This window comes from Pollicipes pollicipes, unplaced genomic scaffold (assembly GCF_011947565.3).
Source record: "Pollicipes pollicipes isolate AB1234 unplaced genomic scaffold, Ppol_2.1 Scaffold_5724;HRSCAF=6776_pilon_pilon_pilon, whole genome shotgun sequence".
In the NCBI taxonomy this organism is placed as follows: Eukaryota; Metazoa; Arthropoda; class Thecostraca; order Pollicipedomorpha; family Pollicipedidae; genus Pollicipes; species Pollicipes pollicipes.
The window spans coordinates 6,207,177-6,276,087 of NW_023596746.1; the positions used below are offsets into that span (position 1 = coordinate 6,207,177).

At 48.9% G+C, this 68,911-nt stretch overlaps 1 protein-coding gene and 1 non-coding gene across 4 annotated transcripts; one reads left to right on the forward strand and one right to left on the reverse strand.

The window, feature by feature from the left end:
• Window positions 1-2,308: 2,308 nt before the first annotated feature.
• On the forward strand, window positions 2,309-60,716 carry LOC119102626 (ras-related protein Rab-32). Of its 3 annotated transcripts, XM_037226075.1 has the most exons (6): window positions 2,309-2,433; window positions 10,827-11,038; window positions 55,475-55,673; window positions 58,307-58,488; window positions 59,071-59,214; window positions 59,952-60,716. In XM_037226075.1, the coding sequence occupies exons 2-6, from the start codon at window positions 10,958-10,960 to the stop codon at window positions 60,054-60,056; spliced, it is 711 nt and encodes a 236-aa protein (XP_037081970.1). In that variant the 5' UTR covers window positions 2,309-2,433; window positions 10,827-10,957; the 3' UTR covers window positions 60,057-60,716. The 3 variants fall into 3 exon arrangements, with proteins under 3 accessions (XP_037081970.1, XP_037081969.1, XP_037081971.1); XM_037226074.1 differs by lacking the exons at window positions 2,309-2,433; window positions 10,827-11,038 and adding an exon at window positions 22,691-22,795; XM_037226076.1 differs by lacking the exons at window positions 2,309-2,433; window positions 10,827-11,038 and adding an exon at window positions 43,000-43,166.
• Window positions 28,238-28,309, reverse strand: TRNAE-UUC (transfer RNA glutamic acid (anticodon UUC)). Its single transcript has one exon. It is a non-coding gene; the product is annotated as a tRNA-Glu (tRNA).
• Window positions 60,717-68,911: the final 8,195 nt, after the last annotated feature.

A 68,911-nucleotide genomic window follows, 5' to 3' on the forward strand; every position in this document is an offset into this window, starting at 1 on the left:
ACTAAGAGGTGCCGGTGACTGTGTCATGCGCGGCAAGCCAGGTAGGACTTTTAAAGCTTTTGTCCGCCTTCTCGCCGGTGGTGCATTTACGAAAACTGTCACGCAGCGCAAATCGACATGCCATGTCCACACACAGCTATCTTAACAGCTTTCGCACATGGCACGGCGAAAACTTTTATTAAATTTCGAGCGTTTCGCACCCAATCTCTCGTGTCCCTACACTCCTTGACACTAATCCTCACTTCTATAGATACCTGATTTCCTGTGAGAAGAAAAGGAAAGAACAGAATGACCCAAGCTGCAGTTTCTTTCATTCGTGCTCGAAATGCCGAAAGCTGGTACAGCGCGTTCTACAAAGCAAAGTGATACTCAAAATGATGTTTGGCTTAATTGCGTTAAGAACCACGCATTTAGAGCCAGATCCACACAGGCAATAGCGTTTGGTAATCGCAATTTCTTCACGATATCTGCGTAAGCCTCCGATGCTTTCGTTTCCGGCTACAGTGATCCAGACCTGTCGAAGTCAGCTAAAATCGCTGACACAGTATAACATGGCATGTGAAATAATTAGCCCAGCCATGCGTTGCGCTGGACAGCGCGTGCCTGGCCATATGCCATTATGGATAAGTGTGTAAATACATTTAACACGCGCCTGGGTGGCCGGCTGGACACTCTTCGCTCGGGTGGAGGGTCAGTTTGACCCCCCCCCTCGAGATCTCGGGAACTAAGAGAGCTAAAAACACTGAATTCGTAGGGTGTGTTGACCTGTACTTGAACTCACTTAGGTCAGAGTTTGAGGTTCCTAGGTTATGGCCTCCTGATCAAATAAGGTAAAACAGGATCAACTTCCAGGCTGGTCTCCAAAGTGCCCCCGCAACCTAGATAGCTGTTTCCATTTGAGTAAGCGACAAAGATTACGCTATGCAGTATGTTTCTAAAAACAACATGTTGACCCGGGTCGTTTCAGGTCAATGACCTATTCTGACCTCTAAGAAGTCCATGATTAATATATAATGTGGTTCCTGCTATCAAGAAATTCGAAATGAGCATCTAAAACTATTCCATACTGCAAGCCCTTGAGTAAAAAACAGATGCGTTTTTACCTTGGTCTGACCTTTGTACCTGACCTTAGGTCAACGTAACTTGCTCATTTAATATTGGTGTTGCCTAAGAAAGCATCTCAGAGATGCATGGCTTCGTCCAACACTCCGTTGTTGCATCAGATTGAATGATTCCCTAGAAATTGACTCCGCTGAAAGCAAACGATCCGCTATTCAGTTGTCTACAGCCATGCAAAATTTGGCGCGGCCGTGCCGCGCCGTTCGGAAACCATTCTGGAAAAAATCTTTGGGGGGTCAATTCGACCCCTCACCCGAGGGCGTATTAAACATTGGTCTCTCGATCTGATTGTTTTGCTCTAGAAATGCTATGGCAATTTTATTATTATGACCAGGCTGCTGAATGCCCCTCAGCCGTCTCAACATCCGCTGGACGGATATGATTTGCACGATACGTGAGCGAGCTGACCACTTCCACGATTGCACTCGATGGTGTGTGGGCAGCTGCACACAGAAACGGATATGAGCCCCAGTGCGGTTGATGCTATTGTCTCAGCGGAATCGCTTTTTGTCCTGTTTAGCCTAACCCGTCGTTTTGCTGAACACATATGCATATGCTACATAAATTACACGTCATATATGTATATATATATGCATATATATATATATATATATATATATACATATATATATATATGTATATGTATACACATATACACAATTTGGGACACCTACCTGCGTTACTTCACCATTGGAGAAGTGGTGGTTCACAGAATTCCCTTGGCATAAGAGTCTACACCTTTATGTATTTTGAACGCTCCTTGATGATCTTTTCTGTTGTTTTTGGCTCCATACTGAATGCAAACCGATACAAATTTGGGGGCAAGACGTTCTTGAACAGGTGATGGAAGAGGCAGGTCAGGCACTCAGAGCACTCAGGTCAGGCAGGTCAGGCACTCAGAGCACTCAGGTCAGGCAGGTCAGGCACTCAGAGCTCCCCTGACGGCCCACTGTCCGACGACCAATCAGAAGTCGGACCTGCCAGGGCCTGGTGACTCGGTGACTCGGTGACTCGGTGACTCGCGCAGGAGCTGGATCTGTCCGGCGCGTGCCGGCCAGCCGCGGCGTCACAGCCGGCCGGCTCTGTTTACACTGGCCAGCCTGACCGCGTGCGACAGCGCCGCTGCCCTCGGAGACACCACCCGCCCTCCAGCGCTCGCCTCGCCAGCGTCCCCGAGCCTCGAGCAGCCAGTGTGACACAGTGGTGCTCGGCGACGTCGCTCGGACTCGGTCCTCCCAGCAGCCCGTCGGAGGAGCTGAAGCGCCGCTCGCGCTCGCTGGGCGTGACAGCTGCCTGCCGGCGAAGAGCCAGCAGGTTTGTGAAGTGCTGCGGTCGAGGTGTTTCAACGAGCTGTGTTTTTTCGTTTGCAGTGTGCGACGATGCAGCATAGCTTCCCGCAAGGCTTTCTGAAGAAATCTAACTTTTTTACGAATGATGTAATGACATCTCAACCCTCAACCGCCTTATCGTTTGCACCACAGGGGCGTAACTAAGGTAGGCGGGGGCAGCTAATTGGGCCATGCTCCTCTTGATGGTGGCAGGGTCACCTTGAGGCTAAGGGCCCCGTGACTTCTTCGCAATTTCAATCGCTCGTAGATCTTCTAAAACATAACACGACGAATCTCTCTGGGTTGAAAGGTCATGTGACCCGATTCGGCCCCGTCTTGGACCAAACCCTGGCTACACCATTGATGTACCAGCCTGAGCCAGCCTGAGCCTGAAATTATCAGGAGACAGCGCAAGATAAAGCTTAAGTGCAAAAAACAACACACGAGATTGTTAGAAAAAATTAGAGTTAAATTCTTAAGAGGATAATTGATTAACACGTGGCAGGGTGGGGCCAATTTGACCCGGGTAGGTTTTTACAAAATAATTTGCGAACAGTGCGGTGTAGCCGCCCCAAACTTTGCATAGCTGTAGGGAACTGAATAGCAATTTTTTGAGTAACGTTTTATGTGCCTTGTAATGTACCTGATCTATGACAGGTCAAAGTCAGGCCGTGGTTGTCAACAAAGACAATTTCTAGGGAATCGTTCAATCTTGTGCGACGGTGTTAGATGTTATGCCATATGTTACCATGATGTTGTAGTCATACATACATACATCTCTAAAGCCATACACCTCTAAGATCGTTTCTTAGGCAATACAACTATAGAGTTCATGACTATAACAAATTCCCTTGACTTAGGGTCAGGCGTGAAGGTCATACCGAAGCCAAGACCACCTGCTTTTTGTGGAGAGCTGGGTTTAAGTGGTATTTTCTGATGCATGTTTCGAATTTCTTTGTGACGGGGACCGCAACAGACACCTTCCGTGGACTTCTTAAAGGTTGGAGTAGGTCACTGGCCTTAAATGAGCAATACTGACCCTTTTTAGCAGCATAGCGCCTAGCGTAATATTTACCGCTTATTCAAAACAAAACAAAAATCAAAACGATCCAGCAGGTTTTTGATTGTCATGACCTTAACAAACAGGATCACTGAACGTCACTGAAAACCAATGCTCTTTAGCTTAGACTAAGTGTTTATGTTCACCGTGGTTACATGAGGAGGTCTGGGACACTGGACATTAATTTAGGGCGTGACCTTGCCTGACCTTATTTAACCCAAAGTCTATAGCATAGGGACCTCAAATTTTATGACATGCAAGTCCACATGAAGATAAACCAATTCTGTTATTTGACGCCTCCAGCTGTCTTACTTTTTGCGATCTCGGAAGTTAAATTGACTTACTCAGACGAAGGGCACTCAACCGGCCATCCGGGCGCGTGCTAACAGATGCAAAGGTGACAGTTGTCCCTTTTTCCGCCAAACGCGGAAATAATGGCATTACCATCACAGCACCGGAAAGAAAGAAACGATTTAGAAGCCGGCTTTGCCACTCCCAAACGCTAGCAAGATTTTTCGCCGGTTGTTAGCGGCTCGCATAATTGTGTGACCTCTATGACCCCAGACATACAACGTGTCACGTCAACAGAGCTTTATGCGATTTGGCAGTATCAATCCATCCTCTTTTTGTTCGCAGTGCCACGCTGAGCCCGTTAGGGAGCAGGAAGAAGCTCTGCTGCGCTTAAACCTGATCATCTGGTTCAACCGATTCGTGACGTTTCTTCCAGTTTGTTGTCGGGCGTTTTAGTAATGCTGGTATGATAGGCGAGTTACTGGTGCTGCTTAGATGTGATAAATACAACGGTTTGATTCTGACCTCGAAATGACGAAAACACCCTTTTTCAGACATACTGGCGACCACAATGAAAACACTCTGCCAAACGTGGACTTAGGCATCCGTAACACAAATCACAAACTGCTTATTAAAACGTTGGTTACTGTGTGACAAGGTCCATCTCTTATCTATAACATTATGTTATTCCCTGTCACGGCAAGAATAGATCAATGGATGCCTATGCATACATGGTTTATTTAGATACTTCCCATCTACGTTCGGGTACATCGTCTGACTCTTCACGAGAGACGCGCGAACGATTGGCTGACACCATGCCTGTGACGCCCAGCAGGTGGCTGGCACAAGCGGAGCCAAGGGCGATGGCGTGCGACCGGCTCACGTCCCCTAGACATTTGTTTTCCCCATAGATGGCTCCCGACGGAACGCAAGAATCATTGTGATACGCTCCCATTGAGTTTCCCTCCCCCCACCCCACCAGATAATCCTGACTGCGCCCCCTGTGACCGGTGCTCCCCCCCCCCCCCCCCCCCCCCCCCGAACGGAACGTACTCCACGCAGCGCCCGGCCTGTCACAAAACGGGAGAAAAACACATCTACCAGGACCAAACGGTCTAAATTCTTGTTCGCCGCCTTGCGATAGTCTGTTGTGTAGCGTGGCCGAGGATTTCAGACACGGCCAAACAGGGCGCGAATCATAAACCACCAGTCCTGACCTCAACATGGATCACGAGTCCAGATCTGGCACGGACCACAAGTCCAGACCCTGGCGTGGACCACAAGTCCAGACCCTGGCGTGGACCACAAGTCCAGAGCCTGGCAAAGATTACGAGTCCGGATCGTAGCGTGGACCGCGAATCCAGACCGGGCATGCCACTGTCGCAGCGGGGCTACCTCGGCGTCAGGAGAGCGAGCGGCCGCACCAGTATACGTCCGCGACGGCATCGATGATCGATGGGCTCGGGCGCCATGGCGTTGATGCCTGTCGGCAGCAATGGTTGCCTCCGACAGGGCGTCCACCGGCCATACTCACTGAGTCCTCAGCCACGCCGCCAAGAGGCGCCATATCGCAAGCACTCGGCACGGGAACTGATGATCCGCCGGAACACGCAGTCACTCCCGAGGCGCTGCGGCTCCGAAGGTCGCGAGATGAAGCCGAAGTCAGGCATTTGAAGCTGAAGTCAAATCCCGACATCTCCGCTGCAGAGACATCATGGCCGATACAGTGACAAAACTTGGCCACAAATTCTGTGGATGCGCCCGTGTCACCAAAAGTCAGTTTTCTCAACTGCGAAAGTTGATGCTTCTTAGCGCTTGCTTCCCGGACGCGAGAGCACGCTCAGACGTTCGGTGCCAGTTGCAAGGCCGAATGTGACCTAGAAAACTCAGGGTACAGGAATCCCTTGAGGACATCACTATCTTTTCGGGCGTTTTGCGTTATCAGTGACGTCATCGGTAAGGCACGAGGTAACACGTGACAGACGCCTCGTCGAGATTGGCCAAAGCATCGATAACCCTTCGAACTTGTTATCTGAGGATTGTAGCCTGAGAAACAAGGAGGCACTGTTAACGCGAAGGCGGTTTCGTCAAGTGAAATGTCCCAGGCTGTGGTCGCTTTAACCTTTGCTGTGTATTGCGATACCGCCACCACCTATCTCTACATAAATAATATAATTAGGCCTGCCGTTCTTTGCACCGTGCCATCTTTAGATCACGGTTCTTCCCATGCATACTTTTTTGACGATCCTTGCGACGCGATCTTTACCCTTGACAATCTTCCTTCCAACGATATTCATCGCTACGATCTTCTGCGAATAACCTGGTGCGCGATCTTCAGCTACACAGTATTCAAAGGTCACGAACTTTTTATGAAAACCGTTATCCCATACTTTTTTTGTTTTCAATGTTTTTCACATCAACTGTTTGGGTTTATCTAGACAGGCGTCATGTTCAGCACGACGCCTGTCTAGCTGTCATGCCCCGGTCTATCTTTGGCTTGGATCACGGCGCTGCATTTGAGACTGATCCCAATCGATTGCTAACGCACCTGCGGGTCAGGAAATGTTGATAACGCCCGAAGATCTATAGACGGCACACTGGCCAACATTGTGAGTTTCACGGCCTGACGTGCTCTGTTTGCCGAGACCCGACATCGTTCCTCAAAGGCGTCCAAAAACGGTCGGATCGGGGCTCACGCTATAAGTAGACCTGTTGCACATATAGGTCCGCACTTTTGCGAAAAAGCGCTATCTTCTACTCAGACGAACTCGTCCCGTCCTGTTAGATGTCCGGGCACTGGGTCCCGATTCTTGAGCCCGATTTCGGCCGGTGTTGTATAGCTTTTCCTCATGAAGCAAATGCTACGCTTCTCACATGATCCAACGGGTATGGTTATATTTTCCACAAATTGCAACGAAGCGGGTAAATCAGGCCACTTTGGACCAGTCATGCGTTTCCAACGATGAATGCCCGGCACAACTCTAAAGTAATTGCATGTGTTGTCCCTGAAAGCTGCGCGAAACCGTGACCTGCCATAGCAGAAATATTAGCGTTTGAATTGCTGGAAATGTCACGAAGCTGTTAGCTGTGACTGCGCTGTGGCCTGAGGACGGTCCAGGGCTTTCATAAAGGCCGCAGCTTGGAAGAAGCTGGACGGCTGATCCGAGCAGCGTCGGTCCATTCAAGTTGAAAACTGGGCTACTGTTCTAGCAATCTGTGATGGGAAAATTAAACTATAAATCATGCAAACGGGACAGACAGCTGATCGGAGCCTGACCTATGCCGCGGTTTATGAAACCAGTCCCGATTGCAGCCTAGCCAAACACTTTCGTGCTCAACAGCGCGCCAGGCCGCTGACTCATGCAGATTTCATCATGATGTGTCAAGTACGGAGACAATGAAGACTTAGAATCGGCAGTTTGGCTTGATGCCCATGGGGGGCGCACACATCACTGGACATTGAACCTATCTTAGGACATATCAAAAGGCAGATTACTGCTTTGCGACGCCTTGCATCTCAAACGGTGGCAATACCAGGGATGGTCCAATACACCACTCGAATGAAAACAACCACGTCAACGCATCATCGTTAGTGAAGTGGCGACTTGGCCTCTGGCAAACGCGTCACATCCATGCGCGGACCGACGACGTCGTCCACCATGATCCCGCCACTGGCGACGGGCGTCTGCATCCTCTCTTCGCCCTGTGCGACATGTGTCACAAGACCCGGTAAACAGTGGGCGCCGCCGGTGGGTGACCCTCTTTTTATCGGGAAGCGGCTCCCGAAATAGCTACTCCGCAGGATTCGGACCGTGCCGCGTGGTTGTAACTGTCTGCGCTCGACGCTTTTGTACGCGGACCAGCGCTAAATGGCTACTCCGCAGGATTCGGGCAGTGCCGCGTGGTTGTAACTGTCTGCGCTCGGCGCTTTTGTACGCGGAACAGCGCTAAATGGCTACTCCGCAGGATTCGGGCAGTGCCGCGTGGTTGTAACTGTCGGCGCTCGGCGCTTTTGTACGCGGACCAGCGCTATCAACGCATGCGCCCGCCAGACTACGCCGGAAAGAGAGGCTGCGCAGAAGGGCACAAGACGGAAAGAGAGGCTGCGCAGAGGGGCACAAGATGGCGCATTGAAGGCTGTCGACGACGGCTAGCGAACGAAGATGGGCCCGCCGCAGCGGGCAGCGTTCGCAGAACATAACGCCTCCATCGTTTTCTATAAGGAATCACCATGCCAACCCTGACCGCACCGCGGAGACGCGCCGTGTCGGTCAGTCACTGCTGTGGCGAGACCAGCGCTTCCACCATCACCACCGAGATGGGGCATGCTGCGTCTTATTGGCATCTCAGCATTGCTCAACGTCCTGCATGATGTACTCGGTGCTGCACGACCTCCAATGAAGTGCATCAGGAATGTTACGCCCGGCTGTTGAGGGACACTGGCCCGCAATATGCTGGTATACACCGGCATGTAATATGGTGTACACTGGCCCGCGGTAGGCTGGTATAAACCAGCACAGGCTGGACACTGGCCCGCGATAGCGACCCAAATGGAGACGGGCCGTCCAGAAGACAACCACAGGCCGGTGGCCATACATATATATATATATATATATATATATATATATATATATATATATATTATATATATATATATATATATATATTATATATATATATATACATGCCTATAAAACAGAACAAATTTTATGGCAAGAAAGCAGTCGCTATCATTTATGTAATTGTCAACATTTCGATACGTTGTGTACCTTCAGCAGGACTACGGTACGAATGCACAATGCGATATAAAATTTGTTAACCAACGTGGGTAGACGATTAGACGCGACCTCTCCGCGTGGAAACAGGACAGCTTGCAAAATAAAAAAATCAAGCGACAAAATATTTTTTGGATTTCGTATGAAAAGTCTCTCATATATTGTGCAAAGGATTTGCAAACCCCGTGATATTCAATGGGAGTTTTTGTGATCAGTATGAGGTTATTCTAGAATCCTACGATCGTTAGACTTTCTGCAATCCCCTAGTATGAAAAAGTTGTCAATGTTAAAGAGAGTGTCAAAAAACAAATGAATGCTCGCGGAAGGGTCAAGGATCTGCGTGGGACAGAATGCTACCTGCACGGTCAGACCTTCGTAAATGTTGCTGCATGCTGCAGTGAAGGCTGCGAAGGTTTGAACCCATCACACGAAGTACAACATTACTTTTACAAATGACTGCAGAGTCAGAAAATTTGGAAATTGTGTCCCTTAACTTAAACAGAGATTCAACAGTAAACAGATTTACTTGCGCGCTTTCTGGAGACGGAGAAAGGTAACACGTTGTAGTATGTTTGCAAGCTTCTTTTTCTCTTGTATCGACCGATTTCCGAGATAGATCAACACCAAATACCTATTTAGTATTAAGGCTTCATGAGCATCGGGCATTTTTACATATTCTGCATCTGAGAAGGTCCTTATGAAACTCTTAATGACTGAAGTGAGAGGCCATTTGCCATTGAAAATAAAGAACGAGTTGATAGCAGAGAGTTCTAGGAAAGAGCAGAAACAAATCGCAACAAAGCCAACAAACGTAAAACAAGACCAATAAACTGTTCACGCAATTGTCCATTATTTCGGTTAGTGGAGTATTTTTAAAAAGACTCAAGTTGAAAACTAGCCATAACTATGCCTTTTGAAAGCTCAAGTTGTGGACTTTCTTGTGCGAATTGAACATAATTGGTCAGAGAGCATTTATTTTTGCCAAGGGTGTCAGCAATGATACAAGCTATCTAGATAGTTTGCACGAGGGCGTGCCACAAACCGAAAAATCTCCCATAAAGGAACAGATTGTAGACTTTTGGAAGATGATGCAGAACCCAGGAGAACTCATGCGAAATATACTTATACTCCATTAAAATATAAGATGCTCGCGTAAGATGCTCCAGTTGAAGCACACCCCACAGCCCAGCGCGCTCGTTTGTGTACGTTGGGCTCTGGGGGATGAGCGGGGACCACAACAGGCGGGTGAACAGTGCTCTCGCAGCGTGGCCGTGAGCGGTGCGCATAAGTCCTCCAATGGAAGCCAGCGGAAAGGACGGAGCAGGGTCGTATGCGGCGTCCGCTTTCAGTGTTTAACACACACACCACACCACCCCAAACACACACAAAACACAAACACACACCCACCAAACACCACCCACACCCACACACACACACCCCAAACACAACACAACACACACAACAATATATATATAATATATATATATATATATATATAAATAAATATATATATATATATCAAACCAGCCGGTGTTTGTCATATATACTAACTTATAATCTATCTATTTTATTTATAGATCTATCTATATAGATCACAACCATCCGTGGTCCTCCTGTATGTCGGTTGTTGCCGGTCGGAAACTGCATGTTTTGAGACGCTATTAAATATTCAACACACCGGAAAGCAATTACAGTCTGTGGGTTCTTTCTTTGTTAAAAAAGTAGTAAGAACCTTATTCCTCGAAGAAAAGTTGCCGAAATATCACCGCATCTACATATCCATTTCCTTGCCTTTTCTACGAGAAATGGGGATAGCACTACCATCATATCTATGTGCGCAATGTTCCTCGCAAATCCACTTAACGACTTACGGTTCTTTCTTTGCATGCAGCGCCCGAAAGTTAACACTAATCTTCTAAAATGCTGAGGGTGCAGCTGTCTTCCCATTTAACCGCTAAGTCACTGCCGCCTCAGGCTATCTGTTCCGAAAAACATCAGATGTTTTCTTTCCGTGATCGATCTGTGGCACACTGTGTGAAACGAGAAATGAACGTCAGCATACCGATCAGTAATTTGGCATAGGTGTACCGCAACATGTAATTTGCGATACGGAGTATGACCGTAATGCTAAACAATATTGTTTCAAATGCAAGGACATCTCGGGGCCTTCAGTGTCTGGCATAAGAAGTGCAATCGGTCGTGTAAAATACGACTACAAAATTTACTGAAATCGGTGTATCTGCTTTCTTTCAGGTCTCCAGCTTGCTGCGAGGAATAGGCCGGACCACCAGCGTGTCGTGTGGAGTGCGTTTGCGTGCGCTGGGGGTGTGGGGACCGTGTAGAACTCAAGGCAGGCGGGTGAACAGTGCTCTCGCGGCGTGACCATGAACGGCGTGCACAATTCCTCCAACGGAAGCCAGCGGAACGGACGGAGCAGGGTCGTCGGCCGCGTTCGTCGCCGGATGGTGAGTACAAGCAGCGCCGCCCCCTTTTGACTGCATTCAAAATTTTCCGACCTGAAAGACTGTTGCACAGATACATGAGGATGAGAGATGTTATTGGTTGGGGATGGCTGCGACCATGCCGGATCTTCTCCTGCACCGAGGCCTGCTCCGCGCTGGGGCCGTACACCAGAGTTTGCGAGGATACTCAGGAGTCCTGCCAAGGCGCAGCCATGCCGCGCTTGAGCCAACGCTGCTGAATGGCTGCCGCAGCGCGCTGCCGGGGTGACGGGGGGAGGGGGGGGGGGGGGGGTGCGAAGTCACAGAAGCAGGTGGGGAGAGCGGATGAAGGGGCGCCGCTCTCTGGCCGCCAGTGTCCGCACGCTGCCCAGAATCTAACCGACAGCCAACACCGGATGTTTATGTGGCCTCCGACGTATGTGTGTGTGTGTGTGCAGTCTGCCCTACAAGTGTCGCATGCCACAGCCAGGCGAGGACTAGGGCGCACTAGCAGCTTACGAGGGCACACGTGCCATCGATTCGTGTAGGTGATGGAGAGCACTTATACGAGAAGTCGATGTCGTGGAAATGTCAAGGATGCGCCAGCTACACAAATCTGGAGAGAGTCGGCAACATGAAACATTGCAATTTGGTTGCATTTCTTAGCAAACATGCACAAGCAAGGACACTGTACAGCGATGTTAGCGACCAGAAGAAAGCGGTTTAAATGTCACAAAAGGAGGCTTACTGAGAAAGGCAAGAATCGCTAGGCATGTATGGGCCCTGGTGTGGGAGATGGTGTAAAAGAAGATGGAGAGGGTGGGGATGTTGTGAGGCGCAACGTCATTCCCGCCATTATAACAACATTTTGTCGTAAAGGAACGGCTTAAGAAGATAACATAAATTCAAGAGTTCGCTTCTAGCGTCAGGGCTCGGCCATTTCTCCCTCCCATGAACGGCTGTATGTGTAAAGTTCTTCACCGCTGCGGTGCCGGGGACTCGCTTGCCGCTTGCGGTCGGCGTTATGAGCACGGGCGGGAGGGAGCGCGGGCGCCGTCCCGCGTATGGCGCGGGCCCGGTGGCCAGAGATAGAAAAGTATGCTGGATTGTCTCCCAACTGCTCTTTTCGGGTCCACAGTCTGTTTCCCCAGCCCATTCAAGAAAACAGACTCTTAAGATTCATTTCTGAACATTTTAGGATTAAATTTACGTCTATACACAGCATCTAAAAGCTGCATTCTTATAACTTTACTCTATCATAAGCGCTGTGTGTTTGGACGCACTCACCTTCTGATGTTCCTTTGAAATGCGAGAAGTAGGTGAAGAGATGCATCTGCAGTGTTATCTGGGACAAAGTCTTATCGTAGACAGGAATTGAACACCGGAAATACTGCAAGCAATAGGTAAACTAACCTTAATACTGCTTCGCTACCTACTGCAAGTCCCGAGCACAGCTCACGATGCATACGAAACTGGGGCATGCTATAAATACTGATAACAAACGGAGTTCCCTTATATCAGTCATATACAGTTTTTTACTTCCGAGACAAGCAACAGGAATATGAAGACATTGTGGATGTGAACCAAACCGATCCTCCCAATAATTGGTTACCCACCATTTTGCGACGTCCATACACGCCGTCTTCCTCCCGTACCATGTTTTGGTGCGGGAGGAAGACGGCGCGCGGCAGGAAGGCAAATTTTCAACAAACGCGGCTGGAGCTACGCTTGTGGACCGGGCACCTTTTGAGGTTTTCCGCATACCCTCGAAGAGACACCCATCATATCCCCACTTAACTTTTTGGCGTGGTGGATATGACATCCTGGGTTCATGTCTTTAAGCCTTCCACAAGTACAATGCGCGGCTAAGAATACCTGGTTGTTATCGTCAACGGACAAACAAGCGCTGGTGGACAAGATCTTTTATCTTCCAATTCGATGCCGCTCGCTAAACGTCCCGCCCCGATGCCCCTCGCCTCACGCTCGCACGTACATGCGTTTTATGGATGAGGGCATTGTAAACGAGAGCCAAGCCTCGCTGGAGAAACCTTTTTTAACGTCGATTGCCATATTTTACGTTTTTCATCTAGCTGTGTTCGGCATCGTGATAAAAATAAGTCGTTGTTTTGCATTACGTGTACAATTACATCTTATTTAGGACCTCATAGCCCTTTCTTCTTTAGACGGCCATTTGCTTTAAAGTGATGTCGCAAGACGTGATAGCGTGGTATTTCTAGCTCAGACAAACAAATGAAACCGTGAGCGGAATTCATGTGGATGACATTCCGTTCAAACGCTATCGAATTTCGACTTTTGCGCATTTAAGTCCCTTGCATCCCCCGCCTCTGCTCCGTCCCGAGCGTCTCCGGTCTTATCTCCTAAAGAGCGTCCGCCATGCCGAGTGGAGGGGACAGAAGGAGGAGCGGGCGAGGCGGATGAGGCGGACAAGTGGAATGTGCGCGGGAAGAGACTTACGGGAAAGGTACAGTCACGGGCACGGAATGCGCTGGGCAGTCGGGCCGGCGGAGCGCGTTCCGTCCCCACGTTAGCCAAGGGGCTGAAGGCTCGGCCTCGACCGCGGGGAGGAGAGAGATGCTCCTGTGTCGCGGTGGACTTTTTGTAGCGTCCAAGAATGATATCAGCTGATGTTGACAAGTAGGCAAGTTTGTCGACCTCTGGCGGCCGCACCCGACACCTCGGATTGGTTGGTTCGTAAACCTGCCGCCAGGCGGTCGTCACACGGGCTGTCGACTGCGTCGGCAGTGGATTCCTGGCCGGCCGCTAGGTGGACGGAAACAGCCGTACCAGGCATCCTAGGTGCCGCAGCCGAGCTTTGCGCGTGCACGACAAAGCGAACGTCCCACCCCAAGCGAGCACGATGTGGGGCGTGATAAACGGTTTATCGTGGCACTAAACCACATTTATCGTGGTCTAGGTCGCACCGCGGCCTCTCTGGGGTAGGTTCTTGGGGACCGGCCAAAGAGGATGGGACTCTGCAATCTTTTCTGGCTGGGTTCACATTTTTCGCCTCCATTGGCTGCACATTGTATCCACAGGGAGGATTCTCATAACTGGCGCACGTCGACCCATTCGGTGTTTTTACACCTGTCTGGCGAGACCCACACAAGTGGTTTGCTCCCTTTGTAGCTCCACAAGTGCCGCTAGCCCCGCCTTGGCTGTCATTTCATCTGATGACCCTTCGCGCGTCCCAGGCTCCGTCCATTGGTACGTACAATTCCGTCACGATGGCTGGACGACAACCGTCTTCGTCCAACGCCACTGGTTCCGACCCTCGCTCGTCTTCGACGACCGCGGTGTCTGCTCGCCCTGCGTCTGCTCGCCCTGATGCTGACCCTCGGTCGACGACGACCAGTGTTCGCCTGCCCTCTGAGCCAGGTTTGAATACTCTCGGCTCTTGCATTGTCGTTCAACCTTGTGATGTGGGAATGTGGCTTTTCGGAAAATCAACGTATTCTGGCGATCAAAGTAAGATAAGGCCATCTGCGGCCCTTGCGAACTCAAAATTGTAGCACCAACAAATGGGTCACTCATGATGAAAACAATCACTCGCGCTACAGACCAAGGCGCTGCTCAAAACAACCGAATTTTGTGGGTAATAGGTAAAAGTCTCCCTGCACCATGCCAGAAACACCACTAAGTGCACCATCTTCACGCCTGAGCTCCGTTTTCAAACGGAGGACGAGATCTTGGCGGAGCTCATGACGAACAAGTTTGCCATGTCCGACTGCTGACGGTGTTCAGAGATGGCCAACGTCGGGACACTCCTCTACTTGTTCTGACCATTGCTGCCGCCCGACTCCCTGAAACGCTCATGGCTGGTCCCCTCCGCTATGAAGTTAGGGTGTTCATAACGAATCCACCCAAGAGTTCCAATGCCAGCGGTTTGGTACGGTAGCGAGTGCTGCAAGTACAATGCCAGATGCCGTAAGTGCGGCGATACTCCTCACGAGGGATCTGCCTGCACGTCGTCGCAAAAATGCCTCAGCTGAAGGGACGCACATCACAACGCCAACAGTTCACAGCGTCCCACATGGAAAACAAGTTGCTCAGAAAAGGAAAAAAGACGACAGGTATGTTGTATCCCGAGGCACGGCACGCTGTGGAATCCAAAATGTCCCCAGAGTCCAAAAGAAAATATGCACAGGCAGTAAAAGTCATGATGGCCAAATGCGAAACGCAGACAAACTCTTTTCCCCAGCTGTCTTCCCTGCAGATCCTCCCCCGCACCTCTGTTTCAACAGAGTAGAATACGCAGACCCGGACGACTAATACTGCCGAGTCGCCCCTGGCCGGGCGTTCGGATGCCCAGAGACCCGAGCACTCACGCCCCCAGGCCGGCCGGCGTGCCACCCTTCATGCCTGGTCTACGTGCGGAGGTCGGGAGGAACGACGGCCATCCGGGTCCCGGTCGGCCGAGGAGGAACGGTCGGCGAGGAACGGTCGGCAGCCGGGTCCCCCCGCTTGTCATCCGGACGGCCTCTCCCCTCCCCTGCACAACGCCTGCTACAACACGCCTGAGCGAAGGCCGCCGCCCCCCCCCCCCCCCCGTGAGAGTGGCCGTGGGTCGGCCATGGCCAGCTCCGTTCGGCCGATTCCCACCAAACGGTGGGGATGGGCCCGTTCGCCAATAACTGTCGTTTTTACAAAGGATTGTCGCGGCCTTGTTTCAAAATGGGTTGAAATGAAAGCATTTTTACATATTCCACCAAATTATGATAACACGGAGCTCTTACGGCATCTTGACCAACTCGTTGCTCAATTTCCAAACCCTTTTCTCATCCTCGGTAACTGACGGCCTGGGTGCCGTTACTTCACGCTGTACTGTGAGCGTTGAAATCGCCGAAGGTGAGAAAAGGATTTCGAAGTTTCGAGGACAGTTCGTTGAAAATTGCATTGCTGCACGTAATTAAGTCCTGTTAAACAGAGGCAACGATAATTGTCCCCACATACCTTCTGGAACGGAAACAGCCGTTGACTTGTCTTTGAGCTCTCCCTCAACGGACTTTCCTAGACCGGACTGTTGTGGGGATGTCGACGACAGCGGCCATTATGCAATTAAAGTTTATAACACTTTTGATCCCGCTGGTGATGCAGTTTCGCAATATATAGCGCATTGGAATCTGCGAAATTTTTCCTGGGGACCAAATTTCAGGAACTTTGTTTTGTCAACCACAATCGCTATGACTCACCAGAGCAGGGAGCTCGTCTCATTACACATATTCTCCATTTTGCAGCAACCGCGACAATGTCTCTGACTTAACCTACAACACAAGCCTCTTTGTACCTTGGTGGACAGGTGACGTTAAGAAGGTCTATTGTCAACACAATCACAACTTACTTTATTTAATTGCCCGCAACTCTGAACACACACGAAACCATAAAATTAAAAAAGCCGCCAAACGTTGGTCCTGGCTAACCTTTCTATGACAATTTACGGCAGCTATTTCGTCTAGTAAGATCAGGGATAGGTTTGTGCACTACCTGGTAAGCGGTAGTCTTTTTCCTTTCCAGCTTTCCCCAGACAAGGACGCAGGCAATCCAGTCAGCTATCGCCTCATTACACTGAGCCAGCTGCCTGGGAAAGCTGTTAGTACTCATGGTTGGCAGACGCCTTTGCCTGGATAAAATATCGTGAAATACTCTCATCGGATCAGCGATGTGGATTTCGTCGCAATCGTACCACCTATGATCATATCATTCGTGCCGAAACAAACCTACGTCGCGTATTTCCACCAAAACCTCACGCCGCTGCAGTGTTTCCAGAAATTGCTCAAGCTTGTGATATGGGGTATAATTGTGCACTTATCTTCAAACTTCATATGCTAGGATTCAAGGGATATTCGGCATACCAACCCGCCGAATTTCTCTCGTGAACGCGATCGTTCCGCGGAACATGCCGATCGGCTGCCTCTAATGTTCCCATTCAAGAAAATGGTGTTCCACAGGTTAGCTGTAATCCCCAATGCTCTTTAACCTGATGATAGATGGCTTATCTGATTAACTCCCTTCAGACATGTCCTCGTGACTCTTTCACGAATGACAGCGCGACCTGGTGCTCAGATGGCGAGTCTGATCCCTCATTACCATGCCTCCAGGGCGTACTCATGAGTTACAACAATGGTCGAGACCTTATAGTCTTTATTTTTCTGATACAAAATCGGTCGTTATGATTTCAATAAAACGCAACGAGACATACCCGCACAGTCTGTTCAACTCGAGGGTCACAATATTCGTTTTGTTTCGTCGTTCAAATTTATAGGCATCGTTGTTGACCCGAGATTGTCTGTGTCCAAACACGTGGAGCATGTCCGCACCAAATGCATGACACACTTGAATTCGTTTAGGTGCATATCGGGGTCGAGATGCGGTGCTGACCGGTATGCATTATTGTTGTTAGATAAAGCCTTGGTTCATCCAAAGCTTTACCTTTTTCAGATTTACAAAACGCCGAGTTTCTGGCGGCATTAACTACCAACTACATTGTTAGTTCAAACATGCCACGTCCGAGGCCAAGTATTTGTTTTGAAGCTCAGGACTTTAGCAGCAAGAGCAAATAAGAAACATGGTTAAGTTCTGGATAGGTATCTTCTTAGAGCATTACTGTGACGTCACCAAGTTTTCTGATTAGAGGGTTTCCTAAGTCCTAAAAGGGGACAGAAATCAGTAAGTGGCCCCGCAGAAACCAATGAAAACCAAGATTGGAAAAATACCAGAGATGTGTACAATGCAGACACTAGACTGATCTGATTTGTCTTACGTCACGGCCATGGGAATGCCGAGGAAGTTCTGGCGGGGGGCGCAGCCCACACAAACCACCCAGTGAATGTGTGCGCACTGATCTTTGTGCCAGCCAGTGGTTTTTGCACCAGATGGAAGCCGGGCAAGGGCGTGCAAAAACGTTGTATCTAAGTCTGTCGCGATACTATCATGCCCCATTCAAATGGAATTCAGTTTTTCTCCCAGCGAATCCAACCCCACTCCCTCTATCGCCGATGACGCAAAAACTTATCTTGAACGATAGGTGCCGACAGCTGCTCTGAAACCATGAGCCGGTGCTCTCGCCTTGCGTGCCAAACAAGGCTTCAAGGCGGTCACTGGCCCGAAAATAGGGTCCCCTCTACTCACCGATAACCCGCTGAGTCTCCTTGAACCTTAGACCGCACCTCAAGTTTGTAGGAAGTTTGTATGGGTGTCGATTTGTATTCTGTTGGATGGGTCACTGTCTCCCCCTCCCAAAGTCCAAGTTACTCTGTGGTGAGTTTGCCCTTCGCCCCGCTAATCTTCTGGAGCCTCAGTATGTACTTGCAGAACACTAAACGTGAAAGCCCAAAATTATGCAACCTCCAAGGGTTTTGATAATTGTTTCACAGGTAAGAGGAAAAAAGAAAGAGAGAATATCAAACTATTAGACGTTTGTTAAAGGAGCTTTGCATTGCGTTCGTATCACATCTAATGGATAATTTTCTGTTTTTCGCGGTATTCTGCATGTTTTAATTGCACAATTAGTATGTTTTGTTAAAGGGAGTGTTTCAAATTTTCATGGGCTTTTGAAATGTGCTAGCAGTCTTTAAGACCTTTGGGTGCTGTTTAAAATCCTGCCTTCCTTAAGACCTAAGCCCCTCTAGTTTCTGAACTACACGCCCGCGAAAATGGGGAAGGTCATATCGGTGGGAGTATCTGAAAGTCACCTTGTTATTTATGACGTCATAACAACGCCATTCAAAGTCTGTTATTCCATAAGTCATGCGGCGATTAAGGCTAGGAATAATATAATATCAAGGCGTTCATATTTGGCGTTCGTTAATGCAAATCCCAGACATAACGGCCAGCGACTGGCTCTCAATCAATGCTGTGCAAGGTACGATGAAGTAATCAAACTATTTTGATGACCTTTGAGGCTTGCTTCAATATATCTAAATGTGAAACATTCATTTTAACGCTGGTCTAGCTTTATGCTAGTGCCTGAGTGTTATACTATTCTTCAGCGCTGTTTCAAGTTGCATGGGCTGCAATAATCGGCGTTCGCTGTGGTGTTCTGCCACGGTGTGTTATCGGAGTGTTAAAACAGACCGATCGACTATCAGCTCCCAAAAACAAGACGGATTTACTAGCCGCTATGTTAGGAAGAACTTTTGAAATGTGCCCACCTTCATTTCGACGTGAGCATCCAATGAAACATTGACGAAAACCTAGCGATCGACACCACGAGACTAAACCGCTAGTGCTAAACGTCCGACAATGATCAACAGAGCAACACGGGGCGTTTCGAACACGCCTACGGCGAGTGCTGCGCTGCGGTCTGAAGCACGCCTGGCGACCACCTGCCGGGGGTTTCCGCGGCAGATGTTAATGGTCGCGGACTTCAGCTTACCATTTTTATCCCCGAACGGACTTCAGCTTACCATTTTTATTCCCGATGTCACACACGTCCAGTAACGCCTAAAAACGCACAACATCGACCCTACGCCGATTTCCGAAACCTTGTTTCGACATTCCAGGCCGAACAAAGTGATAATGCCGCCGACGACAACATCTCTCGCCGAGAAAGAGCAAGAAAATGTACTGGAACAGGAGTGTGGTTCCCTTTTCAGCTGGGGAAGACTCAGACTCCCTAGCTTTGAGGGGAAAGTAGGTCAAATCACGGAAAGCTTGTTTGTAGTGTATTTTTGCGGGTCAGATTTGTCTATTTTCCCTGTTCAGCGCCACAAACTTGTGTTGCGAAACTACATCACTGTGGTGAAAGCTTCATGACTGTTACACACGACGGACTCACCGCACCAGCGCCTCACCTCCCAGCCCACAGCACCGCTCCAAAGTGGAAAGCGTCTGGGTCAAGAGGCAGGGGGATCAAAATCGCTGTGAGGTGATCTGCAGGCTACGCAAACCACGTGGCGGCACAACAATATGCGAGGATTTTGACCCACATCGAGAACAAATTAAAAACTGGGTCGGTTTCTCGCACTGCACATTGCACAAAAATAGGATGCCGAATGAAATACTTTGATATTTATAGAGCAGTAACTTCGTATCTAATAACTTCTTTGATTCTAGCACATAAATCTAAAAGCAGTATTTTGGAGAACAAATCCATGAAATATGGATGCATTGTTAAAAATTTTAAAACACCAGAACGTATATCATCGAAACAATAGCAACAACAGAGCATCGAGCGAGCTAATTACATGCTCCTTCTCGCCCGGGCAAAGGGAAGGGCCTGATAAGTGTTCAATCTAGCCAATCGAAACGGTCCCAAACATGAAAAATTTAAATCCATATTTACCTAAGGACGTCAATCCTTTTGCAGAATTCACTAGAGAAACAAACTACAGATAGACGTTTTAAGCCCGCGCTCCCTATCTTAGGAGCACACTGATGGACTGGGGATGCAGTTTGCGGTGTTAGACGCTGCAGACAGCGCTAGGCATCAGACACCGGACGCGCGAGGACGACCGTTGTGGAATAATCGTTCCAAAAGTCTTTCCAAATCAATTCGCATCCTTCAAAGGCTAGATTGGGAAGCATATTTCACCTGTAAAACTTTGAGGTTTACTTCTGAACAATATAACAGCTACAGCAACACGAAAAAATAGAGATTTTACATGTACTTTTCCAACCCTGTCCCCAGCTTCCAGCACCATCTCGCGGTGTTAGAAATACTAATTCGTTCCTGCGGTCAATATGAATATCGTATAGTGACTCGACACAACTCACGCTGCAAGCGTTAGCGAGTACAGACCAGTTCTAAGCTTTGAGTTTCGTCTGACTGGGATGATATATTGTAATGCTGTCTGTCTATCCGTTGTAATCTGTTCGAATTTTTGCAATCTTGTCGCTAATTGGCCCGCACAAGTGTCCGATTTTGTCACCGATCACGTCCGGCAAATCAGAAGCGCTTTTTACCGCTGGGTACACGGTTCCAGCCGGCGTTTCAGTCAGAAGCTCATGACGTTGACGTGGAAAATCTGGAGATTCAGCTGCACTAAAACGTTCGCTCTATTATGTGCTTCATCTTTATTTCACAAGGCTTGGCATGGTGCACGATTTACTCACTCTCCGCGTCATGAGCTAACCGCTTATAGCTGGTGAGATGAAAATAATACGCTCAAGTAACAGAACCTTCCGCATTTTCCCATCAAATTCACCACTTCCCGCTTTTGCTGTTAACCACTTTCTGCTTTTGCCGTCAAATAAATGCTCTCTCCTTTCGTGCCCAAAATGGCCTTGGTTTCGGTTCAAGGCCAACCAAACAGGCTTAGTTTTTTAGTACAAGAGTAGGGTTCTTTCAGTGCCGCTCAGAAAAATATGAAAATGTAAATATAGCAGCATATCATGCGTTATTATTGGTTGTAATTATTATATTGACATAAAATTTTCAAGAAACATCAAATATATGACTCTTTTGCAACGCACATGACGCACCCGATAAACACTGTGTCCCTGCTATGATCCGCTTGATCGATACGTGCATGAAGATGTAAGGGGAGTGTATCTTGAGAAAACAAAGCTCGGCACGAAAGTGCTGGCGATTTCCCGATAACTGAACTCTTCGTGACAATGGTTTAAGTAGGCGTTTTGGGCATTCCTTCCCCAAACCAGCCAGGTCTCCGGTTTCGATGCCCGGTGGTTATGATTACGAGTTCAACTGCCCCCGTCCTGGCTCGGCACGACCATAAACTGGCAATATCAGCCGCCAGTAATCACAGATAAGCATAGTTTACGTGAGGGATCCCAGTATGTGTGCCTGCAGTTGTCACATGATCTTTTTGAGGCTAGAGACCGCCGTGCTAACCAAAGGTTTTCAGTTTCGGCTCCTTTAATATGTCAACAGTGTCATTTACGAGACGAGCCGAACCGGCATCAACAAACTTCAAGATCAAAAGGGACGTCGACTATTTGGTTCAATCCGCGGCACTTGTTACAACTAATGGTTTGAGTCACGTATGGCCAGTCTGGTTTAAACGTATGCATTGATAGACTGCAACGTCTCCTGAACCGACAACATTCGTGCGGACGTCATGAGCTAGTTTAAACGCTTTATTGCGCCCAAAACGTGTTTTGGGTAAATTCTTTGGCCATGCGTCTGCCTTCGATAAGAACAATGTTAAAAACAAAAATATGCACTTTTTGTTCGCCCGACAACTTTAACCAAACGTAATGTAAGATGCAAGGTTTGGACCCAAAATCTGCTTCAAACTAAGCTAGTCAACTACAGTTCATCCACGGCGCATTTTCATAATTGATTGAGCTGTAGTGGAGTGTTTCCATCGCAACCTCTCATCAAAGGGGCGATAATCGAATCGGACCGGACAGGATCGGAGGAGCGCGGTCAGTTCCGGCCGTCGGTCGGGGTTCCGGTGTCACAAACAGCTTGTCCCGCGAGCGACGGCGGTGTCGGGCCGGGGCCCGGTTACAGGGCGGCGGACGCGCCGCGGCGTCACCCGACCCGCTCCCACCGTGCGGCTTCGCGGCCGCGGCGGTCTGCGGTGCCGACACCCGATGCTGCCGCCGCTCCGCTCGCCCGCCCCGCCCGGACCGCCCGCCGGGCGGCCCAGGCCCCGGCCCCGTCCCCCGCCCGGCCGGCCGCCCGCCGCCACGGCCGCCGGGCCGCCAGAGCCGCACCGGTCACGTGAGCGATCAGAGACGCCGCCGACAGGCATGCATCCGGGTCACATGGGTGTGGCACGTCGTGCTGGCACGGTCGGCGCGCGAGCCGAGGCGGCACGGGACAGCGTTCAGGACAGCACTGCCCCCGACGGCAAGGTAGGGCGTCCTGTGGTGCCGAGACGCAGACGTAGCCCGTGCCTGGTACTGAACGTGCTTACGAACTACGCGTTTTGTGATGGAAGTACGCCCAACATCGGCTAGTATGAATCGTTACTTATGTCAGGTCACTCGTCATCCGCTCCCGCAATCGTTCAGCAATCCGAGTAGCAGAGTTCGGTTGGCTCGGTTTCATGTCCAACCTGAGCTATCTGTCGGCTCCTCAGTGATCCATCCATGAACCGACGAACTTTCTGTAGACAAACTTTGCGGGTCGCGGTTATGCAGGCGCCGTAGTTCTGAACTGCCAATGCACGGCAAGCCCGCGGAACGGGACCCGACCCGGCCACCTCTCCGGGCACGCTCGGTGACCTCAGCAGGCCGGTCGGTCGTAGTCTGAGGAGAGTCGCGACGTTGCTCCACCGCTGGAGGCGGCGGTGCAGACCAGCCGGCCGAGCTCCGCCGGATTCGCCCGAATCATGCGACGCATCGCAGGCCTGAGTGTGGGTTTGCGTGCGCGTCTGGGAAGGTGTGCACGCGCGTGTGTGATGTCGAGCTTCGGGATCGTCAGGCTTCGGCGCAGATGTGATATGCTCCCAGGGGAATCCGTCATCCGCTACGGCGTAGCCCGGTGTGGCCGGCTGCACCGCATTCACCAACGCCTTCCAAAATTATCCACAGGGCTCGTGTCCACAAGGTAAACAACTATCTATTTTTATATGTGTGCTTTTGGAACCCTTTCTTGTTCTATACACAGCGTTTTTTGTTTTTTGTTTTTGTTTGCTAAGACCCAAAGCACATCTCCCACATTCAAAAGGCTGCGGAAAGTTACGAATGAAAGTGAAATCATTCCGGAAGGGATTGCGTCTATTGTTTGTACTTTTTGGTTCAGGGTGCCACGCTTCATTAAGTTGAATAGCTGTTGAAAAGCATAGAAGCACTTCAATTTGGTAAGAAATTCTGACACCTAAATGAATCACATTATTTATGGTAATTACCCCGTCCGCTCCCATACACTGAGCCAAGTTCTGCCGTTACTCCAGTCCCCCTGCGAGACCGCTACCTAGACCATTCCTCCACTAGTCTGATGACCTTGGCTTTACGCGGTAAAAAGCCATTGAGCAGATTGTCGGTGCGTCCCTCCTCGGTGCGTTCCCTATCTGGTTTTTGTGCGCGTGGTGCCTGGGCGCGGGCCGTCGAGGTGCCCCACAAATCAACTCCCACATTTGCTGAATGTCAGTATCGCCCTCGTTCGGTCAGTCCAGGGACGGAGAACGGAGAGAATCGGTCCATCCCCTTTCGCTGTGTGAGTGGAGAACTTAGAGACGCGATGGCCAAGGGCCAGGTCATTGTGGGATACAATAGCACTTATTTACCAACTCCGAGTATTGAGTTACATTACATTACACACTTCAGCGTCGAAATATGTTAGATATAATTTGCAGATAATTCTTCCTGTTTTGAGTTGGGGCATATCTATGTTTCATTACTCGTTTACTTATGTTATTTGTTGGTTTTTCGCACTAGTTATTTGTATTTATTTATCGTATCCGAATTGTGTATTTGTATAGTGTACTTTCATATCCATGTTGTCTAACTGTGATCAGGATATTGCCGCTCGGGACGTTGGCCATGCCACCGAGGCAAGAAAAACAAACAACGCGACCAAGCGCGGATGGAGCACCTAATCCGGTGACAACTGATGTGCATGCACAGGGGCCATAATTTCATCAAAGTAGAGGCTTAAGATGGAAGACGTCTGTCCTGTCACCGTTTTGTCATGAATCGTCACTCCACCAGCCTCTCCCCTTTGGATCCATCACTGCGCCGCTGTTCGTCCCTCTACGGACGGTGGGAAACGAGCAGAACTGATGTGGGCGGGCCGGAGAGGTGGCATGTACTTCGCAGGTGGGGTCCGAAAAAATATGTACGTATTGGCATCACAGTACGTAGGTGAAACTATGGTAATAAAAAGCTGAAACTCCCGCCTGATCGAGAAAAACGACAGAAAACTTTTGCTTTAAAAACATATTAGCTGTGCTTAATATTGAGGGCCATTTATGCGCCACTGGCCCACATATTATGTGATCATTTACATTCATAGGGTGATTTCCAATCATGCAAAGCATTCGAGGTCAATAGGCGTGCCAAGAGGCAGCGCGCAGTTTTCTCCTCCAGAAAGCAGCCTGCGGTTTTCAAATGAAAAGAAGGCTAAAGATTCGTTCATTTGCAAGGTCATGCTTTTCCGCCATAACTGATAACAATGCGGTGAAGTTTTTGCGCGCCAATAACACATACGTCGAATCCAGGCTGGGCGACAATGGCTTACTCGGGCCCGCCTCGACAGGGGTGAAAAATTTCCGATTCACCCGACACGATCGGTAAAAAATGGAAACTTTTGTGAGCTTTTTGGTGACGCAATTGCGAAAATTGACACAAATTTCAGCAGACCATCTGAGATGGACGAGATTCAAAGCTAAGCGCCTGCCTGTACTAAATGACGCTTGCAGCGTTACAGTATACTATACAGTATACTATACCACTATCACAGTATACTATACTAAATAACTAGGCTTATGATTCGTCGTAAGAATTGGAGCTGACCTCAGCACATCGCGACGGACGTCATCAGTCTGCTACGTGGCGTTTTAAATCGTCGTGCCAAATGAGACAGATGTCTTCGAATGCTCGCCACGCGCCTGCGAATCGGGTTGTTGACAAAATACAGTACAAGGATGTAGGCTGTGGCTGGTGTGTTGATGTGAGAAGCTCGCTGGTCTCAAGGGTGTAGCTAATCGTCAGTTTTTAAGGTGCTGTTTGGCTCTTCGGAGGCTCTACCATGGAGGGCGTCCCTGGTAGAGGCGGTAGACTGCACTGCCGATCTCATTGTTTGTGGATACTTAAACCGTAGTTTCAGAACTCAACGACAGACCTCGAAGTGACGCGCGTCAAGTACTCATCGAGCTTCCTGCTACTAAGAGGAACAACAGCTTTTGATTAGAGGATGGGCCGACGATCGACAGCGTAGGCTTCGCACACAGCCCGCCGCACCGCAGATTCAGCGAACTGACTGGCTGACAAGCGTGAGGCATACCGCTTCTAAATGCCATCACGTTGGATATAGGGCTGAATTAGGGTGTTAAGTATTCAAAATGTCTTGTGCATTTGCTGATATCAATATCGTATGGGTGTCGTACTAGATTCCCTTGATTGAGACCGTGTTGGGAAGCACGAGGCATACGCCGCTGACACCTGAGGCCCCTAGTTTACTTGGGAGATGAGCAATGGCGTCGTATCTGAGCTTGGGACGGATTGACCGTCTGACTACAATTGAGAGACCAGTTGTTATCAGCACAAGAACTCTCAACGCATAACGCCAAGTAACCAGGAGCTTATACTCCTGCTTATACCAAGCCTGGCGATGTTTGTGCGGAAGACCTACTGTGTGTGATGTCCGTGGGAGGCAAATGACGAAAGTGATCACGTATATCTCATTCGCCCATTGCGGTGTAGGTGTGAAAATGGCGACGAACTTTTTGTTTTGTTCGTTCTCAGGCACCGTCATCTGCTTTTAAGACAGTGGTATTAGCCTAATTCCTCGGAAAAACCAGGAGAATGGAGATATAGTTAGGTTGATATTTCGGCAACATGCCTTTATCGAAACAATAGTAGAAGTTTCTGCTGCTTCTGCGCATAGCAATAGCCACTTCTGCCATTGCTGTGTGTGTATTTCTGATAAAGGCACGTTGCCAAAATATCAACCTAACTATATTTCCATTCTCCTTGTTTTTCCCAGGAATAAGGCTGATACTACTGTCTTATGTATGTGAATAATGTTCCACGCTAATGCACTGAAAATCTGACGTAATTTTGAACCGAATAGTAGTCATCTGCTTTTAGTTGAACGGATCTGCCGTGCAAAGGCAAAAAGGCCTAAAAATATCTGAAGGTCATTCAGGGAATAGGCGAGTGACGGCACAACCATCAGGGCGTCGCCGTCATAGGCCCTGACTTTCTCATCCAGCACTTGTCAATGAGGTCTGAGACACTCCTGTCGCGCAGCAGTCGCTAAAGTATTTTTCTACACACCATTTACCTGATGGCGCACGAAGTTAACTGTTCAGGAAAAGTGTTTGTAGGTTTTGGCGAATTCAACATGCCTGAAAGTTAACAAATTAGTTTGGACTTATTTGGAACGCAATTTGTTCCCAAATTTTTGACCGAACATCACTAGGTACAATTCATTTCAGGTGCAACAATTGATGTAAAGAGCTTTATTTCCAAAAAAAATTGCTCTTCCGTCTTTCTCCCTTTTGAGCGACAGAAATGGCAGCCCCTCGAAGTACGTGATCATGAGGCCGTCGCTACCTTCTTTGTTACCTTATGTGGAACGGGCCACTAAATATTTTGCAAGGAAGATTCCTGACCTGTCGATTCTACTATGATCGATAATCTTACATGATTATTATTTTTTATGTGGAATATCTTGATGATTGTGGTGTGCGGCGGGAGGCGCTGGCTGGTCTGCTGTTCATATAACTGGACGACATTGAAAGGTGTTCTCTTCTGGCGAATAGATATGTTGAAACTAATACTACAATAGCCTAAATCAATTTAATTTCTTCCTGGTTTTGTCTCAGATTCATTTTGTCTTAGTCAGTCCACTTTAAACGGTGCTGTGCATTCCCCTTCCGATATCATGACCTCAGTACCGTGAAGTCCTCAATTTGTGAGAGCTTCTGTCGACGACAAGCTGCAGCTTTTTCAATTCCCCTTTATAATCGGCTCAAGTGATTATTTCTCCTTGATTATCAGTCTTCTCCTTCTTCTTTATTGTGCCGTTTATGACTGTAACAAATGAATCAAGTGCAAAATAGTCGACTGACAGCGCACCCTTAAGACCATCGTTGCAACAAACCCAGATATACTCGTTCATCAATAAATAGTTCAGTTAGGCCTGTGACACCTCTTTAAGCACGGTAGTTGCTGGGGCATTTTCGCCACATATTGCCCACCCCAGCAAGAGAGCGTTGTAGAGAGCAAGTATTTATGCATCTTTATTTTGATAACAAATAAATGGATTGTGCTTACGAAGTAACAGTTGGCAACACCGGATGGTTATCGATGGCAAGGTTGTTTGAGGTCACCACCAGTGTCTGACATTTGGGGTTTCTTGGTTTGTTTCGGCCGAGGACATTTTATTCTCCAAAAATATGCTCTAGAAAAAAGTTGACCGAATTTTTTTAGTGAGTATTGCGTGATGAGAATGACTGTTTTCGCAACCATGAACAGCACCGCGTGACAAACCACCAACGCTGAGAGAGGGTCACTGCAGACCGGGGGGGGGGGGGGGGGTTACGAGGGAAGCTTACTGTCACTCGTACATGACAGCAACTCGCTCCGTAGCCTTAGCTTAGCTAGGGCATGCGAGACCTAAAACTCCTCCCATGCCGGGAATCGAACCCGGGCCTTCTGGGTGAAAGCCAGATATCCTAGCCATTAGACCACATGGGACCTGCTACCGAGCTTACCGTCGTTACTATCGCGGGCCCTGGCACTTTGAGTGCTGTTAATATAATCGAGATTTGCTCTATAACGTCGTTTAACCAGTATCTCCTCATACCTTGAAGGTCGATAGCTCAGCACGAGAACTGTGAACTCACGATGCCGAAAAGCGAGGAGCTGAAATCCTTTCATGCTTATGTCAAGTGCATCCCTGGGGTTCGTTGGCTAACTGCTCTCTTGTTTTGTCGCCCTGCACATTCGTCGGTGGTGAGATCTTATCTTATCTTATCTTATCTTGAACAGTCGCACTGGAACTTTTTTGGAGGGATTTTGTCAACATAAGTTAGGTTTGCTTCACCACGTTGTTTAAACCGTACCTCCGGGTATATTTGGGTCGATAACTCAGCAGAAAAACTCTAAACTCATGATGTTGAAAAACCAGGAGCTGAAGGCCTTTCTTGCTGACATCAGGCAACAATCCTGTCAGTGTGTCCTCTGCCCTCCATGCGTTTGTCCCTATATCTTAACATCGCTGGGCGTCACTCAGATGACGCGTAGAACGCGCAATATGGACACGTGAAAGCAACTTGCATGTTCTTGTAAATGCATTCCGTTTTTTTCCACGCCCTGAACTGCATCAAAGGTAAAACTGAAAACAAACACGAACCGAACACGCAAATTTAAGCTACGAACGACGAACGATACATGGGCAAGAAGTTGTACTTATGCATAGCATCTGGGTACTTTGCGTTGTTTCCACAACTCGATAGGCAGACTCTCGTCCACGCAAGAGTGACGTCATCGCAGCAGCAAGAACAGAGATATGTACATGTCCAGGGCGGGACCAGTGTGTTCTTTGGACGTCACTGTGCTGGCACCGTCGCCGGTGGTTTGATGTCGCCCCAGATGCGTGCTCCCGGCCGGCCAGGTGGTACCCGCCTGCTGACGGGGCGTGTTGCTGTCCGCCTGTGTGTTTTTGTTCGGCCACCGCAACAACGCCGCTCACTCATGTCGTCTCACCCGCGGCTTGGACTTAGGACCAGTCCTGCCGCTGCCCACCGGCCAGCCGTTTCCGTCCGCCCATATCTCTTTCTCGAAGCACTCGAACGAGATGATCTTCAATGCAGGCATGCGCTCGGAGCTCTGCCACGGAGCAGCTGAGAGGTGACGATGGCGTCTGCAGCGCCCCCTTCAGGATTAAATGTTAAGTACGAAATTGTAAGGAGTTAGTCCCCTCCGTCGCTCCCCTGGCAAATCCGTATAAGCAGTACTGTGACAGGTAGCGCACCTGCTGGGCGGGCGACCAGTGAATTTGAATTGATCCTATAAGCCGCGGCAGCTCGCCAGCCTACCGCCAGCTGGGATTGTGGGATTGGGATTGGAGGTGGGTGCAGCCACATTTCATACCAACTTTTCTTTTTTTCCTTGAATGACGGACCAGCCGATCCACTGGCTGAGTAGTCACTCACTCAATGCAGTCTGTTTTGTTGTGTACGGTTCTTGTTTAATGTGAACGGCACCGGAGGTCATGAGTTCAATCCTACCGTCGCTGGCTATGTCGTTTTGCGCGTGGTTGGCTATGACGTGTTGTTTAACCTCATCCTCAAATATGTATGCTAGGATTTTTATATAATCTCCTACTGCAGTTTCTTGTGAGCTTTCCTGATCGAGAATTGATTGAAATGGAACGAAGAGTACCGTAAACGACGGTATTTCGTTACATAATAAAAGCCTCGAACCTAAATCGATGACAAGATCAGATGATACTGGGAATGATTGTGTTACAGTTGTGTTTCTGGTATGAGAGCTTTATATCCACACTGTTTATTTTATTTATTTTTTTGCAGGCGCTGTACTGCAAACCTGGTCTTACTTTTGTATTCTCTCATACTGTTAGCAATGGACGTTCGCCGTCGCAGCCTTGTGGTAGCTTACGGTGTGTACCATTACCCGCCACGTGTCATTACGTACTTCTTACCAATACGCAATGCACCACATTACGCAACACTTACCTAACGCAACGCGTCACATTGCACAACACGTGACATTACGTAATATACATCATTACGCGATGGATACCATTATGCAACATGTACCATCACGCAATGTATACCATTACGTAATACGTACCACTCGCGGTATGTGTCATGGCGTAATGTGTCGCATTACGCGATGCGTGTCATCACGCAATACGCACCATTACGCAATGCGTACCAGTACCAAATACGTATCAATATAAAATGCGTACCAATATCAAATACGTGTTATTAGGTAATAGTATCACGTAATGCACACCAATACCAAATGCGTACCATTACGCAATAGTACCATTACGTGATATATACCAATACCAAATGCGTATAATTACGCAGCACGTACCACGGCGTAATGCGTACAATCATGCAAGCATGCCATTACGCAACTTTTCTTCCGATAAATGTCTTTAACGAGTATTAAGTGGATTTGTATTGAGCAATCAGTTCATGTGGCAAAAATGCTTTACAGTTAGACGAGGACGGACAAAAGTAAAATGTTCCAGAACACTTCAATGTGTTTTGAGAGATATCCCGAACGCGTTTACATCTACATCGGAAATTTGGAAACGCGCTTAGCATTTAACGTAGGTATTCAAGCATTGTCTCCGGGTTTGTGACTTCGAAGGATTTTAACCGTAGCCACATCAGATGTCTTACGGCTGACAACAGCCCCCAGCAAATATGCCTATGAACCTGCCCACTTGGCCGCAATATGCTCCATTCAACATTTAAATTTTCACTTCAAATAGCTTATTAACTGAATATGCATTTGAAAGACCAAATAGCGTATTTTTGTCATGGCGTTGTTTATTCCATGCGTTGAAGAGAGTAGGAAGCATGAAATGGGATGAAGTGATATAATGTACTTATTCCGCCCACTTCCTCAGAACTTGATATACTCCTTTCCAAAACTGTCTGCCAAATCGATGATAGGGCCACTGGCACCTGTTCGGTTGCGTGACTGTTCGCAGTGCGGTCGTACCCTCTACACCGAAAGCAGGTAACTCAATGCCGGTCTATCGCAGCGCGCGCGACCAATGAGGACGCTTGGCGGCGACAGCCGCACCCGTCGCTAGGTGGCTGCCACACGCCGAGCACACTGGACCGCGGCGGTGCGGGGCCGGTGGGGGCGGCGCGGAACCCGAGCGGGCCGAGAAGCCGTAGCATGGCAGGGGCCGCTGGCCGGCGCTGGTGGCTCCGGAGCCGATCGGCCGGACCACCATCGCCGCCGCCGCCGCCGCCCAGTCAGCTATTGGTCGAGACGGGCCGTAGTTGCAGCGATCCGGAGCTGGCCGGCGGCGAGCCGAGCTCCGGCGGGCCGCGGCCGGCGGCGGCCGGCGCGCGCGCCCGCAACCGCACCTACTCGCTGACACGACTGCACTACAGCGTGTACGTGTCGCCGGGGTCGGACGAGGCGGCGGCGGGGCCGGCCACGCTGCCGCGCGTCCGGCCGCCCATCACCATCATCGGCGAGGAGACTCAGGTCATCGACGACGAGCCCGTCCGCGACGGCGAGCGCAGGCGAAAGAAGAAGCCGTCGCGACGCTTCCTCAGTCTCGAAAGTCTGCGCAAGGGCATGCACAGGGGCCGGGAGCGACTGCAAGACATGGACGACACGCTGCGCCGAAAGGCCCGCAAGACGCTGCTCCGCATGAAGGCGGACAGGCCCGGGCCGGCGACAGACGGCGGCGCCGCGTCCGCTCCGGATCAGCCTGCAGAGCCCGTGACCGTCCAGAGGAAGCCGCGCCGCCGCGGACCACGGAGCCCGCGCGCCCCGCCGCCGGAGCCACCGGAGCCGCCGCGGGAGCTACCAGAGGAGCCGCCGGAGTCGGTTGAATCGCGCGGCTCGCTGCCCACGGACGGCTCGCTCACCGGCAGTGAACCGCGCGCCAGTCCCGTGCCGCCAGACCTCTCCCTCCATCACGAGCTGGCTCAGGCCGAGAGCGCCGGCCGCGCGGAGGCATCCAGCGCCGCGGCGCGGCGCGGCGCCGAAGCTCGCGGCCGCGTCGCGGCAGGCTCCGCCGCCGACGCAGACGCGAACATGGCGAGCGGCAGCGACGAGGGCGAGTCGCTGCCGGCGGGCGTGAACGGCGAGGGGGCGCGACGCCCGGACGGCGAGGCGCCAGCGCCCGCCGACGCCGACGACCGGCAGGTGGAGCGCGCCGAGAAGGCCATCGAGGAGGCGGAGCGCTCCCGTCACCGGCTGCTCACCGAGCATGGCGACAACGAGGTGAGTGAGCGGCGCCGGTGGCGAGCAGCGCCGGCCGGTCGCTAAGCCCTCCTCAGAACGGCGCCGTCCGACGGCTGGTCTCGTGTGAATGGGGAGCGCCGCGCGGGCGTGATAAGGCCTCCTCTGGGGGCGGCACGCTGTCTGGCGGCAGCGCTGTATCACGGTGACTGGCGTCCGCGGTCCAGACGGGACAGCTGGCGCGCGGGCTGTCTGGCCCCGTCAGCTCGCCATGGGGCGGCAGCGATATCTTTTATATCTTTACGCGTTCAGTTTTAAATTGCAAGCATAACAACGGCCGCGCTCTAGCTTCGCATTTCGTTATGACATATTCTATTTAAGATATACTTAACGTGATATTAAACAAGCAATAACATGCAGACTATTTCATATGCCGTTTTTAACCTCTAAGTGCGTCCCACATGTTCATTACGCTTGCCAGCGTTTTTATTCAAAGTGGATTGGTATCTCGTATGCTGACGATAATTGACCTCCACGTACCAGGATGTGCTGGTTAAGCGGCGTTGTTAACAAAGCATGAGTTGCATTGATAACACGCGACAAAAACACGGTTTCGAAGCTGTTCTCGAGGCCGTTACCTCCCGGAACATTAAAGGTCGACTAGTTCCACCATAGAAATTTTCCATTCATCATGCCGGAAAACCAGACGATAAATGACTTCCGTGCTCACAGCGAGGTTTTATGTGTTTTGCAAGGCACTTATCTGCGGCCAGAGTTGTCCAGATCTTGATCTCAAATTGCCTACGCCATGACGTCATCAACGTGGCACTGTCGAACATAAATCACGTTTCAGTTAGTCCAGTCTTGACCTCGAGTTTGTCATTGGTCTGATACTTAGTGCTTGCGGCTGATATACAGGGGTTTGTCAGGTGTTTGGTTTGGCTGGATTATAGCTCTTTCGGTCAGCACTGACCATTGCGGAGCTAGGTGCAAAGGAGAGAAGTAAAGGAGGGGAGGGGGGAGGGGGCTATATTGCGGCCATCGTGGGTTATCGTTACTTCCAGTAACCAACTTTTGACCACTGGCTGACACCCGCAGCATCCCGTCAGTGCGGCAGTTTGGGATGAAGTGGTGAATGAGGAAAAGAAGGAGGGTGACATCCTGCGTGTGTTGCGAAAGATTCTGCTTCTTTGCGTGACACGTCACTGCTACCAAAACTCTGGTCAGGTACACTTTGCTCGTTTGCTTTGCTTGTTAACACAAATCAGCTGGCTTGTTGCACCAACACGTGTTTTGATGCATTGTCGTGTTTGGTGCTGAACGTTTCCACGAAACGAAAGGGAGCTGCGAATTGCTGCCTTCAGAAATACTTATTGATGTGTAATGCCAAGCCTCCACGAGTGAACAGTAGGAAAAACCTTATTCCTGTGAGAAAAACCAGGGGAAAAGAGATATAGTTTTCAAGGTAGCAGTGTCGAATTCACTCCTGATATTGTTTCGATAAAGGCATCTTGCCGAAATGTCAGCGCATCTATATCTCCATTCCCCTTGTTTTTCCCCGAGGGATAAGGCTAGGCTATCTTCTCTCTAATCTATGTAAATAATGCTCCTTGAAAACGCACCTCACAGCTTCCGTGGCCATAAATAACCCTTGAATTACCATACGTCAGGTTCTGAAAAACAACCCACAAAGTGGACAAAAAGGTGCATAATGGCGCCTTGCAATCCCGCGCGGTTTACTGCACACTATGATAACACAGAACACGTTTCCGTGTGTGATGCGATGCGCATCAGTCTTGGACGAGAAGCCGTGGTTTGACAACATGCAAAACCCAAACTAAAATCCAGTACGATGTTCCCGAACAGGTGTGTAAATGGACCGGTAACATTTGCAACAAGCGCAAGCATATAGTTTGCATTTGAGTTTATTCAAAAGTGTTCAGATACTTGATACTTTAAGCGAAAATGTCAAATTGTGGTCTCGACTAGCAGAATTTGTTATTAACATTATAGCCTTGGCGACCAAGTGTTCCGTAAATGGTACCGTTGGGCCATCAGTTCTTGGTTAAGAGTGTCTCAGATTGTTTTTGAAGGCGTCTTAAGTCTGCATAACATATCGCATCACCTCCTGATACACAAACGTGGGTGGATATGACCAATGTGATGCTAGCTTAGGCAAAAAAGATGCAGCCTACAAGCTGCGCTCAGGCCGCATCCGCAAGACGAACGCATCTGGACAAGTATCGGATAGCACGACAGCCAGACAAGCTGTGTTGAATGATCATTGCTAAGCCGCAACAATTATACGCTCGTGACATCTGAGAAGTGCAAAATCGGACAACATGGGTTATTTTCCAATATCCGCAAGGCGAACGCATGTCGACAAGTATCGCATGGCACAACAGCCAGACGAGCTGCGTTGGATGATCATTCCTAAACCGCAACAATTATACGCTCGTGACGTCTGAGAAATGCAAAATCGGACAACTTGAGTATTTTCCAATAATTTCGTGCCTGACACGTTGATATTGCCTGACCTGCAAATGATTTGGTCATTTGGCTGTGGGTTATAAGACGTCATCTGGTAACATTATGACGAAATGAATACGGAATAAAAATACCTATCATGCATCAAATGCATAATAGTGGACGCTGGGACTCTCAGCGCGGCCGATGTTTACTTGGAAAGGGGCGTCGGTTCATGGATTGATGCGAAAGAATGGGTTCTCAAATTTGGTAATTGTATGTGTGAATGCAGTTTTGTGCTGAAGACGACGGAAGTTTTGACCCTATTCTGAGAATGGTTACAAATTCTCGGCGAAACCCTTAAGCCTGTATGCACTGACCCTCTCACTGTCTCACAATTGATTTGACATGTATGGGTGATAGGTATATGGATGCAGATTATAAGCTATTTGATCAACCGAGTGTACCGTTCGCACCCTGCCTTTTCAAGATGGCTGAACCCCTACCTGCAACCACCATTCGACCTGTCTCTATGGCAATAAGGACACTCACCTGACGTGGGACAGTACGCGCTCTTTCGTTTGGTGTTAGGTGTAAAACTGGAAAGATTGAGACCACTGGAACGGGTGTAGGTGTACATGTAAACCGTATGGCATGCAACCTGGCCATCTATGCTATGTCCGCCTAAAGGCAGGATTTTTATCAAACAGTACAGATTTGGAAAAGGGTTTAGAAGAACGAAACTGTGTACAGATGTTTCAAACAAGCAGTTGTCAAAACAAGATCTAAGCGAACTTATAAAACGTCGACAAGACGGTGACATAGCCATAAAGTCTGGGAATGGACTGCTAAAAACAGTCGCAAGGACAGAAGGTAACATCAGCATCATCATATCATCGTCATGTCCTTCATAGCGGACATCTTGGCAACCTAAGGTCGCACAACTAGTTGGAAGCAAAAACGTGATCATTTTATCAGATGGTGAGCAATCACTATCGCATTGACAGCTTAATGCACGTGCCTCGTTCTCCCACATTTTCCGCATTTTTATTCAGTCTGACATCCGAAAACAGAGACTGAGTTGTTTTCCAATGTGCTGCGTCCCTTACCTCACCTGCTCAGACGCACTCGACGTCTGTGCATGCACAGCGCCATTGTTGCAGCCTTCTGTTGGCTCCCTGCCAACAAATAGCTGCTGCGTCCCGCCGCTGCAGCCGAAGCCCAAGGCCAACGGCTATTTGTGGGACGTACATCATGGGATATCCGGGGGTAAAGACGTAACCGGAGGCTACGAGACCTGTCGGCGCTCGGTTGGCGAACCATGTCTGCCATGTCTGCCCACTCCCGGCCTGCACGCCCCCCCCCCCCCCCCGGCGACATTCAGACGTGCTGGAGCGACAGAGCCCCTTCGATACGCTGCTCGCTGCGCAGGATTACACCTGGCGATGACGGAATGCAGTGTTACGTAAGGTCGCTGCCGACAGGGTTATATAACCAGCACGGCGTCTGGACCGGCCGCCCCACGTGGGCTGGTTGCAGATTGCGGTCGTTGCGATGGCGGTATGCACTGGATGGCTTGTTTCCGGTTAGGATAGCGAGCGTGCTCGCGTTTGGGCCCGGTTTGTCTTGATGCGGACGTGGACGCAGGAACTTTGAGACTCTTCCCAGGTGAATTGATTCATTTTGCGGATGAATTGGGTTCAGGTGCGGACGCATCCATTTGGAAAATATGGACCAAGACCCGGATTCAACTCACGTTCAGGATATTAGGACTCAGAGTCAAAGATACAGAAACCGGTGGTTCGGCCAAGGCTGAGTCCCATTCAGGTTTCGACCACGATAAAGTAAGAGTAGATTGAAGTGACGAAACGCATGACCTGACATCGAAAGTCTGACATGGAGCATATGGAGTCACTCTTGCGCCATTGTGTGTGTGGGCCAGGTTCGTTTCGTGTTTCTCGTATGGTTCCGGTTGAGGTGGGTTGGGGTGAACTAATTAGAGCAGGCAAAGCAAGATTTGGCATCTGCAGGTAAAACTTCATGAAGGCTTGTGTCTCATGCCTGTAGCCAATAACTAGTGCTACGACTGACTTGTGAAAGCGTTAAATGAGGTGATGGGAGGTTAGGCGGAACCAATTATAAGTTGACTCTGTTAAAGTATCTACCAGTGACGATCTATATCCCTTACCATGAAACGATGAGGCGAACCAACTTGGACGTCCTTGTTTCGCGTTATCCCAAAACGGACTGATGCATCTGGAGTTCCGGATTCAGGACCGCGACGTGATGACTCAGCTTATGATTTAGGTACCCAGAAGTATTACTAAACTTAAGGGCCCAAGATGTCGCGCGGCTCATGGAGACTGCAACGCCGGTCTCTCACGCTGTTGTTGCTATGACTCGCGAGCGCTTATGTTCAAAACCATATTACATAGTTTTTATCGGTAATCAATTTTGACTGAATCTTGAACATTTTACGACGAACATGGATTATCCATGTTAATACAAGCTTAGGACCCCATTTCATCCACACTCTACGTTCAGAGATTCTTCAATATCCCTGAAGAAAACAGAAAACACAGAACTGGAACCTGTGTGACAACTATTGGACCACCTTTGGCCATCAGGGATGTTGTTGCGTCAATGAGGGTGTCTGTGCTGATCCGGGGCCAACTGCGCGCGTCAGAAGGCCTCCCGTGTCAGTGAGGGGAACAATGTGATTTGATATATCCTTCCAATGGCCTCCGGACCGATCAGGAGATCCCGCCCCGTGCCGCTAGAATGACGGCCAGAAGACACTTTGCGATTGGGCGGAGTGGCCCTTCAGCTGTTGACCGGAACCAGTAATGTGCGCTTGGTGTCCTACTCATTCCCTTGCCCGGAAAGAAATTAAGGGCTTCATTATTGTTGAGTACAGTGAAGGTTTCATTATTGTTGAACAGGGTAGGTCGAAATGAATTTAAAAAACGAACAAGGTCACCCCATGTCTGCCTACAAGCGTTTCATTTTTCAGAATGAATTAGTGAAAAAATGCATCCGAAGGGTTGAACATGCCCACCCGCAACCTCGAGAGCAGGGAATTGGCCGCGGCTCCGTATTAGCTACTGAGCCGACGCTGCGCGGCTTACGGAGAGTGCAACGCGTGGCGTCGAGGTTTTTTAAACAAGATTTGCGAATACGCACGCTCAAAATTATGTCACATAACTTTTATTACTAACCGATTCAAGTGGTAGGAGGTAATTATTTCAGAACCGTTATCATTTTCGTCCACCGGTGGACCATGACGAAAACTTGACCACTGAGACCGCTCCGCTTACTATGGAGACTGCAACGTCCGGTGGCGAGGTTTTTGTTGCCAAGATTTGCGAGCGCGCATATTAAAAACCACGTTGTATATATCGTACCACTAATCGATTCTGACTGAATGCTTGGCATTCCCAGACAAACAAGGGCTGGCGATATTAACGCATCTTGTTAACCACTCGATCTACAATCAAAATTTTCACCCTCAAATTGTTATCAAGCATGTCGATCTACAATCTACCTTCGCGATGTCTTCAATGTCTGTAGGACGCAGATAAAACATTATGAAAAAGCTTCTAAATTTTATCAGTCTAGAAAAAGTCTACCAAGCCATTGCAAGTTAAGGACACCGGTGATTTATTCCACGCAATCGTTGAACGCGTGATTTCTGCAGGTTGTTGACATTAACACGCGCTCGGATGGGGGGTCAAATTGACTGGCCCCGCGAAGGTTTTTCCAGAATGGTTTCCGAACGACGCGGCGCAGCCGCGCCATATTTTGCATAGCTGTAGACAATCGAATTGTGGAGCGTTTGGCATTAACAATATAGATGTACTTTTCAAGGTCGCTGACCCATGGTAGGTCAAATTCGGGCCATGGTTTCAACGAGGTCAGCTTCTAGGGAATCATTCAATCTGGTGCAACAATGGGGTGTTAGACAAATGCATACATCTCTGAGATGCTTTCTTAGGCAAAACAAATATTGAAAGCGCAAATCGAGTTGACCTAAGGTCAGGTAAAGGATCAGACCAAGGTTAAAACCAACCTATTTTGTTACTCTGGGGTTTGCTGTATGTGATAGCTTCTGGCGCTCATTTCGAATTTATTGATGGCAGGAACCGCATTATGCATTTTCTATGGACTTTCTTAGAGGTCAGAATAGGTCATTGATCTAAAATGACCTAGGTCGACACTTTGTTTTTTAGAAACACACTACTTAGCGTAATCTTTCTCGCTTATTCAAATGCAAAATCCACAGCAGTCTTCTATGGTTTTGGCCACCATGGCATTCAAAAGGTTAAACGAGGTTACTGACCTTAACTGAACATGTGACCTTTTGCTTAAAGCAGTTATGTAGGTTCTGGGGGCACTTAAGAAACCAGCCTGGAATTTTACCTTGTTTGACCTTATTTGACCCGAAAGTCATGACTTAGGATCCCCAGACTTAGACCTAACTGAGCTCAGGTACAGATCAACACACCCCGTGAATTTTGTGTCTCCAGCTCTCTTAGCTCCCGAGATCTCAGTAGGGTCAAATCGACCCCCCCAACCCCCCCCCCCCCCCACACCCGACCGAAGGGTATCTAGCCGGCCACCCGCGCATGTGTTAAAAATGAAAATATAATCGATTTCACAGTAGCTTCTGGTGTCTGTTTTTGTTACAACGTAGAAATAGCAATGAAACGAAGAAAACTGCATCCCTTTTTAACGATTAAACTATATCCGGGGCTATTTTTGTGGGGGGAAGGGGGGGGGGGCACCTCAAATGGGGGTTTTGTCAACCCTGTGTCCCTCTTAGCAAGGCTCTGGCTACCCCCTGCCTACACACAAAAGCAGATCAAGTCATCTACGTTGAACGACAGGCAATTAAATGTCCGTTGGGCCAATTCATACGTAAAGTAGACAGCTTCCTGGTGGCATTTTCTGGGGTGGTGTGGTGCAAGGGAAGTTAATTCGGAAAAAGGTACTGTTGCAGGTGTCCAGCACATATTTTACATCCCAATTATTAGCAATGTTGATCCAGAAATGCGCAACAAAGCAGCCATACCATCAGTTCGCGGTCATTCGGAGACAGCCGGGCCAGGACAGTGGCCACCGACGGCGGACGGGAGCAGGGCTCAGATAAGGATCATATGACTGAAGGGTTTTCATTCTGAAGCTTGGTTTTCAAAGGCGAATCTCCAGTTCTATGGCTTTTGTCACATGGTTCTTGGCAGTTTCAAGCTTCCAAACTTGTTTTCGCCTAAAATGCCGCGATAAGTCTTATCTCAAGAAAAGCAGCCAGCGAAATGAAGGCGCATGCAACATCTGTTGTGCTGTGAGCCATCGATTCAGTTTCAAAATTCTCACCAGCCTATGCTCAGGCCATATTTCGGCATCTACCCTGTGGAGACAGACGGCTCCTCAATGACCCAAAATGCCTGCCCGCCCGTGGAATTTCGGTTTCCCAGGAAAGACGTCGTTGAAATGGACGAATAACCTTGGGAAGCTGGATAACCTTATGTCCCGAATGACATAAATGAGTCGGATAGGGAAGAGTGTACACCAGTGAGAAACAGCTCTAGATGCATATCTAGAATAGCAGTCATTAAAATTTGAATAAAGAGCGATTATCTCCATCTCTTGCCCCCCCCCCCCACCCCCCCTCTAACCCCCGGTCATCGGGCATGCTTTCCAGAAAAAAGTTCCTGAAGTGCGCACTGGGCTTGGTCCCCACTTTCTGAAACGTTCCTACGCCTGTGGGACTTAGGATACTGGACTTAAAGACCCAGGACTTAAGAACCCATTACTTGGGAACCCATAAGCCATGGACCCATGATTCAACGACGCAGGACCTAAGAACTCAGGACTTAAGGACCCAGACACAGGCGAGGACTCAGACTCAGTCTCCAAGGATTCAAACTCAAACACCGATTCATGCGCCATCAGGATATTCTGATTCGAACTCCGACTCACGTAATGATATAATGTGACAGGGGTGACTCGGCACTAGGGTAAGGTTCCCTCCAGACAACAGAACTTGGACTCGGGCCCGGCCTCGGGTTCATGCCTGGTGGCAGAATCGACTGAAGACAGCAGGAGTGCTTCGGCCCTCCGCCAAGTCATCAATCCACGTGCCACAGAATCGACTGAAGACAGCAGGAGTGCTTCGGCCCTCCGCCAAGTCATCAATCCACGTGCCAGGCTTTTGCACACATGAGCGTGTAGCGTGAATGATGGTGCGGCATCTTTGGAAAGGTCTTTGTCTTAAAGGTTACGGTGTGAATTCACGCTTAAATCCATGTCTTCCTGTGTGTATTGTGTTAGTGAAGTCGGGGCCTCAGAAACATTTTGGCGAATATGAATATTTTGTGTTTTGACCACGTAAAATCGACACAGCCGAAACGGACGCCAGTAACATTGAACACTTGGTTACGTCCATGGACGTAATAGCCCACTCTGCTTCCCTTCCGCCCGATCCCTGGATTTCTTTCATTATATATAAGCTCTTTAGATGCGATTTTTATTTCAACGAGTGTCCCCTCTCATTTCTGTTTTAATGAAAGTCCAGCTACATATAAGTACACCGCGATTTGTACAGATTCTATACGGCGTGTTAGTTGGGATTTTTATTTGTGAGTGCACCTTCTCATATCGTGTTCAGGTATATATCAGTAAAGGAAGAAAGCTTTAGAAACAAATGAGTTATTTTTGAATGGCTTGACACTTTGATGCCGAAGGGGTTAATTCCTCTTTCGAGTAAGCTTTTTTCGTATTTGTGTACGATAATTTCGTAGAATGCACATCATTCTAATCTATCTAATATGGCTTTATGAAAATGAGTTCACGGAGTTTTGAAAGCTCCGAATTGACGTCTGCAAATTGAGCTCGTTAATATCATCGGTTGGGGAAGCGGCAACGGTTCTGGAAGGTCGCACAATACATACACACACTCCAGCAGCCGCGTTCGGATACTGAACATGGTAACTGTCACGAGATGCATCATTTCGCGGTTGGCTTTCGTCATTTGTTGGCTACTTTGATGATTGCGTGGAAATATGACATCGGCGAATCCATCTGTTTACAAGGGTAAGTCGATTTTTAGCGCCTGTCTCCCCGGTGGCATGGCGTCTCCCGTCTTCTCATCCCGTGGTCTCGGATTACAAACAGACCGATAAGATGGACGGCGGTGGAGTAGGGAGGGGGAGGAGGGATGGGACAGAGGCGGTGCCGGCGAACTGGCGCCGAAACGGCCGGACCCATCTGGCACAGGAATGAATCCTCATTTGGACGGAATCGTCTGTCAGTTGTTCGCTGTCCGTCAATCGCCTGGACTTGCCGGCATCGCAAGGGTGCCAGTCTTACAGGCCCCTGCCATGTCGCATGTCATGTCACAGTTAGATCACCATGAGGACTCACTCTCACACTCACTCTCACACTCGGCCTCACTCGCACAGCGTAAAACGGAGTGCGTGATGGTAAAGAGGTCGGGCCATGGGTCCATCACGCGATTTCAGAGTCACGTGGCACCAAGTACCGAGATCGCACGGTTCGACGAGCTTTTGCGCAGTTGATTTTTTCGTTACTAGCAAGTCACGATAACTTCCGCTGGACAGTGAGCTGCGGTCTACGTCAGCTGTCCGAGCACGTGGTTGCGGTATCGCCTCTGAGTCACTTCCTGACCACGCTCTGGGGCTCTCGCTGCCGAGGCGGCTGACGCCCTCCCGCGCCACTGCCGCGCACTAATAAGCAAACGACCGCTGAGAACATGCGCGGGGCAGTAGCAGCGGGCGACGTGAGCAAACATCCCGGGCGGCCGCGCGCGTTCCGAGGGACTCTGTCCGCGGTGCGCCCGGCCGCGCGTAGCGCCGATAGCGGACCGGCGAGATAGGGTGGCTTTTGACCGGGGCGGCGGCGACGGCGACCACTCCCCGACCGGCGGCGGCCCGGCTGAGTGGTGCTATTGGCTGCGCGCGCGGCTGCCTGGTGCGCCGTCGGCTCGGCAGAGGTCAGGCCGGCCTGCCCCGCGGGCCTGCTGGCCGCTCCGGCCGGACTCTGGTGCCTGACCCGCCGCCCCAGTCGCAGCCGCCCCCGTGCCGGTCGGGTGTGCTGAGTTTTAACAGAGCGGCTGCTGGTGCTTCTCCTGGGCTTCGCCATGTCACATTACAGCTTCGTAAGCACGACTCTGGAAGGCGTTTCCTTTGGAGTGACCTGTAACTTTTTGGCCGTGTTATTCACAGCATCGGCAATCTGCCCTGTCATCATGTCGTTTTGAGCAGTCTCAGCGCTTTTATGCTCCAGCTTTGCCCTTGTGGTTTTCTGTGTTTACATCGGATCACTTGCGCGCTTCTGGCTTTCCGGCGGCGCCATTTGGTGGCCGGACGCGCCCATCTGTTTTCATGTTTGCCCGGCGACATCTTGACATATTGTGTGTATTTCTTCGCTTCTTTTGACGTGTGTAATTTGATATGGTATATTACACTCTTACATTACTTCATCAGACTTGTGCTCATCGCGTAACTGATTCCACGTTAGCCAGACTTTGTAACCAATTCTTCGCAGACCAATCAGCAAAGAGTGCGAAGGGTCAGGCTCTGTCACCAAAGTTGAATGTTTCATATGTTTCTAGGGTATGCCACCTACGTTCACATTTTCCACAGATGTGTGGTTGCCAATTAACCCGGCAGATCCTGTTTGTCCCCCCCCCCCTTCTGGCCCGTGAAAGATTAACACGCGTCCGGGGGCCGGCTTCATACCCTTCGCTCGGGTGTGGGGTCAATTTGCCCCCCCCCCCCCTGAGATCTCGGGAACTAAAAAAGCTAGAGACACCAAATTTACAGGGTGTCTTGACCTGTACGTGAACTCACTCGACCAAAATTTGAGCTTCTTAGGTCATGACATTCGGGCCAAATAAGGTCAAACAACTTCAAATTCCAGGTTGGTCTCCGAAGTGCCCCCAGAACCTAGGCAACCGTTAACAAGCAGAAGGTCACAAGCCCATTTGAGGTCAGTGACATTGTTTTACCTTTTGAAGGTCATGGTGACCAAAATCATATAAGACTGCTCTGAGTTTTGCATTTGAATAAGCGACAAAGATGACGCTAGGCGGTATGTTCGTAAAACAAAATGTCGACCCGAGTCATCTTAGGTCAATGACCTTTTCTGACCTCTAAAGAGTCAATGGAACGCATGTAATGCGGCACCTGCTGTCAATAAATTCAAAATGAACACCAGAAGCTATCCCATACAGCAAGCCCCAGAGTAACAAAACAGGCTGGTTTTAACCTTGGTCTGACCTTTTACCTGACCTTAGGTCAACTTGGTGTGCGAATCATTCAATATTTTTGTTGCCTAAGAACACATCTCAGAGATGTATGCCTTCGTCTAACACTCCATTGTTGCACCAGATTGAATGATTCCCTAGAAGTTGACTTCGCTGAAACCATGGCCCGAGTTTGCCCTACCATAGGTCAGCGACCTTACAAGACACATCTAGATTTTTATGTCAAACGATCCGCTATTCAAGTGTATACAGCTATGCAAAATTTGGGGCGGCTACGCCGCGCCGTTCGGAAACCATTCTGGAAAAACCCTCGGGCGGGTCAATTTGGCGCCCACCCGAGCGCATGTTAAAGACAGCAAGGCTAAGAGGAGTCGCTGGATCACCAGGCACAAGCCCCAAATTCAAAGGTGAAAAAGTACCTTTTCGGTCAGTAACGAGGTTTGGAACCGTATAAATTTCAACTGCAGCGATTTCTGTCAGGAATCATTGCAATAAAACTCTGAATGCAGTGAACCACAAAAGAAATGAAACGCGATGCGACACAACTATCAAGCATTTTCATTTCGGGAGTTCAGTTGCAATCTTATACTGACCATCAAACACTGATTGAGGACAAAGACTAAACGAGTTTAGTGCTAAATTATTTTCGAGCGTGAATTATTGTTTTAGAAGACTTAAATTATTTTTAATTAATCAGCGTTCTTAACGGTTCAGCCCCTAAACTCATTTTGAGAAACTACACACCTGCTCCCAGCTAGGAAAAGCAGTGCGTCAAATCTGGGGGAAAGTGTTTAAGGTGCATTTCAGAGGCAGTCACAGACATTTTTCTTCCTGTGCCCCCCTCCCCCCCTCCTTCTTCATCTGTACGTATTTTGCATAACTGTATCCCTGGAGCCGTACATTTACCGATAACATGGCTCTTCAGTCACCTGAAAACAATATCACTTTTGGTTTTGTGGCGTCATATTACAATCAGCCGTAATTGTTGGCGGCCTTCACCGCTTTCGCATTATCACTGGCATTACCGCCGCATGTCTTGCACTTCCTTACATTAATGAGTGCGAGACCCATGCTGTGCTGGTATCAGCAAATGTAAACGACATTTTTGATTACCTTTAGCACCTTTATTTAGCTTTATATTCAATACAATGACATTTAAAATGGTTTGACCTCACGCCTGTCTGCCAGTCAGAACACAAGTCTGAGATTTGACAGGTAGTGTGGAAAATCTGAAACAGCGATGCTTAGCATCTTACCGCGAAGCCGCTGTTCTTCTCAGGAGCCGGAAGCCCCGGATGAACCATTGACATGTGTCGCTCCAAGGTCCTCCATGAACCCTGAGGCTAAGCTCGGTTACCCCCAAACAAGCCTCCTAGATGGGCATGGCTTTTTAGCGCTGTTACCAGTGATGCACCCCATGGTAGATCCTAAGTAAAGCTGCACTGCGTCTTAATTGGCTACGTCCTTGAAGCCAGTCAGCTTCTCACTACATGACCACAATTAACGGCGACGTACAGCCTTGCATTAACTTCAGTTTACTACCGCGTGCCAAGCACTTGAGCCCGTCTGTCTCAAATGACAGGATGCTTTAACACGCGCCCGGGTGGCCGGCTAGATACCCGTCGGTCAATGTGACTCTCCTGATATCTCGGAAACGAAGAGAGCTAGAGACACCAGATTTACAGGGTGTGGTAACCTGTACGTTAGCTCACTTAGGTCAAAGTTTTTGGTTCCTAGCTCATGACCTTTGGGTCAGATAAGGCCGAACAAGGTCAAATTCCAGGTTGATCTCCAAAATGCCCCCATAGCGTGGATAACTATTTCTAAGCCAAAGGTCACATTCTCAGTTAAGGCCAGTGGCCTTGTTTGACCTTTTGAAGGTGATGGTGACCAAAATTATACAATACTGCTCTGGGTTTTGCATTTGTAAACGCGATAAAGATAACACCATGCAGTATGTTCCTTAAGAAAATAATGTTGGCCTGGGTCACTTCAGGTCAACGACCTATTATGACCTCTAATAAGTCCATGGAAGATGTATAATGCGGTTCCTGCTATCAATAAATTCGAAATGAGCGCCAAAAACTATCCCATGCAGCAAGCCCTAGAGTACTAAAGCAGGTTGGTTCTGACCTTTGTCTGACCTTTATACCTGAGCTTAGTTCAACGTGATTTGCTCATTCAATATTTGTGTTGCCTAAGAAAGCATCTCAGAGATATATGACTTCGTCTAACACTCCGTCGTTGCATCAGATTAAACAATTCCCTAGAAATTGACCGCTGAAACCATGGCCTGATTTTGACCTGCCATAGGTCAGTGACCTTACATGGTACACCTAAATTGTTATTGTCAAACGATCCGGTATTCAATTGTCTACAGCTATGCAAAATGTGGCATGGCTGCGCCGTGCCGTTCGGAAACCATTCTGAAAAAACCTTCGGGGGTCAATTTGACCCCCACCCGTCGGGTGCCTGTTAAAACGCCGCGTAGCAAACTGATCACGCAGAGCTACTGGAGTAAAAGACTCCGCAGACGTGACGTCACCATGGGACCAAAGTTTGGTAGCCCGTAGTATATCTTTGGTTGATAATTTGGAAGGGCTGGTGGATACTAATCACCTGATTAAAGACGGAGATTTCATCACTGAACTTGGTGAAAGTCCTGTTCTACCTCCTTGTTTTAATGTTATGTGAGTACATATTGTACATTTGCATTTCATGCATTCTAAAGACAAACCGGTACCAGGATCTGCTTCCGAAAACTGGTACTACCACACCACTTTGTCCTAGGTCCAGCACCCGCACCATATTTGTCGTGTTTAACGCGCCTGAACATTTATGTAGTGTATGTGTATAGTGTATACTTATAGTGTATTATATAGTGTATAGTGTATACTATTCTTTACGCTTTTGTGAAAGGAATGTTTAGACGTAAATAAGTAAAGATCATATGACATATTTACATTGAATTAATGGATGGGCAGTTATTGTCCATATATCTCACTTTTGCGGCACCCAAACGGATTGAACTGTAAAATGTGAAAGTAAGATAATGTGGGAGAGGCAGGTGCCAAGAATTTCGCTGTTGCTGTGCTATGATCTTCCTAGGATGTTGTTAACTTCCAGGTCCATGAGGACGGATGGGCCCGTTAGATAAAAATGATGCGCAGATAATAATATCCAGACCGCCGTAATACATCCCTAAGACTGTTTCCGATCTGAGATATGAGCCACGACTGACTAGCAGAAATTGCAAAACTTACCGGAAATCGGCCCATTTTAGAGGAAAATCTGCTATCTTGAACTGAAATGGCTCGCGCTATATTTAAGCATCCCATGGCTCACCACTCACCATCGCCATTAAGGCAGGCCAACCATGCATCCACCCCGACAACGCTCCCTTTAGACTACAGGATGTACATTCCAACTTCTCAATGCGCGTCCCAGGGTCCTGCGAGCCTGTCTGGCCCGCCATATCTCATCCCGAACCTATGTTGTTGTTACTGTTGTATGTTGTACTTTTTTACACAGACTGTTTCAAAAGGCTTCAGGCTGGAGTTGTTCGGAATAAATCACCGGTGAGTGGGTTACCCCAGCTCTCTGTCGGGAGCAGTCTGGAAGCGTGTTTCGGCAATGATTTGGTAACTTTGGTGCAAACCAACGCCGTTTCCCAGCTAAAATGCTTTATTGAATGTGATTCAATTATTATTTTTTATGTCATATTATATCATGTTATGTATTTTTATTATTATGTTGCATATATATATGCATATATATATATATATATATATATATATATATATATATATATATAATATTATATGTGATAAATTATTATTTGATTTAATTTAATGATTAAATTAAAAAATCGATTTATGGAAATAGTTATGTTGAAATCAGCCCACAAAAGACAGTGTTTCCACGCCGCCGTAGCGTTGGTGCCATATGATTTGGTCCAATGATGATGTCTCTGCATCTCTACCCAGAATGCAGTAATCCAGGGGCTTGTGATCACGTCCGTTGCAAGATGCTGTGGCCAGCCACGACTATTACGACTAGCAATGAGCCCAGTTATTTTGTATCTTACACCGTTGAGTATGTGAAGTGAATCTTCAGTGAAGTGAACAGAGATCCACAAATTCATGCCTCCGAGTCGCCGGATTACAGGAGCACACCATTACTCCCAACAACTTCTGATCCGTGACATCAGCTCCGATATGGTGTAGTTTGAGGTGCGTTTCTGTCACCTGCTAAAAACCATCCCGATCAAGGCTACTATGATTGGAAGCATCCTTTGGCCCAACTTGTTCATGCAGCGAGATGTCAACGTTTTAACATGTGCTCTATACAGGCTCACACTGCAAGCGTCAGCGAGTACAGACCAATACCAAGGTTTGAGTTTCGTCCAGCTGGGATGACTTGTGTTAGCATAGACCGGTCCGTTGTAATTTGTTCCCCCTTTCGTAATTTTGTGAATAATTAGTTCGCAGAAGCGTCTGTTTTTGTCACCCATCATATCGGTAAATCAGAAGCTTTTTTACACCTGCCCATCTTCTTGAGAGGTAATACTTACCCCCAGTCTCCTTTTTTGCGATGGCAAACTTTGCAAACACAGAACCCTGATCTCCGGTGCCCGCTGGCCCTTTCAAATACGCCGGGCCCTGGTTCCTGGTTTCACTGGTTCCTCACAAACACCACATTCTGGCTCCTGGTTCTTTCTGGCTCACTTACGAAACAGAAGATACCGGTTCGTGTATCGTCCTCATTGCTTCACTGGTAAACCCCACCCAAAAAACAAAAAAAAACAAAACAAAACGGCCAAAAACCAACCATAGCTTCTGTAGGTCCAGAAAGGTGGGCGTCATGTTTGTTACACAAAGCTTTCCAAATCGCCTCAGAAATAGGTTACTTTTGATGGTTTAATTTCCGAATGTTGTGTCGATAAGTTAGTTACTCTGAAACTGAAAACAAAATGCAAAAGAAGACAGGAACAAAATTCTATGAAAATAGTAAGACGAACTTTGTATCTTGAAAGAACCGGTTATGCTTTTACCTGAAAGTGTTCAGGTATTTTTCGGAGTGAGATGCCACTGATACCTGTATGTGCTTTCTCCTCTCAAAACACGTATTTTTCACACAGCTGGGACACAGCGTTCAGCACAGCAGCTGTTTTAAACGGACAGGTCGGTGTAACTGTAGGTGGAGAGAATGAAGGAAGGCGAAACGGAAGAGTTAGCAGACTTATGCAGACTTCTTCGAGGATGGGAGAAGAGATATCATGTATTTTAATAACAATGAAGGAAAGAAACTGGAGAGATTATGAAGATCTTTGTAGTTTCTAAGCTAATATTTATAGTACGCTCAAGGGCCCCACGCAGGGTCACTAGCTCACAGAGACCAGGGTGGAGTCAGCAGTCTTGTCCTTCTAGAGAACAGATCACCCTGAACACGCGTACTCCTAGATTATCACCAGCAAGATGCTTTTTGCGGAGTGGGACGGGCGAAGCGATAACAGACATGAAGATTGTGATTTATTATGGAAAGGATAATGAGAGTTTACCTAGCGAGGCCAGACATCTTCGGCAAGCGACACCAACAAATGTCCTTGCGTGCGGGAGTCCATATTTAATAAGTTAAAATTAGTGACGCAACTCTTCAACCCGTTAACCCACCAGTAACTCACTCGCAATAACTCGAGGGCTTTTGGTTAGGTTATGGGCCAAACTTGGACTTCTGTGTGCCAAAAATTTCAACGTGAAAAACTTTACTTTTGTTATTCAGTGAATTTTAAAACCAGAAACCACAGTGTGGTGTCAATGCAGCACAGTCTTGAGGCGACGATATTTATATTTATTTTTACAGTAAAAGCACCAGTGGCAGAAACTCCCTGGCAGACATCACACCAGCAAACCAGGCGGCACAAACTGAACGGCGTTAGACAGGCGTCGCACTGAGCAAATCAGAAATAATAGCCCAAACGTTCAAAACTGTCGTCGATACTGAAAACAGAAGAGGAATAGCGCCCGTCTATCTGTGTCCGAAGAAGATGCAAGTAATGACCACGACCACAGGGCACTTGCATCGAATACGGTCGTCCTGTACGGTTGTGAGACACCTGATTAACACGGAATTTTCCGAGGGCTCCGCCAGGGTCGATGCAACCAACCTGACGCTCTCAAACCAATTTCAAATCAAAGATCTGGTACTAGTTTTATGCTGATAGGTCAATAAATGATCCCATTATGCCAGATGAAGGGCCAACTTTTCCAGCAAGTCACAACTTTTCCAGCCTTATAACATTATACTTACGAAGTACGAAACCATGCCTAGTGGCAATACAAAGCTAAGCAGGTGTGTGCTTTGCTCAGTTCTGAACACAATGACATGCAGTCTAGTGAGATGAGGTAGGAGCTCGCGACTCATTGTTTTGATGCGTTTTGAGCAGTTATTTATGAATATGACACCAGCAATGTAGCAATGCGGGCCCGCTGCATACGTCCCCCGGCACCGTCGGTTGCCGCCCGCGTGTCGCACCGTTCACAGATCGCCGTGCAACAGTTCCCAAAAAACGCCGCTGCTCGGTGTCAAAACATGAATAATGAGTGCCCCATCGACATATTAAAGACAAATTTGGGCGCGATTGCACAATGTGCCGGAGAGGTATCCTCAGAAAACCTTAAAAGGGACGCATCGACCCCCCCCCCCCTCCGCCTATCAGGGCGGGGGTGATATTTGCCCCGACAGCCCAATTGATTAATTTTGCAATTTTCTCACCCACAGCTGGTTGAGTTTGAGTCGTTTTAGGCGCTCTTTGTTTTCGCTAGGCTGGGATTACATGCGGCCAGTTGTGGAGGCCACGCTAAAGGTCAGGTGACGTCAGAGGGCAGGACGCACCGTGTCGGGCATTGCGGCACTTCAAGCTTTCGCTGCAAAATGATGCCGCTGACCCATTATTTCTGGATCGCATCGTGGGGCCAGGGCTCAAGCACTAGCCCTGCTTCGCTTTGGTGGTGATCCCAGGAACGTAACTAATGAAAAGGTTCGAACTAAATCTGGGACAAATATATATAATAAAATTTTCCCCGAAACCGGTTGTTCAGGAAGAACATGAACGCCATGTTGGCATGTAAATGAAGCCCAACAAGGCTGCTGGATGGCCTTGAAGGTGGAACAGCGGTAATCATCGAATCGTTTTCACATGAGCCTTGAATATTTTCCCACCAAGGAGGCAAGGCATAGGGTGCAGCCTGCTTGAAAAATTACGTTGTTGGTCGCGCGGCTTTTATCAGGGTCTGGCTTGCCGCAAATGCACACACCTCACTTGTTGGGCAGGCTGGCCCTCGCACATCGGTCTGAGGGAGATCCCGTTTCAGGGAGTTCCGTTTTGTCCATACTAATTTGCAACCTAAGGTGCTGTTACACAATGACCGCTTCACCACAAGTGATCATCATGCCCAGACGTCAGAGAGATGCTGACCTCAAATCCGCCATTGTGTACACTTGAGTCGTGGGCCATCGTGTGTTGTGTACAATTCAAGGTTTCACTAATTCAAAGTTCTTGTGTTGAGGTAACGGCCCAACTGGTCATTGACTCAATATAAAAACTTTGAACTCATGACGTCAAAAAGGACGTGAAGGTTCTTATCTCTCTTACCAAGTGTCATAAAATGCCATTTTTCATGAATACTTAACAAGCAGGGGTCTAGTGATGCATCATTTACTCGCCAATTCACAACTAACTTGCTTGGGGAATGGCTGCTTTGGCTGGTATAGTGCGGCATAGTGCACGTTTGGATAGTACAGGAACCTCGGCTTGGGTGCGAGTTTAGTCAGAAATCGCCTTGGGTGAGGTCTTTCGCTCGGATGGTCTGAGACTGTGCATCTCAATTAATATCACGCATTATGCTGTGTACCGCGTAATGTCACGGAACGGGACGGGGCTTCGACGAAGCCAGTGCTTGACCCACAGACGTGAGAGCTTGGATCAGTTCTGTCTCAGGTGAGAGAAATGCGTTGTGTTCAAGGCGAATAACAAGAAGCAGAGATCCGCTCGTGATGCACTCACATCCCAGGCAGATCGGCCGTGCATACTCTGCCTGGTGATCTTCGCACGTCAAACGCTCTATCGTTTTTAGGACGGTGGACACTGCGCCCTGGAAGCCTGATCTGACAGAAATAATAGTCGACAGTGAGCCGTGCACTGGTCAGATCTGTCAGTTTTGATCGACGATGAGCATGTGGATGGGCAGTGGTCACCGTCTTGAGGACTATCACGGCTCGAAATATTGGGTGACGTCAATATAATCGTTGCTTAGAACTACGCCGTTTACCAGTACCTCCTGGAACATTGAAGGACGTTTTCTCAACATGAGAACTTCCAACTCACAATGTACTTGTTTGGTATCGCTTAGCTGAAACCTCGGGCACGAGATACAGACATTAATGTTCGCAAAAAATCCTCTAAAAGTTTCTGATTTTTTTTCCTTATTTTTTCCGAAGGCGAAATAAAGGGGCTGAAATCAGAGGAAGGGTACCGGTAGTGTAGGGCTTAAGCTACGCACCTGGAAAAACAAATGTGTGTGATTCTTTTCCCCACGGCGTCCGCCTTCTTCCGGCCGGGGTGAGAGACGGGAAACACCATCTAGCTTCATGTGCTGAGTACGTTGTAAAGCCCCAATGACTCCCCAATGATTTAAGATTGGTCCTTTTCAATAGTGTCGGGGTCCTTAGTCCTAATGAAGACGTGTGCAGGCGAGCAAGGGTTCTATTGAACGTGGGCTGACAGATTATTTAGCACCAATCCTTTCGGCCACGCCTCGCAGTGGGCCCCTGTCTCGGTGCGCCAGTCTACGTCGCCATGCCATTTTCAGATTCGACGCCCTGAGGCTGTCATGTTGGGCTCCCCACAGCGGTGTTCTTTCGCGACTTCATGCCCAGTGTGAACCGCGCTGGAAACTTATTGGCGACGGATATTGACTGGTGCACAATATTGTCGTGAATGATGAATGCTGTTACAAGTAGTCATTTATGTTCACTTGGTGTCATGGGATGTTATTGTGGGATGTAACTCAAGCTTTTTCGCGCTCGAAAAACATGTGCATAGGCTGGATGGTGACACCATTGCGGTGGATTAGCCAGTGCCTCAGACCTCCCTATACTGGGTTGCCAGGCTGATAGCTGGTGTCAATGACCATCTGTCTGTTGTTGACAAAGTTCAGAGTTCAAAGGTGAGTACTATGTGCGTTGTAAGCTTCAGTGCATGCCGCACCCACCCGACTTACTGTTCCCATCTAGAAAACAACTTCTGTGTTTGTCTTATGTCCTTCTCTACGCGTCAAAGCCGTTCATTTTTTGTTATAAAAATATTAGGTATGAATGAATGATATATCCTGTAAAGGCATCGTGTATGGCTGAATTGCGCATGCCATCTTAAGTAAACAGTTATTGGGTTTTAAAGGCGCGTCAACTGCAATGGCTATTCGCACCCCATCTCCAAGTCAAGCAGCGAAGTGCATTGGAAAGTCTCATCCGAACTTAAAATTTATCCACGAACTGTGTGCTCCTGCACCCGTCACTGATGCAAAAACGATAGATGTGCAGACCATGATACCCCCCGATACCCCCCGATACGCGTATTGTACAATACGGGACACCAGAGCATGGAGCGATTGGGAAGTGGCATTCTTTGGTAAGGAATAGAACGGGCAATATGACAATTATCCGTCACATGCGCCACGTGTCACGTTGCACACGTGCTTGAAAATGGATTTGACTGTTTTCGACGAGTTTTCACGTATTTACGATATTTGTGTGCCCCGGACACGAAGAGACTCGAAAGTGGCATTCTTCGATAGGCACTCTAATGAGCAATTGCTCGGTTTAACGTGCCATTTCGCACATGTCACGTGTCAAGCGCACACTGGCTCTGAAGATTCACTTTGCCGATACCGTCAGTTTTTACGTTTTACGCCACATTTTCGCACCCAGAGCACGTGGCGACACGGACGTGACATGCTGCGACTAGCTATTCAACGGACAGTTCAGGTATTCCAAGTGAGGGGATTCGCGTGCCACTTGCCGGGCACACAAGAGGTGGCGAGGCGGATTGTGCTCTCTTCTTCAGGTCGACACGTTTATGCCACTTCCCAGCACCCAGGGCACGGACCCACTCGGGAGTGGCATGCATCGATAGGGGATCGAACGGACAAGAGCGTTGTGTAAGTGTTTATGTTGCACGTGCTGTGTGTCACGCGGGATGATCCAGAGAGATTGATTTGTCGATTTCCGCCCGTTTTCACATTTTGCGCCATGTCTCGGCACCCATAGCAGCGACAGGCGTGGATCCAACTGCAACACATAGATGGCCTAAATTGCCTCCTTTTAAAAGTAAGCTCAGCAAAGGAAGCGTGGAAACGCTTGTCAACTGCTTATTGTGTTTTACTAGTCTAGGTAAGCTGTGGCTGGCAGATTTTCGGGCCGGCGGCAAGCTGGCAGCTGATTTTGTGACCGACTGATGCTTTTGTCTCATGCAAGGTCTCGGAATCAGCTTAAGTGTTTGCCTCGAGCTGTAAACTCACCCCTCTTTTGTAATTTAATAAAATAAATTTAAAGCTGTGCCACGTTTCCAAGACCAGCACCGATGTGGTAAGAACTTTGCAAACTTCTCCAGTTTCCTGGGCCTGCAAACATTTAGGAGGTCTGGCTAGGCAGTGCATCGTGTAAATGATTATATGGATAGCATCGCATTTTTTGCAATTCTTGCAAAACATTGAAAAATGGCTATGAGGAATTAAAGCAATCATGACTTTTTCCAATAATTAAAAGGCAATGACTTGCTTTAGTCTCTGTTTTATTTCACCGCTTTCTCTCGACTTTAAGAACACACAAATCATGAGCCGGCTGACACCGACCCTCCGGTTGGCTCCACATCCATGACTTCGGTGATTAAGCAGTGGACATGCCGACCGTTAGAGGGGTGGTGTTAACCTGTGCTAACCGGCGGTTATTCATAGTACCCCTGTGTCAGCGACCCGGTGCGGCCCGGCCACCGGGGAGACGGAACCGTCGGCGTGGTGTGAGGATGCACGAGGTCGGATCGGCGTGGCGGCCCCGCGGGCTCGGGCCCCGAACAGGTCCGCTGTCGTGAGGCCGACCGGAACGCGTGGGGCAACCTCTGACGACATATACCTCCCCCGCAGGTTGGCAACAAGTATGAGCACCTGTACAAGATCCTCATCATCGGTGAGCTGGGCACCGGCAAGACGTCCATCATCAAGCGCTATGTACACCAGTTCTTCTCGGCCCACTACCGGGCCACCATCGGGGTCGACTTCGCGCTCAAGGTGCTCCACTGGGACCCCAACACCATCATCCGGCTGCAGCTTTGGGACATCGCCGGTAGGTGCCTCTGCCGTCTGGTGGCCGGGTGAGCGGCCATCGACCATGCGGATCTCTTCGAGAGCAGGGGCGGTCTGGCGTGCCAGACGAAGCGGTTGTTGAACTCGTCACAAATGGAGCGGTTGGAAAAAAAATCAGTTCCGTTACCTCGAGTTTGGTCTGATTGAGACGGGCCCGGAAAGCAGACCACCCGTAATGAGGCTAGGTTTACATGTAACTCTGTTTTTGAGACGGAAGACGTATCGTCAGATTGTGGCTTGCGACAGTTATCTTTTGTCCAAATGAAAAGCACCAAATATTTCTTCTATTACTTTTAACTATTCCTGTGGCATGTAGTGCTGTGTGGTTTTGAATAGTTCTCGTAGTAAGTCGCGTTTTAGGAAGGGGGATTCTGCTAATCCTCACCCCTGATATCTGAGAACCGCTGCCTGGGTTCTCGAGTGAACCGGTACAGAGGTATGCTCTTTCGGAAAATCGTGGTCGATTCTTCGCAGCATGCAGGATATCTTTCTAGAGCACGTAATTTTGAATTATTTGAAGAGGCCGATTTTCATGCAAAAAACGTGGTACGATGCCTGTCGTGCGTGTAAATCAGTTCAGAACGTAAACATTAAAGGTGCATCCAGGTAGTACCAAGAGGGATACTTAGTTGGTCCGGGAATATGCAATGTTTCAGACGGTTCTCTGCACACAATACGAGGATCATAGCATTGGCACATGATTGTCATGTACAAATCATTGATGTAATTCGAGATGTGACGTGCATAAAGTACATAATTCTAAGTAGTAAGTAAGCGGAACAACAGAGGTCGAAAAGACTAATTTTGACGGCTTGCCACACTGCATCACTTTTTACCTTCTCGGCACCTGACTGATTTTGACGGCTTGCCGCACTGCATCACGTTTTACCTTCTCGGCACCTGACCAATTTTGGCGGCTTGCCGCACTGCATCTTCTGCACCTGCACCTGCACCTGCACCACTGCATCACTTTTTACCTTCTCGGCACCTGACCAATTTTGGCGGCTTGCCGCACTGCACCTTCTCGGAGCCTGACTGATTTTGACGGCTTTCCACACTGCATCACTTTTTACCTTCTCGGCACCTTACTAATTTTGGCGGCTTGCCACACTGCATCACTTTTTACCATCTCGGCACCTTACTAATTTTGGCGGCTTGCCACACTGCATCACTTTTTACCATCTCGGCACCGTACTAATTTTGGCGGCTTGCCGCGCTGCATCATTGTTTACCTTCCCGGCGCCTATCTGTGGTGGAAACAGATGCATAACTATGTTAAGGTACTATTTTGGGACGCATACAGCTATCATGAGGATCCCGAAACCCATTTCAGCACAACAATAGTAAGAGAAAAGGTCTTGGATGTTCTTTTCATTGCGACAGAAGTATATAATGTCTAGGTAATATTTTCGTTCAAACACATACATCAGCTGCGTGCCAAGGGTGTCCAAAGAGGGACAGAGGTATGTCCTGGACATTTAAAAGGAGAGGGGTTCACCAATATACCGCATGCAGTTTCCCAATTTCTCAGTCCGCCCTTCCCTACCTTGGAGCCCACCCATGCTCAGAGATATTGGTTCTTATTTCTTCTTACTTCGAACACATGCTTATTTTATGCAACGTCCTGGCGGAGCTTTTATAGGCAAATAGACTCCTATTTGCTCGACCCAACGTCTACCTGTCACCCCATTCATAGTACCTGGGCTCGCCTGCAGCGCTTATAATTATCTGATCGGCGTGTCGAAATGAACATAGCAAAAAATAATCTGTAACGTTAAGAGATTTGACATAATCCCTATACAACTGTCTACGTATCCAGGAGAACCGCCGCTGCAAAATGTTCAGGTCTGGTATATGTTATTGATACTTTTTGCACGTGCACATGTGTGCAGACACTGTGCGCTCATCGTATACTATTGTTGCATATTCGTCCTGATAGCTCAGTTGGACCGTTTTCCCTCCGACTGACCCACTGTTAGCGGACTGGGTTCGAGTTGCAGTATTGTTGCATATTCCTGATAGCTCAGTTGGACCGTTTGCCTTCCGATTGACCCACTCTTAGCGGGCGGGTTCGAGTCTCTTTAGGCGCTTGCTATTTGCCGCTGAGTGGGCCGGCCCGCTGCGGTGGCAGGTGCCGCGTTAAACGGCGGGTGACTCTAGAGGGCGGGTGGACAATGCCGCGCTTTGCAGCCCATGCTTTCGTTGTAACTTCATCCCGTCCGACCCGGAAGTTCACGATCTAATGGTGGGGGTCAGGGCTCAAGCAACAGGCATAGCTTAACGTGAGTGCTGACTCCAAAAATTCGTCATATGACAATATTCGGTCTACGTCTTTGAAGGCATATTTTTCTTATTTTATTTTCTGTCTGAACTAACAATATTTGCTTTGTTGATAAAATATATCTAAAGTCACGAAGGCGAGGACATTGACGAGAACAAGGCAAATTTCATCAGAGCTCTGTTCCCAAATCAACCTCTTGACCCCACCGAGCAATGTTGTATTGGAAACTTTGCTTCGACATGTAGAGAGCGTACCTTCAAGTCACCGTCTCAAGGAATCATAGAGGAGCAGAATGTGCACAGTCTCACCATCCCTCGACTCGTCCTGTCCAGGTCAGGAGCGTTTCGGATCCATGACCAGGGTGTACTACAAGGAGGCAGTGGCGGCTTTTATCGTGTTCGACGTCTCAAGATCGGTCACCTTCGACGCCATCATGAAGTGGAAGAACGACCTGGACGAGAAGGTGCAGCTGCCCAGCGGCGAGCCAGTGCCTTGCGTGCTGCTGGCGAACAAGGTCGGTCTCAGCATGCCATGACGTCAGCCGATCATGATAACAGCTGCGATATGGGAACCACGCCCTCAGCTGGCTCACGGACCGCCCCCTCCCCCCCCCCTCCCCGTCCCCGCCCCCTTCCCCACGGCGCCGGGGAATGTAATGGGCGAGGACGACCGGCATTGCGCGCTGCCGGATGAAGGGTTGGCTGGGCCGCCGCAGCCGGCCGGCGTCCAGGGACCCGCCGCATGGGGAATGGTCTTTTTCGGTTTGGCCGCCGTCTGCTGTCACATCAACGGCCAAGGAGAACTGCACAAGGGAGGACTGTGACTGTCCGTTTTGCTATCCGAGTGATCTGGTAAGGTCTTGACAGCAGCGCTGGCGTCATTGTTGTAGAGAGAATTAAACGGGCATTCTCAGAACACGCATCACATGAACGTTTGCCGCTGTTGACACCCCTAATGACGTGTGTAGAAAAGGAAGCTTGTGACCTCTTGCCGCCCATGCCCGCGTCACGCACCACGGCCTGGTAGCACTGGTGGCGAGCGGGGAGGTGACGCCGGTGTGCCGATCGTGACGGATGCATGCCATGTGACCGCGCAGAGTGACCTGACGAAGGAAGGTCTGGTAGCCAGCCCGGAGAAGATGGCCGAGTGGGTGGAGCAGCACGGTTTCGCGGGCTGGTTCGAGACCTCCGCCAAGGAGAACACCGGCATCGAGGAGGCTTCCAACTTCCTTGTCACCAAGGCGAGTGTACTGGAAGGCCTGTAGTACGGTGGCCTTGCCGAATGTTCAGTGCTCTGTTTCATATTCACTTACGACTTCCGGTCACGTAGTCGTCGCTAGCTGGATTACGATGCCCGTGTAGTTGAGAGCAACTGGCCACGTTTGGTCCTTGCGTCGGGCTGATGTATACGGGGGACTATTTCGTATCAATCGTGACATATATCTGGCAGCTCTAGATCTTGCGGTTATTTTTCGTTGGCTTCGATTGCTGTCAAGTTCGTATGCCAAGTGTATATGTACCACATTCGCTGAATGTCACCTGCCCTATAACCAGTAATCATGAGTTGGGTTACCTCGAGTGCGATAATAACTCAGAAAAGGTCTTGTCCACAGACTCGTTTATCGACGTATCTGTTGGGAATGCTGGTCCCAATGATGCCATAGCAGCCGTGCTCAGCCTCTAGACTTGCACCAGCATAGCTCGGCACCATTCCAGACGTCGTTGGCGCGCTTGCTTTGTTTGTGCAACCGGAGCATTTCTATTGCGAGGTCACAGCTGTGCGTCTCCGCTGGGTTTGCATCGGCCCCTGCACACGCCTCACTCGACCTCGCTGTCCGGTCCATCGAATATCAAGCCCAGGCAACGCCATTGCCCCAATCGCGTGATCTGCCTGTGAGGCGTGGTACCGCCACATTCCCTGCGAAAACCCATCGCCAGACAACGGCCACACGATCATGACCCGTTCCTCACCCGGCAGATTCTGGCCCACGAAAAGAGCGGCAACCTGGCGTCGGAGGGCGAGGACGCCGACATGCTAGCCATCAGCGACGGCCAGCCGTCCAGCAGGGGCTGCGGCTGCTAGTGCTGACGCCGCGGCGGCGCCGGCACTCGGCGCCGCTGCGCCGGCTCCAGCGGCCCCAGCGGCGCAGCGGCCGGGGCGGGGTTGTGGCTCCTAGCGCGGGCCCATCCGCCGCCGCCGCGCCGGCTCCAGAGGCCTCAGCGGCGCAGCGGCCGGGGCGGGGTTGTGGCTCCTAGCGCGGGCCCATTCGCCGCCGCCGCCGCCGGCTCGTCGGCGGCGGCGGCGGCGGCGGGTGACGGGCGGCGCGCCGGTCGACCGACAGCGGTGGTGAGCACGTGTGGCGAGCGGGCAGTAACTGGACTGCGGGGCGCAGAAGGACGCGTGGTGCAGAGGCCGCCGAGGGCCGCCGGCACCGGCGCGGAGGCCGCCGAAAGCCGCCGGCGCCGGGCCCGGAGGACCACTGGAACTGTGTTCAGGCGGCTCAGGTGTGCTCCCCGTCAAGACTCGCGGACCACTAGAGCGGTGCCAAGCCGCTCAGGCGTGGTCCAGCGCGCGACGGACCGCATCTTTTACTCCATGCCAGTTCATGTGCTGCCAACATCGTTAATACAACACAGTGCAAGTTAGGTTAACATACTGGGATAGTACTCTTTTACTTGTCCGATTGTTTTGGTATTTTAGACGGTTTTAGAATAGGCCTAGGAATACAACCATCTATATGCATTCGTTGTGTCTTCTTCGGAGTAATCATGTCCTGAGTTTTTAGGCATATTGTGTGCAATGACGGCAACGTAGATTGTGTTTGATACGTCGACGCGTTAAAAAACAGTATTGCTGATCGCATAGCGCACTGGTGTACAAAAGTCACGGGACATTAGATCAATAACCTCTGTGCGTTCCACTTCCCGTCGCGGTACTCGGCATTAGACGTGTTTGAACTCAGCTTAGCAGACACTGGAGCCCACGAAGTATGAAGGGGTATGCTATTTTGTTCCACAGCTATGTTTTCGGACTCCTTTGATGTCTTCTTCCGCTGGACGTGATCGCTGAGCATAGGCTTTGGGTTGCAGGCAGTGCTGTGGTGCCCGTTTGATAATTGGTGTTTTTTTTTCGCTGGGGAGAGTCACCTGTTGTGTTTGTCCCAGGTCATGGCCATTTCTGATCTACGTCAGCTTGGATTACGGACCGGACTAGACCGCGCCAGTCGGAGACAGCGGGGTTCGCGCGGTCGTGGTTTGCAGGCGTTTCATCAGACAGCCACGCATTTTGGCGATCCTAGAAAACTTCTAAAGTTTTAAACTTTTAACTGCCAACCGTCACAGAGCTAAGACAAGACGTGAAGGTCAGCAAGGTCATGCACCCGTGTGCATAGAAGCAGCATACCCGCGGTAGCGTCGTTATCACGCAGCCGGCTTCCCTTTGAACTGATGACGTTTGAGCTTCCGAGGAGAGCGGTGACCAACCTCAGGTCACGCGGCAGTGCGCTGTGGATGCACGACAGGACAAACGACACTCCCTCGCTCCGTGTGGTCACTGTACTACCTCGCGGATCGCAGGTGGGCCTCGCCCGCGACACGGTGCTGGCCGGCTGGTGAGCTACGCTGTCGACGCCGAAGCACCTTAGCGAAAATGACGCTCTGTAGCCCTGCCAAATCAGTGGCCATGAGCCAGCCAGACTTCCGAAACAGATCTGCATCATATTTTTGTAACCGAAAATGGCCTTCGTAGGTAAGGTTAGTGCTTTTGGATCTCGGACAAACTATTTTGTGTGCGATTGCCACGGACTGGGGTGAAGTAGCTGTGTGCTTGACACGATATATGCCCAGTACTCTCGATGCAGATAGGTGTTAACGCTTGAGCACAAGGTTGTCGAAAGAGGCAAAGTGCGCCACTGGGTAACATGGTTAACCCTCGCCATGATCTCGCGTATTGTCATGTCTTTTATGTCGTTGGGTCAATAATTAACCCCACCATGGCAGCGCAATGGTCCATTTTTTTCTTCAGAAAATCGCGCTTCAGCTCCGTAGCATCATACATCTATACCATGTCTCACGGCGACACAGTCTAAATAAGCGTGCTCTTTGTTCAAGTTTGAGTACAATGATCTGTATTTGTATGGGTTTTGAGCATGTGTTTATGATATTTCACCATTACAGGGAATGTTACACATTTCAAGGTGTCAAAGCAAACAGCAGATGAGATGAGATAAGCACGCTTATAACTGTTTGCACATTTTTAGGGGGAAAACGGCTTTACACAGCACACGGTATGTGTTGAGTGTGTACCACAATACGTCATTGCTGATCGCATCATGAAACGCTTGTATGGCGTTAAGGTGCGGCCAAGCTACCCGTGCACAGTTCAAAACACACGCGAACTACCCTAGCTCAAAACACACGCGAACTACCCTAGCTCAAAACACACGCGAACCACCCTAGCTCAAAACACACGCGAACTACCCTAGCTCAAAACACACGCGAACTACCCTAGCTCAAAACACACGCGAACTACCCTAGCTCAAAACACACGCGAATGCATTATTCCACTATTCATTGAGCTGGGGTCGCGCCCATTAAGGTTTCGTGTCGCTACAAAGAATGATCTCGTGTATGAAGTAAAGCTGGAAAAGTGCGATTTTCTGGAAATCTCAACATTTGACTCAGCATAATGTGTTCAGTCATCAAACCTATGTCAAACTAATGCCATTCTATCAAACTAATCAAACCAATCCGATCAAATAAGTGTTATTGACATTGAGGAATCCAGGCGCAACAGCTGTCACCGTGGTAACCCTTGACGTCATGGCACAGCGGAGGGGCGTGTTGCGCCACGACGAGAAATCGCTGGCTGCCCCGAGCAGGAGAGGGGGGGGGGGGGGTCGGCGATCAGGCGTGAGTGTCGGGTGGATGTTGAGGAGAGACTGTGTGAGCAAGGGGTCAGCCCTCTGTACCGCACTTTTTCCACTGCCCGCTGTTAGTGGCGAAAAAGGGTAGTGTCCGCAATCTCCTAGCCGCGACCCCAACGACATAAATGCTAATTTTGTCAATGTCGATCCCCGTGTTGCAAAAACCTGGCTGGTCTTGGACAACCGCCGACGTCCCATGTCGCCTGCCCAGGGTGGGCGCTTGCGGCTTTCGGGTAACTAGCACGACCCTTGGCGGGCTGCACGAGGTCGTGTTCTCCATGAATCATTCCGGGCCGTGTGGACCTGATGGCGTTTGTATTTGCATCCTGCTCCGCCGTTTTGACGTCACTGGCCCTATCCATCTCCACGTTATCAACACCTGATTACCGGAAGCACTCCTCGGTCCATCCTTTTTTTTGAAATCCGACGATCCAACCCTGGTCTCCGATTACCGTCCTATTGCCATCGTTCCTATCATGGCCAAGGTTGTCGAGCGTGAGGAACAGCGCCGGGTGTACACGAACATGTCCGACAATCATCTTCTGTCCTCATCCCAACATGATTTCCGTCCCCATCTTTCCTTTGAGACTGCTCTGCTCACCGTGAACAATCGCATCTTTCCCAGTATGGATCGTGGTCATCTTTCACTCCTGTGCCTCTTGGATCTCAGTAGATGTTCGATGTTGTTCCTCATGCTCAACTACTTTCCAAGCTCCAGCTCTATGACATTGACCCGGCTTGGCTCTCCTCCTATCTTTTTGGTCATACCCAGTCAGTTTGTATCGCTTTTTCTTCTGGTCACAGAGTGGTCTCCAAGTCCCTCCCCCATAGCATGAGAGTCTTCCAGTGATCAGCCCTTCGCTCTCTGTTATTAACAGTCTTCAGTACCGACCTCAGCCTGCACGCGCCAGACGCTCAGGTCACCCAACACACTGACGACACCCAAATTCTCTTATCCATTGTTACACGCAACACCCCTCCCTTCATCCAGCGCATGGAAACCACCCTGTCCTCCCTAGCATCGTGGTTCCGTGCCCACGGTCTCAAGGCCAACGCATCCAAAACCGAGCTCCTTCTCCTCGGCACCAGACAAAGCACTCGCGGACTTTCTCCTTTCAGTATACGGGTCGGTGGGGAGACCGTTCGGGACAGCCTGACCGCAAAAAGCTTGGGTGTGCTATTTGGCCGCCACCTGAGCTGGGACGCACACAGTAGTGATGCCATAAAAAGTGCGTCAGCGCCCTGATCGGTCTCCGTCACCTGAGACATTTCCTTCCGCAAAGAGTGCTGCTGTGTGCAGTGCATGTTGATGACTAGTGCAGGGCCTAGTCGTCTCGCGCGTGAGATACTGCATTTATGAGGCCACGCTGCTTAAAGAAGTTAACTTCACTGCTTGAGTAGTTACTGGGCTTTGAATGTGTGACCAGGCGTCCCGCGCGCGGGATGATCTGCACTTTGCCACGCCTCGCCAAATGCTGAAGCATGAAGTGTTATCGCTGCTCACAAAGCCCGTGAGCGAGGTGAACCTGGAGGTCTTGTCTGTTTGTTTCAAGCATACGCTGACGCGGGGATCAGTGACCGAACTACCTGCATGGACCATAGCCTGTACCCCCGGCGGTGCGCACGGCGGCAGGACAACGGTCCTTTGCATGCTGAGCGGTGTCTCTCATTAATGAGTTGCTATGGATATCAGACGACTGAAAATGCGGCGTTGGAGGCCAATAGGGAAATAATAGCCGAGCCGTTCAAATCTGGCGCTAGTGAGCACGATTTCTAGAGATACCAGATGTCAGTTGGCTCTCAATTAATGAAGAGTAGGCTGTTTTGTGTTACATGGTATAAGAAGCTCAGCATCCTTGATAGTTATGACGGAAATAAGACTCGCAACCGAATAACTTCAGAACAGCGGCACGACGGAGCACGTGAATGCATGGAAGACTCTTAAAATCACGGATAAATATGTAAGAACATCTCGAGAAGGCGTTAAAACAAGAGAACAGAACGATATGTGGGTCTGCAAACACTTGCAGTACCGCCACGACCATTTCTCAGGAGGCTGGAGTGCTACAAACGAGAGCTAGGGCTGCAATTTCGCACGGCTAAATTGACAGCATCTCAGCGTGATGCAAACGTTCTGTGACACAATCAAACAATGAGGTATTGAGGAGCATGCCTACTAAATGGAGAAATTGTGTTGCCCAGCCCAGTCTTTTCCACTTCCAAGTACACCTTAAGTTATCAGTAGGCGTATTTCATCTTGTCGGATGTTTCCTTCAATATCTTCAAATGTGGAACATTCGTAATAATCGGTAGTAATTGTAGTGAGTCTTAATCGCAGTCATTTGAGTAGTGATCGTGGCATTCGTAGTAAGTCTTAATCGTAGTGATTCGAGTAGTGATTGTGGCATTCGTAGTAATCGGTTCTTCCCAGTCGTCATCATAATGTTACTCTATGTAAGCGGTCAGTAGAAAATTATACCCGATCAACAAATCCTGCATGAAATTTGTTCTTGTTTCGCAACATAAAAACATGGGTACTGCAAGGCAATTTGTAACTTTGTGTAAATGTTGGGCTGTGTTTTATTGCACATTTCATCAATTCTAGGTAAAAATTTTAGCAGACGTGGGCAGCGCAGAGCTGTTGCATTAATAGCACAACATGGCAACACAAAAACCTAACTTTTGTGCGGCACATCAGTGCTTTGATATTTCAGAGTGTGCATACCTTGTGCAACATATTCATTTCATCTCCTAGCGTCATTAAGTGTCCATGTACCCTCACCACGTATATTATAAAGTAAAGGTCTATCTATACCTTGCGAACTGGATGCAAAACCTGGTGGAGATTCGACAATTGTCAGCCAGCAAGATGTGAATGAGCCTTTATGGCTAAAACACAGTCATATTTTCCATGAACGGGCTGATACGTGACACAAAAACCGCAAATGAACAGCTTAATATACGTCATTGGTCCAGCCGAATACATTCCATAAATGGTGAATGGTCATAATACGTGGGCCGCGACAATGTTAAGACTATGAAAAACAGCGTGTCAGGTATTTTTTTCAAAAGGTCGTGACATGCAGGGACGGATCCAGGATTTTGTCATGGGGGGCACACAACATTGTGGAGCCCCTTGGAATTTGGGGCCCCCTTCAAAAATATCCTTGCTTTTCGGTTATTGCGTTTTAAGGCAAGTCGTATGTAATATACATATTATTTATATATACCACACACACACACACACACACACACACACACACACACACACACACACACACACACACACACACACACACACACACATATATATATATATATATATATATATATATATATATATATATATGTATACATGTACATATATCCTTATTCATTTATGTAATAAATACGGAAGCCCATCTTACTGTGCACAGCCTTACAAACCTAGGCGTGCCACGCATGCATACACATAGGGCCCACTCATTTTCTACAGGTCATTTTAAATGCTGTGATTTTGAGGCTAAGCGTTTCGGAACAACAAGCAAAATAAACTTGGTTGACTGCTAGCAACCATCAAAAACAAGCATGGACTTGATTCTTAGCTTATATATTTGCGGCCAGCTGGCTGTGCGATGTAGTCAGCTGATGGCTGATGACTAATGCAGAATTGTTCCTCTGTCATAAAAGAGTGCCACTTATCCAAACATTCAAAATATGTTAAGAATGCGATGCACTAGTATAATACAGCGTCCTAGAATTGCCAACTTTGGGTGTAAAGCAGCACCCCATGAAGATGCAATTCTCACTCCTCTTCCCGTAATTTATGGAACGCTTTCACTCCTGCCTGACATTGTCTACTTGCACATGCCAAACCCATAGTTCCCTTTCTGAGGTTTTCAAATGTCATTCAAAACCAAGCTCACTTGAAACCCCCAAGCATAAACAAGACTCCAGAGAACCTGGACACCTATGACTATGTCCTGCCTCACCTACATCTGAATCATGTTTATATATGTACAGAGCAAGGGCGCCAGGTACCTTCAAGCCCAAGACCCCCCAGCGACTCCAGCCACCTGCACGCATCAAGTTTGGTTTGTTTACAAAATACATCACGATCGGCAGTGGTGTGCCAAACTCAAAGTTTTCACGCATCCCCTATTTATTTTTTTGTCTCACCACCACGCCACGAAAGCAGAGCCTGGTACAAACAGCAGCAAAGCCTGGTAGATAATTTCACTCCACGCATTTCTTTAACCCAAAGAAACTTGACCACAAAATTGCATCACTCCAGAAATGCAGGCGTGAAAAGTTCAAGAAATGTCTTCTAAATAAAATTTGGAAGATTAATATAACCGTTTGAGCATTCATGCTCACAGATTTTAGGTCAAATTAGCTGATTACAATGTTTTGCCAAAAGCATTTTAGTCTTTATATTACTTTACCTACTTTTGTTTTTCGTGAAATCATGCTAGTGTGATGCAACTTTATTCTTCCCTCCTTTCCATTTGCCTTTAGGGGTACTATCCGTTGCGTAAAATGCTGACCGATTTCTCTGTGAGATGCTCCAACTGCAAACTTCCACGTATTTTACACATAAATTGGATTAACTCGCCAGCCGCCCAGACATGTTTTATATGCACCCAGAACTGAACAATTCACAGGGAATGAAGGAGACCAAGTAAGGCACGGAACTTATCTTTACCGTCATTTTTGTCCTGTTAACCTCTCAGTTAGCCATTTTTTGGTTCACGGCGGTGCTCGATAATGATAAATCTAAGCCTTTCGAGTGTCCAACTGACCAGGCTACCTGACAACGCTGTCCTTGTGCTGCCATATGGAGCTTTGGGACAGATCTTACGCGGCTAACATAGAAGTGTTTGATGGCGAAATTCTGCCCTCCGGAAATGTTTACCATGTACACCTCTTACTTCTTTCGCAATTTAATCTCCTAGGTTGGTGGACGTGATTGATATTTCTATTTGTGGGGCGTGTGGGATGACTGTCTGTCAGCAAACTGTGCAAACTTTGGTACTGACTTTTTGTTTTGGTGGACCAGGAAGAAGTGTGGGCTGAAAAAGCCAGTAAGTCTCCTGTGGACCAAGAAATTGCTTTCCTTACGTGCTTTCAACACAAGATTTGTAATTAAGGTTAGCCATTTTCTGTTTCCACCCATCGAGTTTTGTCATAAGACAACTTATGATGTCACAAGGCATGCAATGGGCTTATTTTGTTCCATGTTCTTGATTATTTGCCCCAGATCTCTTGAAGTGGCCGCTTATGGTTGATTGAACCAGATGTTTTCCATAGTTGTCATGGTTTGCGTACTAGCAAATGACTACTGTATCTATGCACTATATTTTTATCACTGGGATACTCTAAGCTGCATAACAATTATAATATGAGGTAAATATCAGCATTAAGCAAATAGTCAGACCATCCCATTAAAAAGATGAAGCCAACATCTCAAAATACGTCATTTAATGTGAACAAACAAGCCTAAATAGATGCCTTTGCTGCGACTGAAAAGGCAAGTAGCAACACTGTCATGGTTATCTAAAAGTTATGTTACTTTTGGAGAAGAGCGATTATTTTGTAGAGCATACCCATTATTACCCCTGACAGAGGTTAACCATGGCAATCAGAATAAGGTGTTCAAAGTGACTTAAAGTGTTTTCATTTATGTGTTGTCAACTTCGTCTGATGTCAACAAGCATACACAAATGAACCGAATATGAATGCAAGTTGAAATCAGCCAAAAAATGTGCTTTATCATGTTTTTGTCATAAGTGCTGCTGTCAACAGGTGGGTGAGTTGAGATAATGTTCAACATATGGGCTACTCTAAGTTAGGTTAAGTTGGTGGAGTGCATGGCAAGTGACAATAGGAATCGTGCAGGAATCATTAACTCACAACTGCTGCTGTAATACCAACAGGCTAGACAGGATGAGATGAAGTAAGGCCTCTTAGTCCCGTCCCGGTCCCGTGCCTCCCCCCCCCCGAACCTCTGCATCCGCCGCTGGCCCGGGCAGCT

What these genes read in the sequence shown, in the direction of transcription:
- LOC119102626 (XM_037226074.1), top strand. Translation starts at nt 22,691, where the DNA reads ATGCATCCGGGTCACATGGGTGTGGCACGTCGTGCTGGCACGGTCGGC. An exon ending in GCACTGCCCCCGACGGCAAG is followed by an intron (nt 22,796 to 55,474) that starts GTAGGGCGTCCT and finishes CCTCCCCCGCAG; the next exon opens with GTTGGCAACAAGTATGAGCA. An exon ending in GCGTGCTGCTGGCGAACAAG is followed by an intron (nt 58,489 to 59,070) that starts GTCGGTCTCAGC and finishes GTGACCGCGCAG; the next exon opens with AGTGACCTGACGAAGGAAGG.